At 41.6% G+C, this 72,089-nt stretch overlaps 1 protein-coding gene across 1 annotated transcript; it reads right to left on the bottom strand.

Moving 5' to 3' along the window:
• Positions 1-17,876: 17,876 nt before the first annotated feature.
• LOC138763523 (regulator of G-protein signaling 21-like) lies at positions 17,877-54,729 on the bottom strand. Its single transcript, XM_069937820.1, has 5 exons — positions 54,686-54,729; positions 32,403-32,468; positions 32,132-32,193; positions 23,486-23,652; positions 17,877-20,179 (listed from the first exon to the last, which is right to left on the bottom strand). Exons 2-5 carry the CDS (start codon positions 32,411-32,413, stop codon positions 19,994-19,996), a joined length of 426 nt encoding a protein of 141 aa, XP_069793921.1. The 5' UTR covers positions 32,414-32,468; positions 54,686-54,729; the 3' UTR covers positions 17,877-19,993.
• Positions 54,730-72,089: the final 17,360 nt, after the last annotated feature.

The following is a 72,089-nucleotide window of genomic DNA, read 5'->3' as shown; positions in this document are numbered from 1 at the left end:
AAAAAGACTGAGGGGAACGATAGGCTTTATTGTACAGAAGACTTGAGCTGGCCCCGATCCAAGCAGGGAAGTGCAGGGAAGGGAGAGGTGGCCCGACCTTTAAGGCCTGGGTCCCAGGGGCGGAACTGCCGGAGGGCAGGCGTGTCCGAGCTCTGCTGTTTGGGAGGGGAAGTGGTCCGGGGAGGGGGGGGGGTAGGGGCAGGTGAGAAACAGTCTGGGTCGGGGTGATGCTTGAGGCCTCCCGGGAGGAAGGGGGATTTGATGCCTCCCGGAGGACCGACACCTAGAGAGGGGAGCCGGGTGGCTCAGCCTCCAGTATTGTACTCCCGTGTGGGGTGGTCTGCTCCGTGGGATAGACTGTGGCAGGCAAGGCATTTTCGGGATCCTCGGCCCTTGCCAGGTCTTGGATAGGCACAGTGTCCTCATGGCCATCGGGGTACCTCACAAACACATATTGCAGGTTGACAAGTATGAGGTGTACCGTTTCCAACAGTGGATCTGTCTTATGGCCCCTTGTGTGTCTCTATAGCAGGACCGGCCCTGGGGTTGTCAACCAAGGAGAAATGGAGGCTCCATTCACCGATTTCCTAGGGAAAGCAAACAATCATGCGGGGTGATGTTAGTCACGGTACACAGGAGTGATCGGATAGCGTGAAGCACTTTGGGCAAACCGTCTCGCCAGTGGGACATTGCATGTTTTTGGACCTAAGGGCCAGGAGCACCGCCTTCCAGATGGTGGCATTCTCTCTTTCCACCTGGCCATTACCCTTGGGGTTATAGCTGGTGGTCCAGCTAGTGGCTATGCCTCTGACCAAGAAGTATTGTTGCAGTTCCTCACTCATGAACGAGGTGCTTCGATCACTGTGGATGTACTCAGGGTACCTGAATAGGGTGAAGATACTACGCAGCGCCTTGATTACCATCGCCGAGGTCATATCGGGCAGGGAATAGCAAAGGGGAACCTGGAGAACTCGTCCACCACCATCAGTAAGTAGGCATTCTTATTTGTAGTGGGTAGGGGGCCCTTGAAATTGAAACTGAGCCATTCAAAAGGGCGTGTAGCCTTGATGAAATGTGCCTTCTCGGGCCAGTAGAACTGCAGCTTACATTCAGCTCAGAACTGGCAGCATCTGATCGTGGACCGGACGTCCTCAACGGAGTATGGAAGGTCCGAGTCTTGATGAAGCGGTATAACCTTGTGACTCCAGGTTGGCAGAGACTGTCGTGGAGGGTCTGGAGACGGTCAAGATAAGCGCTGGTGCACGTCCCCCAGGATAGGGCGTCTGGGGGATCGCTGAGTTTACCTGGTTGGTACAAGATGTCGTAATTATAGGTGGAGAGCTCGATCCTCCACCTAACAATCTTGCCATTCTTGATTTTACCCCGCTGTTTAGTATTAAACATGAAGGCCACAGCCCTCTGGTCTGTCAGCAAGGTAAAACGTTTACCCGCCAGTGGCGCACCACCTCAATGATTGCTTGGGCCTCCTTCTCGACCAAGGTGTGCTGTACCTCGGGACCGTGCAAAGTGCGGGAGAAAAAAACTACTGGTCTGCCTGCCTGGTTAAGAGTGGTGGCCAGTGCGAAATCGGAGGCATCGTTTTCCACCTGAAACGGGATGGACTCGTCCACGGCATGCATCGTGGATCTGGTAGAATGCAGCTTGGGGTTTCGCCGATAACGGAAAGTTGTGGACTTAAACAGGAGGTGGGCTTTATCGGCGCAATTGGGCACCCATTGTGCATAATAGGAAAACAGCCCCAGACACCTTTTCAGCGCCTTTGGGACTGGGAGCTCTGAAGTGCCAGATGATGAAGTAGACAAAGACAATGTGGTCAAACAATAATCATGGCTTTTATTAGCAGAAACTCATGGTACAATAATGAAAGACAATAGGTGCATACTGTTAGGTAAAACATCATGAGATGGGAATGTACAGGGCTGTAACAAGATGTAAATGCATCCTTGTACTTACAAGATAAGAGAGACATTGATGGATTGAGAGGCAGGAAGCTAGCAGGGAAAGGATAGCAACAGTTTTAGTCATTGGACAAGTAATGATATGATGATGTTCTAAGCATGTATCCAAGGGTATAAAAAATCACCATTTTGCTGATAACGGGAGAATGCATTCTCCGACTAACCTGGTTGGTCGCAAGTGTTACAATCCGGTAATAAAGAACAAAGAACCCTGATTTCGACTCAGCCTGGTGTTTGTCTCACTCATTCATGAACAAAGCAGACCTAACAATACACAGTTATTCCCAAGGGGAGTGTCCTTAACAGTAGAGATAATGCACAGCCAATGTTAGTACAGCAAGGCTCGCCAGAGGGGAGACAGGCAGCTTGGCAGACATTCACCACAGTCTTCCCCCAGCAGAAGAAGGGTTAAAATCAAAAGGACAGCTGCTAGGAAAGACTGAAGCAAGCGATACATAGAAACCATGTTTGGCCTTGAGACATTCTAACAGCCAAAATATGCCAGTATCTAGCAAGCAATTGGAATATAATGAGATTTTTTATGAACATGTCAGCCTATCAGGTTGTTTACGAATTCTGGTGCTTCGTCTCAAAACAGGTGGCTCATTTGCAACCTTGGGAACTGGAACAGGTCCTGGGTCTGTAGTGTGGGAAGGACTGACTTCTGGACCCGCTCCAGAATCACCAGCGTGAGGCAGTGGAGCCTCAGCATGGCCATCTGAAAGCTTACTAGAGGGTCATAGGCTGGGGGGATGAGTCCAACCTCTCAGACTCAATTTGAGTAGGGGTGCGAGGAGTTCCCAGGCTATAGCCAGAGTGGTAGCTCCTTGTGTTACGGCAAAAGGGACCTCACGCAGCAGAGAGTTCATGTGGCCCCACTGTATCGCCTCATCGACCATGTTGTTTCGAGCCATGTAGTAATTGAAACAAGCAATCTAGTGGTTGAAAATTTCTCTGGCCTTGGGGCAGACTGGTTGATTATCAACCGCTCTGTCTTGAGAATTGCATCCATTTCTGCTAATAAAATTGAAGTGCCAGTTGATGAAGTAGACAAAGATAATGTGGTCAAACATTAATCATGGCTTTTATTAGCAGAAACTCATAGTAGAATAATGAAAAACAATAGATGCATATACAGTTATATCCAAGGGGAGTGTCCTTAACAATAGAGATAATGCACAGCCAATGTTAGTACAGCAAGACTTTTCAGAGGGGGGAGACAGGCAGCTTGGAAGACATTCACCACAAGCTCCTTAAGGGGTCACATGCGGTCGGGGTCCGAGGCAATGACACCATGTGCCACGACACATCCAAGAAAGGCCAGATGATCTGTGTTGAACACACACTTGTCCTTATTTTATGTCAAGTTGAGATACTTGGCCGTATGTAAGAACCTTGTGAGGTTCGCGTCATAGTCCTGCTAGTCATGGCTGCAGATGGTGACATTGTCAAGATATGGGAACATCGCTGTCAGCTTATGCTTCTCCGCCATCTGATCCATAACCCTCTGAAAAACAGAGACACCGTTAGTAACACTAAAAGGCACCCGCGGGAAGTGAAAAAGTCTGCCATCAGCCTCAAAGCCCGTGTAGAGCCGGTTGATCGGGCGAAGGGGGAGTTGGTGATAGGCCAACTTGAGGTCAATGGTCGAGAAGAATCTGTATTGTGCGACCTTATTGACCAAGTCGGTTATCCGGGGTAGAGGGTACGCATCCAACTGGGTGAAGTGGTTAATGGTTTGGCTATAATCAATCACCATCCGGGGGTTGCCCGTCCCTCTGACCACAAGAAACTGCGCCCTCCAGGGGTGGAGCTAGGGACAATTATTCCCTCCGCCAAGAGTCGCTGAACCTTGGCCCGGATGAACGCCATATCCCCAGTGCTATAGCACCTACTCTTGGTGACGATCAGTTTACAGTCCAGGGTGAGGTTCGCGAAAAGTGACAGAGGGGCCATCCGCAGGGTGGTGAGGCTGTAGGTCAGTGCCGGAGGCTGGGTGCTCGAATGGGGGGGGGGGGTCCGTAATCTGCGGATTGTAAACGGTGAGCGGAGGTTGGGGGCCCCCAAATTCCATCTTCATGCTCCTGAATTGACATTAGATTTTATGCCAATTTGAGTGTGAAAAACTAAATAAAGTTTTCTGAATAATCTTCTGCCTGCCTGAGTAGCAAAAACAAATCTCTGCAGTGACTAAGGCAGCCATTCTTAATGGGGGCCACAGCACACTTTAGTAAGAGCTTTATTTTTTTTCACCTCACAGATATGTATAAATTTTTTTTAAATGTTTTTGTACGTAGTCAATTGGAGAGAGGTGCAGAAGAAACCAAAACTTGAAGGCTTTGAAGGGAAGGGGGCCCATAAACTTTGAGACTCTCAAAGGACTCTCTAAGCCAGAGCCAAAACAAGGTTGAGAATAACTGATATGCTTCAGATTTTCTATGGTGATTTACCATGACCCTGCAGTTGCTACAGAGCCTCCTAGTCCTGTCTTGCTTTGGTATGACTACAATGGAAATTGCTCAGTCATACTTTTGACACATGAGCCCACGCAATGTCTCTCTAAATGAGCCAGTTCACCATCTATTTCAAAGCTCGGGGCACAGATCAAGGCCTATAAACAATGGGGTGGCTTCTGGTTTCACAAGGAGCTTCACTTCAAAATCTATTTTACTATATTCCTTCTTAAAGATAGAAACAATGCCATCTGCTGTGTACTTTGTCTAGCAAGCTGAAGAGAGTTGAAGTCCAAGTCATGGAGGAAATGTGAGAGAGGGCTCAGTCATCCACAGTAGAAGGGAGGCTATGTTGCTTGAAAAATAAAACATTTCAAATGTCCTGGAAAGAAAGGACTCATCTTGAGAGGAGATGTAGCCGAGATAAAGAAAAGAAGACAAAATGTTGCCATCCTTATAAGAGACAGATGGGAAGAGCTGTAATCTAGGAAGCTGTAGGAGTCAGTGAGTTTATAGTGACAGTGAATGCTTTGTCTCCTGAGATGGAGATGGGGAGATCCAGAAATGGTCCAAGTGAATTTGAGAATGAGGTGGAAGTAAGAGGCAAAGGTAATAAAATTGGTAAATTTTGTAATGGGCATAGGAAGCAGCACCAATGAAGTTGTCAGAGAGTGGTACCAGAAAAGGTATGGAATAAAGGCTGTTCCATGCAGCTAACAAAAATACAGGCATTGCTAGGAGCCTGTGGATGCACGTGGCTATGCCATTGATTTGTAGAATGTAAAAAGAATCAAATAAGAAATTGTTCAGGCTCATGTAAATGTTGGTAGAAGTAAGCTGGTTCCTCATGGTAGGTGGAGCTGTAACAAATGCATATGAACATGCTGCAACCCATTTAACATGAATTTTAACAGTAGTTCCATGTATGATGAGGTGGGGTTGGGATTTGAGGATAAATATACAAAGAAAATGAAGTAGGGTAAGCATGATGAGGATAATTGAAGCAAGTGCTTGATGGGGAGTTCTAGTGGTCGAAATGGGTTGTTTGAAATGGAAATGAAGCAGTGATAAATTTATGGAAATTTCAACCTGCTTAATGTGATGACCCTGCTTTGTTGATGGGACTCCCATGACATCTTCTCAGGGGAGGGGTGACCAACAGGTGGGGGTAACTGTGGTGGTACACCACTGGCCTACTGCAGGGGGCAACCTCTGTACCTGCAGGAGTGTACCACCAGCCTGCTGCAGGGGGAAACCTCTGTACCTGCAGGAGTGTAAGGGCACAGGACAACACCTGGCCGGCTGTCAATCAGTCAGCCTGAATGGATCAAGCCCCACCCGGTTGGGGGTCAATCACCCTCCGGGATATAAGTCTGCGCCAGCCTCTGAAGTCTCACTCAAGAGTTATTGCAGCAACAGCCAGCCTGGCTCTATGGAATTCTTTGTGGGTTAAAGCCTGTTGTACAGTCTTTACCTTGTGTGTGTCTGATTCTGGCTAACAGCACACCACAGTAACTATGTGGGGGCAAGGCTTTCTCTAAGACCTGAAACCACTTCTCTTTCCTTCTGTGCATTCCCATTGGGCATCCAATCCTTTCCATAAATCAGAATGTTTGGCAGGCTCATCACTTTGCTACATTCTTTTTCCTGGCTTCCTTTCTACCAGGCATTTGCAAATGTCAAGATTATTTTTACATTTTTGTTTCCAGCCCAAAATAGCAAATAGTTGAGTTAGTTCAAATTTGTGTTACTTGCTTCTTTAATAGCATGGATAATTATATATTCGTGTCTGAAAGATTCCTATTCTTTTCAGCAAGTCACAGGGTAATATTGTTTTCCTTGAGTCTGAGCCCATTAACTGAATTTTAATTGTCAGCCATAACTTCGAAAGGACTATAATGTATCCACACTCTATTGTCTGATTTTTCTTTGCATTATGTCCATAAGAAGTTAAGATTGGCTCCAGCCCTTTTATTACAGGATAGACTAATTCAATTGAACTTTGCAACACCCAATCTAATTGTACTCTTTTGATACATTTCATGGAGTTCAACATGAGGAGTGGAATACTGAATCATGCCCTGTTGCTTTAGCATGGGAGTCAGCGGTACACGCACCTGGATTAGGTGCAGAGTGCCTTGAAGCAAAACAAAGTTGTGCTTCAAGTATTCTAACTAGCTACAATGAATATTTAAATGGCTTCGGTAAAATGGTATGTTATTCCATATATGGAAATATCTCAAGTTGTACTCCTGTCAAACTGCAAACATTTTTTTAAATGCTACTTTGCTTTATGGTCTAATGTAGTAAAATTTTACAGAACTCGCTACTGACTGATGCATGAATAAAATAAAATGTCAATAAGTTATAACAAAAGCAAACAAATGAGGGAATGTTTGAAATGGAGTAACCAAAACTTTGTTCTGAGCAAATAATGTGTATGTTCTATTGCTGTTGAACCCATTTCTGAGGAAGTGCATTAACTCTTGTTTCTCATTCCACAGATGTGGCCTGATTCCAACATTTTCAGTGCTTTAAAATTCAACAAAGAATTGGAACAGGACATTTACTGGCTAGGAATTCTGCCCTGAAATTGTGTGCATAAATAGATCCCTTCTCTGTTGACTCTGAGGACTTTGGTTGCCCACTTCCACACATGACAGGAACGTGTGCATTCAAGAGTCTACCCAGATATTTGAGCATATTGTGTGAGAAGGAGGCTTTAAAATACAGTTGATTCTAGTGTCTCAGATGCCAGGAAAAGATCCAATGAACTACTGAAAGAAGGACAGGAATGTTCTCCCAGTGCCCACATTAATGATAGTTCCTCAACTGGATCACTAAAAGAGCAGATTTAATCATCCCTTTAATTACTGCTGTGTGAAAATTAAATGCTTTGTTGTTGCTATCAACAGAAACTATTCCCTTTTTAATTAAGCAAAAAACAACCTGCTGGAGGATCTCCACATCGAGTAGCTTCAGTGGGAGAAAAAGAACGGTTGACATTTTGGATCAGAGTACTTCTGAAGGGTTCTGACTTGAAATGTCAACCATTCTTTTTCTGCTTGACTTGCTGAGCTCCTCAGTGAGTTGATCTTTTTCTCCAGATTCCACCATCTGCCTCTTGATTTTTAAAGGAAGTGGTTTGAGACATTCTGATATTTGCACTATCTAAATGCAATTCGTGATTATTTGTGAATAAAAGGCTGTAGATTAGTGACTCATTCTCAGCCTCTCAAGTTATTTACTGTGCATCAAATAGTAAGCTGGAGAATATTGACAAAGTAAAAACTTGACTTTGCTCTGCACCAATGTGAGGTGAGCTAGGCAAAGGGACATCCACCTGTCTTTCATGTGCCCTTCTCAGGAGAAACTATTTTCATGTTGCAAGAGGGAAGAAGTGATCCGTACAATGATGGGCTCACCCATGGGCACATACCAACCACACTCTGCACTGAAAGAAGATGGTTAGTGAAAGAAATTAAAGCTGGGTGTAACAGGTGGAACAGAATGTGGGTCATTATCATGCCCTGTTATGACACACAAGCCCAGGTCTGCTATTTTAGCACTGGGTAGCAGAGGAGAATTGGTGAATGTGATTTTAATACCCTGTCTCAGAGAGGAAGGCATGATAAAGGGGAGAAGCTCATATTCCCCTGAAGCTCAATTCACTTGAGCAGTATTTCATGGAATCTGACTAATTAAAAAGCTCCTCAGTCATTGCAGCATTAGATCTTTGTCTATTAAAGATCCCAAAAGACTGCAGAAAAGGTTCACAGGAATAACACTGGGACTGGTAGACTTAAATTGAGAGGTAGAATAGGCTGGGACTTTTCTCCTTGCAGTGTTGAAGGCTGAGGCTTGATCTTATAGAGGTTTATAAAATCAGGAGGGGTAAATAGTCACAGGCTTTTTCCCAGAAGAGGGTAATCTAAAACTGAAGGGCATAGATTTAAGGTGAGCAGAAAAGATTTAAAAGCAACTTGAGGGGCAACTTCCTCACTCAGAAGGTGCTGGGTATATGAAACAAGCTACCAGAGTAAATGGTAGGGACAGGGACAATTGTAATGTCTCAAAGGCATAAACAGGTGCATCAATGGGAAAGAATCAGAGGGAGATGAGTCCAGTGAAGGCAAATGGGCCTAGTTTCTTCAGCAAGGATGTTGGGCTGAAGGGCTTTTTTTCTGTGCTGTTAAACTCGATGACTGTAAATGTAACTGAAGCTGCCCTACAACAATGCATTTCTCTTACTAAATACCACATCTGCAGTGTAATCCAATTATTTGCACCCCACCATGTCAGCTTGAAATGGCATGATCTCTCAGAATAGCAGCTGATACCCAGCCAGCTCTCTCTCAGGCCTTCTCGGCATTTGAGAGTGTTCAAGAGGTTCTTGTGCAGAAAATGGGGCAGCTAATTCTCTCGTGTAATGGTTATCCTCGTCCCTTTGTTTCATGTCAAGATTCAATTCATTTTGTAGGGTGAGCCAAGGTAGTAAAGCACCTCCAGTTATTAAGAAAAATGGTGAAAAGATGTACAATGTGAATGTGCCCAGTATTCAAACATTGCACTGCAAATATATCCACCCAACCCCAGTGTCCTCCACCTTAACTTCCCCTTGAATTCCCTTATAATTTCTCTAATTTCCCTCAGTGATGAGCTCATATTCTGCCCATTCTCTGGGTAAACACCATTAATTCCCCACCAGATTTATTACCATCTTATATTCAAGATTCCATTTAATGTCCTGTGCATAAAATACACAAAAATCATGGTATTTTGTTTGATTTGTAAAGGCACACAAACTCATTCCTGGTCTAGCCCCCAAACAAGACAAGAAAGAGAAGCAAAAGGGGGTCCCTTCAGTGACATTGAGTGTCCGTGGATCCTGCAATCTCCTCTAAGTTAGCAACATGATCTAGATCAGTTGGGAAGTTGGGCCGAGAAGTGGCAAATTGTCTTTAACTCTGACACATGTGAGGTGTTTGGTAAATCAAAGTAGGGTGGATCTGCACAGTAAATACTGGGGCCTTGGAGATTGTTCTAGAACAGAGAGACCTAGGGGTAGAAATGTATTGTTCGCTGAAAATGGCCAATCTGATGGAATAGGTTGTGAAAAAGATGGCTATCATGCTTGTCTTCATGGGCAGGGTATTGAGTACAAAAGTTGGGATTCCATGATTCAGTTGCACAAGGCATTGACTGGTGAGACCACACTTAGATTATTAACTGTAAGCAGTTCTGGTTGCCCAGATAAATGAAGGTCATTAATAAAATGGAAGGGGGAAGGGTTGCAGAGGAAATCTATCAGAAGGTTGCCAGGGCTGAGGTAATAGGGATGATTAGATAGACTGTGTCTTTATTCCCTAGAATGTAGGAGACTCAGGGGTGATCTTATGGAAGTTTATAAGAGAGTAAGGGGTGTAGTTAAAGAGAATGCTCACAGTCTTTTTCCTAGGAAAGATAATTCTAGAAGAGGGCATAGATTTAGAGAGAGGAGAGATTTAACAGGGTCCAGTAGAAGAAACACTTTCTACTCAAGGATGGTCCATATCTGGAATGAGCTGCCAGAGCAAATATTAGAAGTGGTCACAATTAAGAAGTTTGAAGATGGAAATATAGATAGAAATGGCTTTGAAGGATGAAATTCAGGCAAATGGAACTAGCCCAGATTGCCAACCCGGTCTGTCACCAATATTTCTCACACACCAGTAATCCTCTCTTGACGCTGCATGAATCAAGTTAGCCTTTAACTGTAATTCTTGATTCCAAGACAAGATAGGTTTCTAGTTTAAGGACAAGTCCACAAAAAAATAGTCTGATGTGACAATTAATTGTGTTAACTTTACCAGAAAGTCGGTGCCATCTGCATGATGCTTGGTTCTGCAAAGATAGTTCGCTTGATAAGAGGAAAATTGTGCAATTGAGTAACTGGAGCTCTTTCCGTGGTTTCCTGTATCACCCTCAAAGCAGGTAGCTGTTGTCTAGTAAAAAGCCTGATGTGCTGTGTAAACACGTAGTCAGCCAGACAGGCTAACGTATGTACAGTTGCATTTGTCTGCTGAGAGAGTAGAAGCAAGTGGGGAATTGCCCATGTCTCAACTGTTCTGCAGGGGATTTCATCACACGTGCTAGCCTGTGTCACTGAGCTTTGAATTTGCAGCTGTTGCTGCTGTCTTTCTCAGTAATTAAATGCTCTCATTCTCTCTTTTCCCTTGTGCTCAGCGGCTAGTTTCACAAACCAGTGCTTCTGGCTAGAAGAGGGGGCATGGAGGCCATGTAAAAGATACTTCACTCGCATCATGCGATCAGTATGTTGCTGCCTCTCCTTCAATTGGAATGTACCTTCTGCACCATCCAATTATAGATCCAAGGTTATTCTATGAAAGTTTCAGATATAGGTCATTAAAGTATGATCTCCACATTGAAAATAATAGATGATGCTGTTTCAGGCCAAGAAGGCACATAAATACACCATTCTAAAACTTTAATAGGATGAAATAAAATTGATAAATATCAAGATGAAAATGTGTGTGCCAGTTGTATATATTCTCGTTTCTGTAAATACTTGATATTGTTTGAATTGGAAGAAAGGAAAATGTGCAAATGCATGTACATTATTAATGGGAATATACTCATCTGGAGGGAAATGAGCTCAGTTTGGCTTATTGTTTAATGGCATGGATCCCAATGACACTTGAAGGGGAAAAGGTGTTGGAGGAATGCCCAGGAATTTGATGCAAACCATCCGTCCATCAACCCCTCACCTGTTCGGTTTCCTTTGGATAAGGTAAATATAAATAACAAAATTTGGTTTTATTTCATCCAAAGCAAAAATCTAAAGCCATCTCCAACTCCTCCTTCTGAACTATGCACTAATTAATCCATTTATTCCTTCCAAATGCCAATTGTAGCATGTTTTTTGAACATTTTAAGAATTTTAAAAACCACATTGATGTATACATAATCAATAAAACTAAAAAACAAAAGTACAAATGTGGTATATATAAAAAAAACTTCATCCCTCCCTCCCTCCCACCCCCATCCACTGACCCTCCCCTAAAGTATCAAAGAAAGGAAAGAAAAAAGTTAGGAGAATGTCAAAAAGAAATACAAGTCTCAATTCAAATAATAATGGAACAGAGGGTTTCCAACAGGACAGACTTTCAGAGTCCTTCAAATTTTCAAAGCAACATATTGTAAATATGGGATCCATATTTTCAGGAAAAAATGATATTTATAACGTAAATTATAAATTATTTTCTCAAGTGGAATACAAGACTGCAATTCAGCATGCCATCTCTCCATCCCTAAGTCTGTATTTGATTTCCAAATAATGGCTATGCACCTCTTAGAAACAGCTAAACTAATTGTAAAAATGCCAATTGTAGCATATTGTAAGAATCAATCTAAGGTTAAATTAAAATTTAATGTGACCGAACTATGCCAATCAAATCCATCCATTCTTACACATACTCACAAACATTTACTCTCAGGTGAATTATTCCCACTGCTTGATTAAGATTTATGCTTGCTTCATCTAAATCCTAGAGGACTTGCAATGGTTGTGGTGAACCTTTACTTAAGAAAGGGTCATATTTTAAATCTAAAAATAGAGGCCATGCTTTGGATTGTATAAGTTAATTAATGACAATTTGAGAGCTGCTGTTTAACAGCCGATAAAGATTTACTTCCCAGGGTGGGAACTTGATCTGGAGGCATCTGCATTGTTCACACATCCCCTCCAATGAACAATTAAGGGCATGGCATAATGACTGAAGTGAGGACTCATCAACCTTTAAAATGGAAGATAAAAGGCATGGGTTCTTTTTGACACACATGGCAGAGGAATCACTACCCAAATACCCCAGGAGTCAGTATATTCTTTTGCTTGTGGCCTTTTGCTTTTGTCGTATTCTTCAGTTCACCAGTAAGATGGTTATGTTCCTCCATATTGTCAGTCAATGCAGTATTCCACAAGGGAATTGTGGATCATAATTGGTGTAATGTCGTAACTACATTGACGTGACCGTAAATTATTGATTAACTCTGCAGGGTGCAAACTTCTCACAATTCATGTTCAACCATCAAGGCTATGAGCCTCTCCCATTTACTTCCTGATAAACTATTCTTTCTTGCATGACCTTCAACTGACTTTGATTGTCTAAAGACCCAGCATCATGGGGACGATTTACAATGCGCAATCAATCGTTCAACCAGTGTCTTTGTGGGATGTTGGAGGAAACCAGAGCACATCAGGTGAAAACTTATATAGTCGCAGGGAGAATGTGCAAACTCCACACACACACACACACACACACACACACACACACACACACACACACACACACACACACACACACACACACACACACACACACACACACACACACAGCACTAGGAATCAGGATTGAAGCTAAGTTGTTGAATTTGTAAGACAGCAACTCCACAAGTTGCGTCACAGCACTGCCCATTTCTTGCAATGGATTTTACAGAATGAAGTCAATTGAAAATGGTCAAACTACAACTGAGTTTCAAATGTAGATTAAGGAAGATTTCTGACTCAGAGCAGTAATTTGAGTCAGAGCCTTTCCTCCTTCCTCATTAGATCTTGTGAGCAGATGATTTTGTACTCTACTGTCTGGTATGGCATTCCCTTATGACTGGCCCTTGTTTCAAAATCAAGTATACTGTAAATAATACAGAGGCTCATGGTCATAAATTCTACATTAAAAAAGGCAGCCTGGAGCAAATGAAACTCATTCAATTCATTGAATCTCATTCTTTTTATAGACATAGTTGTACACAAAGAATCATATTATATGGGATCTGGCCCTTTAGTCCACTGCATCTGTGCTGATCATCAACTTCTCTTTATCCCTTTTTATTCTCTTCACATTTCAGTGCAGCATCTGTTCGGGTGATGATCTCCAAGCTTCAATGATCCAGGTTCAATCCTAGCCTCCCCTGCTGTTGCCTGCATCCCCAGTGCCTGCAATTATTTCCTGAAGACGCTTGGATTTCATCCTACATCCCAAAGATGTGCAGCTTGGTAGATTAACTGGTCACTGTAATTTGATTATAGTGTGCAGGTGAGTGGTGGAATCTGAAAAGAGTTGATGGGAATGTAGTGAGAATCAAATGGGATTAATGTAGAAGCAACATAGTGTTATCTAATGGTGCAATACTGGCTCATCCATCCTTCCCAGTTACACGCTCAGAACCATCCTCCAAAAAAAGGACAGTGTCTGTACATTATGTCCTTCATCTATTTGACCACTCATAGTTATACAGCTTGAAACCAGGTCCTTCAACCATCTCATCCATGACGTCCATGCCTTTTGTGTAAAGTAATAAAGGGAGCTTGAGTGGGATTGAATAGATCCATTGACCATTTTTTAGTTTTTCAAAGGGAGAATGAACACTTGACTCCTTCAAAGTTAACCTGCTACTCTACTTGTCTTCACATTGAACTTCTCTGAGTTCCAAATGAGGACAATGGCTTCATTTTGTATTTGCTTTGGAAAGCTGAGCCTTCACTGCACATTGAGAGCTCACTGTGTGGACAAGGATTCAGAGTGCCTACTGGACAATGGAAATTTTGCTTTCTGATGGATTTGATGGATTTTGAGCTGCTGATCACAAAAATCATCTTAAAACCTTCCTATCATGTACTGTTTCTTTCTGATATAACCTATTTTTGTGATTTCCTGTCATATTTTAAGTCTACTTCAAACATACAAATCCTTGAAGTGCGACATGTCATTGAAAATTCATTTTCTGCATTCGCACTTGGACGTCTTCCCTTCTGATCTTGGTGTAGTCAGTGACGAACATGGTGAAAGGCTTCACCAGGATATTATGACTATGGAACTAGAAATTGTTGGAATTTCTTTCATAATGTTTTAACCCCTAGATGATTTCTTTCATAATGTTTTAACCCCTAGATTCCAACAAAATCCATTAATGCCGGTCGGCATTGACACATGAAAGGCATCAGGTGCGAAGTACAAATGAAAATCAGTGGCAAAACATTTTAGTTCAGTTGAACTAATGCAATGTGTCAGCTTCATTATGCAATTAAACATGCCAAATTCTATCAAAGTTAATTTAATGTTTCTCCAACTTCCCACTTGATCCAGGAAATCTGAAATTATCTTTGTGTTTGGCTCAAAGTTCTCAATCATAATCTCCAGTTACTTTTTTAAGGAAGCAAGCCTTTTGAAAACATTTCTAATCCAGTGTAATACATTCAATCTTCTAGGATTGGTCAAACCCTTATTCCAGATCTGCCGTTTGGGCATCAATGTGAATTCTGTAAAAAACAACTCCTCAACCAAAGCTGCACCATTCCCTGAATGGAAAATAATCTGGTTTGGCAGTCTCCATTATTTGTGAGCCATGGACAAGCAATTGAATATTGGTGCATGTGGGCAACATGTGAATTGCAGTGACTGACATGTTGTTGAAAAGTCTACAAAAAATATGCAGAATCAGTCAACACTAATATGAGAAAACAACATGATTATAGAACGTGATTTATATCAGGCTTCCTGAATCCATTAATATCATGGATACAAATACTGGTGACATCAGGATTAACACATGTCATCAGTATTATGATTGCTGAAAATTTAGAATCAAGGTTATTGTGCTCCATTAGAAATGGGATTACCTGGCATCATTAATATCAAGATTACAGAAAACCATATACCAGAATTACTGCGATCCATTGTGACTTAGTGGGTGCATGGATTTATGTCACAAAACCCAATTAAAGTTGCTGTTGATAGTCAGGATGAGAAATCAAGATGCTATGCTAATGAAGTAGGAAGAGGCTTGTTAACTCCACACAGTATAAAGAACATCTGAGCCACTCAAGAGAAGCAAATATGCAGAATCCATTCTTTTGCTGTCACAGTATGTTCTCCCATCATTCTAAGCACAGCAATTAAAAACAGAACAGGGAACAATGTGGTAGCTATGCAGATTTGCAAATGCAAAAGAACAATGGTTTTGTATCAGCAGATATTATTTGGGAAGTATGATTGAAAGAGTATCTGCAAAGAGTGATCAATAGATAACTTGCAACCAAAATAAGTGGAAGTTTTTCACCCAACTTCTGTTTCTCTAACTTTTGTACATTTTTTAAACAATGATGTTCCTTACATAACAAATGCATGTAATTTCATTATGGAAAGTCTACAATGAGCAGACACTGTGAACAAGAGCTCATGCATTTGTTGAATATCAGCTGGCAATTTTTCCTCTCTGTAAAGCACTGACCGCATGAAAGTAACACCTGCATTTAAATTGTACAGGGAGAGTTTGTTCTGACTGTATCAGCATTTGTTTTGAATGTCATATTCTACTTTTTAAAAGTGTAATAAACCATACAATTTTGAAAACAAAACCATCGAAAGGTCGGCAACTATAGTTAAGAACATGAGAACCTGGACGAGGTGTAGGCCTGTTGTTAGTAGCCTGGTGGTCTGTATGTTTGTTATTGTTGGACTGCACAATGTGGTGAAGACAAATATTGTTGATATAATGAACAAGTCATATGTAAAACAAGGTTGTAAATTTGATGACAAAAAAAATGAAAATTCTCAAAAATAATTCCACCAAAATAAATCAAAAATTCCTGGGAAGGGGTTTAAACTCACCAGAACTCCCCAATCTGGTGGTCTGTGGCTTTGTTATAGGTGGTCCACATTAAATAAAGAATACTTAAAGTTGTCTGTGGGGAGAAAAAAAAGTTGAAATCCACAGATTTGGGTTGTATGGTCCCAGCAAACTTGCTCCATTATTCAAAAATAACGAGGCACAATTGCTCTTGACATAATCGTGCGTGGTTTCGTGCCACTGTCTCACAGCTCCATGGACCCGGGCTTGATTGTGATTTTGAGGGCTGTCTTTGTGGAGTTCTTCCTGTGACTTAGTAGATTTTGCTTGGGTGCTCTAGTTTCCTTCTGCATCCCAAAGACCTGTGGGTTGGTAAGTTAAATGACCACTGTGAGTTGCTCCTAATGCATTTTGGAGTGGCAAGGATATCAACAGCGGGAAATTTATGGGGATGCGAGAAGTAAATTGGGATTGTTTAAGATAGTTGTCATGAGCGTGGATGGCTGAATGAACCGTTTCTCTGCTATATTCCTCCATACTTACATTTTGTTGCCTATTTTCCATCAGTTATGATTTTTTTCTAGTGACCAAACTGCCTGTCACAGTCTTCAGTGATTTTGCTGTGTTCGGTATAGCCTCTTTATTGAAGAAATTCTTTCTCATCTTCATTTTAAGTGGGAGATCCCTTATTCTGAAACTTTGTCTCCAGGTTCTCTCAATCTTCATTCCACAGAATAAAAAAAAACTCAGAATTTCCAATGAAAAATCAACAGCTCTGTGTGGACTCTGGGGCTCCTAAATAGACATAGATTTAAGTTGGGAGGTCTGCCTGACTTCATTCAATGGCAGAGAATGATGCAGACAGAGAAGGACAGTTACACAAAATTCATATTCTTTCAAACTTAATGGAATAGATGTTACACCTTCAATTATTTTCATTTTTAGATTTTAAATGATGGAAGATTGTTAAAATTCTATTTAATTAATTATTTAAAAACTTCTTGTGAGAATTGGGATCATTCACGAATATTTATGCTCTTTGATTGCTTTACCAGCTGGATCTGGATGGGTTGTGGTTTAACTCTGTGAAGGTATGTCTGTGGTATCTTGATTAGAGATGGCCTGCATTGTCTGCCTTATCAGGCAGATTACAGTTTCCAGTTCTGAGGAAGTTCTCAGTCTCTCCAGGTCTCTTGGGTGGGTGATTAGTCAACATGATCTATGAGATGCTTTGTGGAAATGTTAAGCCATTAAATGTGATTCCCCCACTGGCAGACTGTGAGAAAAAGAAATCAATCGTTGTTTAAATCAATGCTAATATGTCTCATGACAATGTGAGTTTGAAATGTAATTTTATTCTGCTGTTAAAACCAAACAACATTTAAAGTATCTTTCACAAGTTTTGATGATAGATGTTAATAATAGTAAATCAATAGCTGATGACCCTGGTTTGTGATTTACAAATCCAATGGAAGTAAATGTGGTGCCTGCCACATTGACCACCGCCAGTGGGCTGATATCGCCTCAAACCGTGCATCTTGGCACCTCACAGTTTGGCGGGCAGCAACCTCCTTTGAAGAAGACCGCAGAGCCTACCTCACTGACAAAAGGCAAAGGAGGAAAAACCCAACACCCATCCCCAACCAACCAATTTTCCCCTGCAACCGCTGCAATCGTGTCTGCCTGTCCCGCATCGGACTTGTCAGCCACAAACGAGTCTGCAGCTGACGTGGACTTCTTACCCCCTCCATAAATCTTCGTCCGCGAAGCCAAGCCAAAGAAAAAAAGGAAGTAAACTCATATGAATACAATGGTCTTTTATTCGTCTTTCCTTTTAAACTCTCCCACATCTCTTAGGTTACATTATCATCAAGTCTGGAGTGAACACCTTTATCCTGGTGTACAAATTTTCCCTGTTACTTTGTTGAACAACTTCCATTTGAATAAACAAATGCAGAAAGCAAACACCTAAGAATAGAGAAGGTGTTGTCTGTTAAGATGGATGGCTCAGTTTACAATCCTAAGAATTAATATTGTTCTTTTGAATTGTGCCAAACTCTGTTTGACAATGCATTGTGAGAATATTGCTCTGCAAGCCTGAATTCATATTTTGAAATTAGAGTGATTATCTTATGAATATAAATGAACATAATGAATGAGTGAGCCAAGAACTGTGCCTGGATATAGTCAAACCTTATTGTTCTAACAAACACAATTATACTCTTCTGTGCAGAATATTTTCTTTATTGCTTCTGGCTAAAGTTTAAGATTATTTTTAAATGCAGAGCTCAAATATTTGATTCCAAATGAGGAGATCTACTTCAGGATTCCCCCCATAACATGAGTAAACTCAAACGTTTCCCATTTATCATTCAGCATTCAGATCCATCTTGGACATTACATTCTCACAATAAAAACTTCTGAAAATAATTGCAAACGCATCTGCTGCACTTTTTTTCTGACATCTTGTCTTGTTTTCAATAATTAACAAATGTATTTGAATATTAGTCATAATTCAATGGATGACAACATTGAAATTCTGTGTCTCCACTATATCAGTTTCTACTCCCAAAATATACTCTTCAGGAATTGAACATCTTAAATTTATTGCAACTTGCCTTTTCCACTTTTGCTATTGATTATTTTATAAGAATGTAGGAAAACAGGAGCTGAAGTAAGTCATGGGCCTTTCAACTAGTCATGGCTGAATAATGCTGCCTCAGCTCTTCTAATGAGCCAGCTTTAACCAACCCTTGGGACAGAGATTTCTGGAGATACATCTCCTAGGCACAGAAGAAATTTCTACTTATCTGTTTTAAAAGACTAGCTTCTTATATTGTACTTGTGACTCCTCATTCATGACTTTCCCATGAGTGAAAACATCCTGATATCTTCAGTGTCAAAACCCTTAGGATTCTATATGTTTGAATAAGGCCACCCCTCATTCTTCTAAACTCTAAGGGAAACCTTTAAGTCTCACCAGGAACTAGCCTGTGAATCTCTTTCATATTGGCCCCAATTTACTGTATTTTTTTGGTGAGGGTATTCTAGGTTTCATCTACATACTGCATAATTGCAACAAAACCTCCCTATGTTTAAATGTCAACTCTATTGCAACAAACCCAAAATGTATTTGCCTTTACAATTAGTTGTTAAGCCTGCCTGCTAACTTTTTGTGATTATGCCCTAGACTGAGATCCCTCTAAATTTCATCTGCTTCCAGTCTCTCCATTTAGATAATAATTTGCCTTACAAGTTCCTTGAATGAATTGCACAGCCTCATACTTCCATCACATTACACTCCATTTGCCAGATTTTTGCCTAATCACTCAATATTTTCTCACTCATTCATCCAGTTTGAAGAACATAAATGTCCCTCGAATTTCTTGCTCACCCTGGACCATTTCAAATGCCCGGTTGAGTTTTCAGATCCATGCAAAATAGCCCAGAAATAGAGGGCATGGGCTTAAGGTAAGAGTGGAAAATTTAAAAGAGGCCTGAGGGGCAACTAATTCACATAGAGGTTGATGGGTTTTTGGAATGAGGTGCCAGAGAAAGTGGTAGAGTGGGTACAATTACAACTTTTTTTAAAAATACTTGGATAGGAACAAGTACAGACAAGTCTTAGTGAGATGCAGAAAAATGGGACTAACTCCGACAGACATTTTGCTTGGCTTGGAATAGTTGGGTCAAAGAGCCTGTTTCCGTAGAATGGATGTGTGGGTAGCAGTCTTACAATGCCGATAGTATTTTCAGTGTGGTAAATCAAGAAATAAATCAAAATGATCAGCTGGTCATCATCTGTGACAGTGGAGGCAGAATTAGCAATTCAGGTTGGGACTCTTTCATCAGGCAATGGGAAAGATTAGAGATAATCTATAGAGGTGAACTGTTTCCCCATAAATCATCAAGTATGACATCGAGAAGTGTGTGGTTTCAGTTCTGTTGATTGTTGTCCTTCTTGTTTATCAGTTCCAGGTAGCTTTCTGATTTCAGGAACCTAGGGTAGCAATCTTTTGCCATCAGGCTGTAGATTAATTTTTGCGCCACATCAAAGCTGGACTGTGTGGGCTCATGGATGCTTTTGGTAATATTCTCTCGTGTTGTAAAGTCAATGTTAATCTATGAGAAAGAAAATTAAAATCTTTAGAGCCTGAGCTATTTTTCCTTGCTATATCTTTTTTTTTCCTGAAGGTATCATGTGAGTTGTGCATATGAACTAGTGGGAGAGGCACGAACAAAGCGACATCGCTGTGAAATAAAGCGCTGTATATTTAAAACTGAGGTGTGTAGAGGTTTCTCTCAGAGGGCAGTGGATCTTTGGAAGTCTCTGCTCCCAAGATTGATGGAGGTCAGATCATTAGATATTTGTAAGGTGAAGATAGAAAAAAATATTTAAAAGATTGAGGAATTAAGCATATAGGAGCCAGCACAGATGAGGAGTTGAGGCCAGCTTAGATCACTCATGATAACACCGAATTGAGGGGAATGATGGCGTCTCTTGTTCCTTTTTTGTTGCGTTCTTCAGGAAGACATGGTGTTATAATAAAGCAAAAGTGCCATGTAAGACAAAAGTGCAGGACACAAGTGTTAAAAAGAAAATAAATTAAACAGTGCAGGTGCATCGTTTTATTCCAGTGAGAGTTCCATTCAAGAGTTTGATAACAGAAAGCAAGGAAACATACTTGAATCTGGAGGTGCATGTTTTCAAACTTGTGTCTCTTCTGCCCGAAGAGAGAGGAGAAGAAGAAGACAGTGTGACTGAGGAGGGATGTTTTCTTCAGTAGACTTTCCCAAGGCAGTGGGAGCTGATGATGGCATGGAGTATGGGTTAACTTATGGATCTACCAACCTCTTCCATGCCTGAATGAAGACCTTCAAGTTATGAAGAAAGCTCCCTGAAAGACTACTGTGCAAAAATAAAGGTACAAAAATGAAACATGGCAGGAATAGCACCATCTTGTGTAAATGGGCTCTAATAGACCCTGTATTACTACTGGAGCAGGTAAGGATGAAATTGTTACCTTAACTCAAGCTGGTTCCATTGGAAGCTTTGGTGCAAACAATAGATGCATGATATTTTCTGATTATATTTAGAACATATAGAAATTACTTTTTACAGCAAATGACATCATGAAAATCAATGGTAATGGTGAAAATTATGCCATAGAGGAGCAAAATAAGAGACATTCATCAAACTCAAATTGTGGCATGGAAGGAAAAAGATGTTTAGTAAAGCTATACGGTTGCTTCAATCTTAATCTGTCAAATATTATGAGAGTTACAAATCTATATTTACAGGGCAAATAAAGGAAAACATTTTTTGTGTATTTTGTGCAGATGACAATAAATGGAATTTTGAATCAGGAATCTGGCAAGACGATCAGTGTACGTTTAGTCATTTCGATGTTCCAGTCTTAGAACTGAACAATTGGCACCTAGTGCTGAATGAGTATCTTTTTCTTGGTGTGTTAAAAAATGTGCAAATTCAATCCAAGTTAATAAACATGCAAAATCTCACATTTGATCTTGCATGCAAGGAAGCCCAGACAGGGAGATGACGTCAAGGAATGATCAAACATGTTTTTTAATCAAATGCAAAGTACACCATCAACAGTAATAAAAACAAACTGTGCTGAAAACATGTCTGGCAATGCCTGTGAAAGAAGAAATAGATCTAACATTTTGGATTGAAGACCTTTCACTTCCTCCATCTATTTCAGGCTTCCAAAATCTGTTTTTATGCACACGAACCATTGGGGCTTGTTGTCCTGGAGTGGCACAGCTCAATGTGAGGCATGTGAGTGAGACCTTATCAAAAGCCTCATACACCATATGCATTAGTTCCTATTTATCTATATGGTCACATATAGAATCCCAACAGACACATCAAACATGATTTCCATTTTATAAGTCTATGTTGACTCTGTTCAAACCTATTATTTTCTTGCAAAGTGTTCTGTTATCTCATCCTTCACAACAGACTGCAGCATTTTGTCTACAGCTGATGTCAGGCTAAAAGGTTCTTGAATAACCACGTTACAGCTGCTCACCTCCAATCCTCAGGAGCCATTTCAGAACTTATAGAAACTTTGATGGATGATAACCAATGCAGCACCAACTCTTTAAAATCTATGAGATAGTCATGAGGATGTAATGAAATTTGGACTCAGCAACATCTCCAGGACATGATTTTATCTAATACTAATTTCCCTCATTCCAGCTAAATCTTCCAGATTTTATATTTTTGGTAGATTTACTTTTGTCTCCTGTGAAGACAGGCAGGAAATATTTGGTTAATTCTCCCATGAGTTCCAAATATGCCATTATAAATTAGTGAAGTTTGAATGCCAAAGGCAAGCTGCTAATGGCTGGGTTGTTGGTGTTGGCTTGTTAACCATGCACATGTGAGCCAGGCTATCATTTCCAAACATGAAAGAGCAGACTACAGGTAAGCTGCAACAACTATTTTGTGGTCTCACCTGCTCCATAGACTGACATGCACTCAACTAAAGCACAAAACAACAAATAAGTTTGTTCTTACGAGTGACTGTCACACTGAGCCACCAATGTACCTCAACTGAATATGATTACTTCACAGCCTAAGTTGGTGATTTGGCATCATTTTTGCATGAATACCTCTCCGTCCTCTGAGATGATAAAAAATCTTTTTCCCCTGTCTCCCAATTCATGTCTGAAAATGGAATGCTGTTTTGGGTGTGAATAAGAGAGTATTCTATGTGTGTTGGAGAACACTGCTAGCTACACACACTTCAATGGCTAGTGCAATAACCTGCCAAGTATTTTCATGGGTTTCTGATTATGTCAGCCTAAAATTGTGGGGTGGGTTAGGGTAGGAGGTGGGGGTTGTAAAGGGTTAAAATGCTATGTCATTGTTTGTATTTTTATTGTATGAATTATTATGATTTTAAATAAAATTTAAAAAAAACTAATTGCTAAAAAAAAGATTTGAAGCAGGTTAATATAACAATATAACTTTCATTTAGATAGAGCTTTTAAGGTTATAAAATATCCCAATTTTCTTTGGGAATGCTTTGAGACATAGGCATAGAGTGAGTCAAGGAAAAATACATTAGGATAGCTGACCAAAAGATTAAGAAACATCTTAAAGAGGAGAGAACATTTGACAGATATAATTGGAGAGAGAATTCCAAAATGTGGGTTGAAGGCAAGACTACAAAAATGAGATGGATGAAGCAGAGGAAGACAAAGGCTAAAATTCTAGGAACATGGAAGGTTCATCAAAGGCTTGTTTTGTGAGAGGCAGTTGTAGAGACATCGAATCATGTTGGAAGGAATTGGACACAGGTTTAAATATTAAAATTCAGAATTTAAAACAAGGCGGTAAAAAAACTTCCAAAATTTTACTTTAATTGAAGTCATTATTGAAATAACCAAATCCAATACCTCTTTAGGAGCCTCACTTTTTATGAATTGTGAGTACATCCTCTTGGCCTGAGAAGCCAGCTTCGTAGGAGACTTGATCTTCTTGTAGGCCTCGCAGGAAAGCCAGAAGTCAATGTTCTCCTCACTGAATTCTTTCCGGAGGAAACTCCTGAAGGCAGCCTGACCAGCTGAGAAAAAGGAACAGAGACTAAGCAGACCATTCAAGCCATGGCTGGCCCTGATGAGAACAAAAATAGGGAGTGGACATTTTCAGCAAATTATTTTAATCTGCCCCATGCAGTGAAAATACCAATGGTGGTTCATTTGCCAGCACTGTATCCTCTAATTCAGGGGTGTCAAACTCAAATTCACAGAGGGCCAAAATTAAAAACTTGGACTAAGTCGAGGGCCGAACTAAATATTTATTGAAAATTTTCAACAACATCTGCATGTTTTCTCTTCTTTCAACATATGTAATGTTAAACTTTAGGATATAACTTTAGGAGGATAATGTTACAGGTCAGGAATAGGTAGCTCAAGTTCACCCTTTGCTTGACCTGAGGGAAACCTATTTGGTCCCTATGGAGATGTAGTCAGCATTCACAGGCTGTGTCCATTTTGGCCTGCATCAGGACTCAGCATTTCCTGCTCACTCCTCAGGCTCTAGGCCTCTATTCACCCTCGACCCATCATCCCTCTACCTGACCAGTCCTTTACCCAACCTCTACTCACCCCTCACTCCACTCGCTCTGCCTCTACCCACCCCATCCTATATACGCCCCTCTACTGCTTCTCCCCTCAACCTGTTCCTCCCTCTACCCGTCTCTCACCCTCTAATCACCCCTCCCCTACTCGCCCTGCCCCTCCCCTTTTACCTCTTCCCTATCCACCCCTCCTTCTACTCATCCCTCCCTCTGACTGCCCCTCGCACCACCATAACTTCCCCTGCCCATTACTCCTCACCTACACCCTCTGCCCACCCCTGCTTACCCACCCACTCAGGCCCAGCGCGCTGCCGATCAGCCTTTGCGGACAGCCACCATCTCTCTCTTCACGTGCAGGGCTGAACCAGCTGTCCATGGGGTCTGCGTGGGTGCAAGCGCTGAAGGCCGTGGCGACCGGGAGAAGTGTGCTCGCGCTGTGGAAGGGCCGTCCGGTGCCAGTCGCGCGGGGCTCGTGCTGCCCGGGGGCCATGCGCAGCCTGCCATGCCCGTCACGCCGACAGGAAATCACAGGCGCTCGCCCATCCGCCGCACCGCTCGACAGGTGGGGGAAGTGACTGGTTGTGCGGGGAGCCTTCCAACTGGCTTGCCGGCTGATGACATCGACAGACTTCTCGTGTTACAATTTTTCGTGTTACAATGGGGAAGGATGTGCAATGAAGGGGGAGGATGGTGGAGGTGACATTACCAAAAAACAGCATCGGCTCTCGCTGCAGAGCGGGCCACCTCTAATACATTTTTGAAATGATCTTGCGGGCCAAATATAATTATATCGCGGGCCAAATTTGGCCCGCGGGCCAGAGTTTGACATGTGTGCTCTAATTGATGAGCTTGTGGATTTCCATCTCTCTCTAGAGAGCAGAGTTCAAAATTTGAGGTCGATGTTACTGCAACACTGACAGACTGCCATACTACTGGAGAAGCAGTTTTTTTAATGAGAATGAGAGTTTATGCTATACATGAATTCAATGTGCAGATGAACGAATGTCTTACTTGTTTCAGCTTTCCAGATTCATAACAGAAACTAACAATATAATTATGATTAATAATATAAAAGTAAGAGAAAATAAAATAAGTAATTCATATTCACAGTTGATTGGTAATGGCAAAAGCCTATAGGCAAACAGGAGATTGCAGATGTTGGAATCTGGAGCCATACTTTGTTGGAAGAACTCAGCAGATCAAGCAGTATCAAAGGGAGATAAAGAATTGTCAATGTTGTGGGCTGGAACCCTTCATCAAGTCCCTTCATCATTCTTGATGAGGGATTCTGGACCACAATGCTAACCAATTTTTTTCTCTCCCATTGATGTTGCTCACCTTGTTGAGCTAATTTTTGTTTTGAGCTCAAAAAATGGCACAATTGCAAAGGAGTACCTCAGTGTGTTAAATTCAAATGAAATATTTATTTATTTAAATTGTAGACATACAGCACAACAACAAACCATTTCAGCCCTTGAGCCTGTGCCCCCCCAATTACACCTGAATGACCTACAGCCCCCACCCTATGTTTTTGAACAGTGAGAGGAAACCGGAGCCCCCCAGGGAAAACCCATGCAGAGAACGTACAAACACCTTACTGGCAGCACGGGATTTGAACCCTGGTCCCAATCGTGGCACTAACTGCTATGCCAACCATGCCACCCCAATCTGACTGACACTTATATTTCACCAAAGTAGTTAATGTGCCCATTTGTTATTCAGGTATTAATTGGGAGCTGCTGCTTTAAAAGTGCTTTGTTGGCTATAAAGTGCTTTGGGATGATCATTGGACATAAAAAGCACTATATAATTTCATGCCTTGCTTTTGACCCTTCATCTGAGGTAAGGGTACTACTGATAACTGCACCAGTGGAAGTCAAAAGGGGAGAAGCAAAACACGACTGCCGACACAGGAAAGAAACAGATGAACTATAATGTACTTCAGTGTTAAATAGAAGGGGAGAAGCAAAACATGACTGCCGACACAGGAAAGAAACAGCTGAACTATAACGTACTTCAGTGTTAAATAGAAGGGGAGAAGCAAAACACGACTGCCGACACAGGAAAGAAACAGCTGAACTATAATGTACTTCAGTGTTAAATAGAAGGGGAGAAGCAAAACACGACTGCCGAGACAGGAAAGAAACAGCTGAACTATAATGTACTTCAGTGTTAAATAGAAGGGGAGAAGCAAAACACGACTGCCAACACAGGAAAGAAACAGCTGAACTATAATGTACTTCAGTGTTAAATAGAAGGGGAGAAGCAAAACACGACTGCCAACAAAGGAAAGAAACAGCTGAACTATAATGTACTTCAGTATTAAATAGAAGGGGAGAAGCAAAACACGACTGCTGACACAGGAAAGAAACAGCTGAACTCTAACTCCATGATCTAATGACAGCTGAAAGATGAATACCAAACAGTTGAGATATCCAGAGGAAACAAAGAGCTGCTGGAAGAATTCAGTGTCCAGGGGTAAAAATGGTCCGTCAATGTTTCAGGTCGGGGCCCTTAATTAAGACCAAGTTCAAAAATGAGTTGATATTACATATATAAAGGTTCTGGTGAGGGGTCAAAAGTTGATATGAGTATTGGGCAAAAGGTGAGAGGATTGAAGTGATAGGGGGAGAGTATGGGTGTGGTTGGGGGGGGGGTGGTTGGGTGAATGATGAAAGAATTGGAGATAAAGTAAGAACAGCAGTAATGTAGCAAACCACTGTTGTGCCATGACTGGCTACTGCCAGCTGGACTCAAGTGATCCAACCCATAGCCCCTTGGATGTTTCCTTTCTCTTTGCTTCGATCATTTGATGAGGTTGTGGGTAGTTCCTATCTTTAGTTAATATCAGCCTTTCGTGATTATTGATGGTACATCGAGTTGGTAAAGAAGAAATGGAAACTGTGGCACCATATAAAGGTGGGGTTACCTAAAATCAATGTTCATGCTTTTAGGCTTAAACCTGTCCATGAGGAATATGATGTGTTGTTTCACAGGTTTACATTTAGCCTCTCCCTTGAGGCTGAAGCTGTGGACAGACATATCTGTGCAGGGAAGGCTGGGAGAGTTGAAACGGTTGGCTACAAAAAGCTCAAGCTTAAACCCACAGGTAAGAACACACGATGCTGGAGAAACTCAGCAGGTCACACAGCGTCCTGTATAGAGCAAAGGGAAAGATACAGAACTGACGTTTCGGGGTTGAACCCTTCATCAAAGTATACATTGAAGGGCACAAGTCCAAAACATTGGTTATTTATTTTTACCTTTGCTCTATAAAGGACACTGTTTGACCTACTGAGTTTCTTCAGCATTGTGTGTTCTTACTTCAACCGCTTTAACCACGGGTGTCTACAGTCTTTTTTGTTTTACCACAGATAAGATGCAGGTGTTTGGTGAAGTGGTCACCTAAACTGTGTTTGGTTTCACCAATGTGGAGGAGGCCACACAGAGCAGCGAAATAACTAAATTTGGCTGATATCAGAAAGAATTTCCTGATGACAGTTGTTTTCTGTTGGAATTTGCTTCTTTGACCTTGGAGCACTTTTGAAATAATTTTTCCTGCCTCAAAATTGGCCTGGGTTCTTTTTTTATCTTTAAATTGTTCTGCCTCTCAGTGGGTTACATGGCTGGTTGGTCGGAGATAGGTGCGTGGGTGTTATAAGTAGTTTCTGTGGGTCCCACAGGTTAAGAACCAGACTGAGATCCAGGTACAAAGCACAAGCTTATTCCTCAAGAGATGCAGAGGAAACAATGGAATCTAAATGCTAAATTAACTTAACCAGTTTGCAAGGGGATGAATATGCACTGCAGGTTATGAGGGAAACTGACAAAACTTAGGAATGGTGCAAACACACATACAGTAAACAATCAGATCAAGGTAACACTATGTGCCCCCACCCCTTGACCTGTACAGACACGGCTCTAACTAACTGGCCTCAGGTCTCACCCCACTGTAATACAGAAGATGATACTCATGAGCCATGAAGATTCGAGAGAGAGCAAAGGAAAGTATGGTCCTGCAGCAGGTATTGGGAGGCCAATCACTTGGAGGCAGGCTGGGCCCCATCGGCTGTTGTGACCAATGGCTTGAAGCCAAGTGCAGGGGCTCAGCCAGGGGTCAGCCCAGGTGGTTCACATGGCCAATTAGGTGAAGGTCAGGGCTAAATCTAGCCAGGCTGCCTGGAACCCAGTACCTGGTAATTTGAAAGGGCCAATCACGAGGATCACTTTGATGGCTTGGGGTGAGACCAACCTTGATTGGCATGTCCTCTGAATAGGAACTCTGCAGTGCCACCCTGTGGCGGCCACCATCTCTCCATTACAATGGGTTGGAATGTTGGGAGATGGCAGGTCAGTCCTGCTACTACTATGCAACATATCTGGATGAGTCATGCCAGATGGAGCTTCTGATCTCACTCTGACTCTCTACTCTCACTGTCCCTCTCATCTTAATGAAATGCAGCTGGTTAAGTTCTAACGATTGACTCCTCTTTCCTCCCTCCACTGTCACTGCTTGACCTGTTGGAGATTTCCATCACTGAAAGCTCCGTTTTGTATTTTCGTCAACCACAGGGTTACATCTTTTTTTTTGCTCTATTTGTAATTTGAGCCTTGCTGCAGTGAACAATATTGTCAGGGTGGAGAAGTGCGTGCAACTTGTGGAGGGCAATGGGATGTGGTTGCGAGGGAGGAAGGAGTAAAATAAGTCCTTTGCAATTTACAGAAGGCGAGCGCTCTTCAAGATCAAGTATTTCTAAAGGGAAATAGTAAACATAGAAAAAAAATTAGCAATGAAGGAAGATACAACTAAAAGAAGAGAATTGGCGGATAAAAAAATAAAATATGAAACATTACAAACATATAAGGTAGAGAAGAATATAATGAAGACAAAACAGAAATATTATGAACTAGGTGAAAAAACGCACAAAATCCTAGCATGGCAGCTTAAGACAGAGCAAGCTAAGAAAATGGTATTGGCATCAAGGAAAAAAGACAAACAAATTACATATAATCCAAAAGAAATTAAGGAAAACTTTAGAGAATTCTATGAACAATTATACCGAACTGAAAACGAAGGGAAAGAAGGGAAAATAGATGAATTTTTGACTAAAATTGAACTACCAAAACTACAAATAGAGGAACAAAATAAATTAACAGAACCATTTGGAACAGTAGAAATACAAGAGATTATAAAAAAATTACCAAATAATAAGACACCAGGAGAGGATGGATTTCCAATAGAATTCTACAAAACATTTAAAGACTTATTAATACCGCCCCTCCTGGATGTAATCAACCAGATTGATGAGACACAAAACTTACCAGATTCATGTAAAACAGCAATAATTACAGTAATACTAAAACAAGGGAAAGATCCACTCTCACCAGCGTCATATAGACCAATATCTTTGCTAAACACAGATTATAAGATAATAGCTAAACTATTAGCAAACAGATTAGCAGAACAGGTACCGAAAATGGTAAATTTAGACCAAACTGGATTTATCAAAAAAAGACGCACAACAGACAATATTTGTAAATTTATTAACTTAATTCATGCAGTAGAAGGAAATAAAGCACCTACAGTAGCAGTTGCTTTAGACGCAGAGAAGGCCTTCGACAGAGTAGAATGGAATTATTTGTTCAAAGTATTGCAAAAATTCAGTTTACCGGAGAAGTATATTAATTGGATTAAAGCATTATATAAGGGACCGTTAGCGAAAGTGACAGTAAATGGACATGTATCAAAGCAATTTAACTTAAGCAGGTCAACGCGGCAGGGATGCCCACTATCACCTTTATTGTTTGCGCTAGCTATAGAACCACTAGCAGAATTGATAAGAATAGATAATAATATAAAAGGAATAAAAATAAAAGACAGGGAATATAAAATCAGTCTATTTGCGGATGATGTTATAGTGTACTTAACAGAACCAGAACTATCAATAAAAGAATTATATAAGAAATTGAAGGAATATGGAGAAGTGTCGGGTTACAAGATAAACGTAAATAAAAGTGAAGCAATGCCTATGAATAATGTGGATTTCTCAAAATTTAAGAAGGAATCTCCATTCAGATGGCAAATGCAGGCAATAAGATACCTAGGTGTACAAATAAACAAAAATCTAGGCCAATTATATAAACTCAATTACAATCCACTAATGAAAAAATTACAGGACGATTTAGAGCATTGGAAAGATCTACCACTAACACTGATAGGAAGGATAAACTGTATTAAAATGAACATTTTTCCAAGGATATTATACTTATTTCAGGCATTGCCAATACAACTGACAGAAAAATTCTTCAAAGAGTTAAAGAAAATAATAAGGAAATTTTTATGGAGAGGGGGGAAACCGAGGGTAGCACTAGATAAATTAACAGAATGGTATAAACAAGGAGGCTTACAATTGCCAAACTTCAAAAATTATTATAGAGCCGCACAATTAAGATACCTATCAGATTTTTATCAAACAAGGGAAAAACCAGACTGGACGAGATTAGAATTAGATAAAATAGGGGAAAAGATACCTGAACACATATTATATAAATGGGACGAAAAATTGGTACAACATAGAACTTCTCCAGTATTACATCATCTCCTCAATATTTGGAAGAAGATTCATGTAGAAAGAAATAAAACAAATTATCAATTACCAAAACTAATATTGACGCAAAATAAGCTACTCCCTTTTACAATAGATAACCTTTCCTTTAGAGAATGGGAAAAAAAAGGGATTAAAAGAATAGAAAATTGTTTTTCAGGAAGTAGATTCTTATCCTTTGAACAAATGAGAGATAAGTACAATATAACTGGAGATACAGCGCTGGCATATTACCAACTGAGATCCTACTTGAAAGATAAATTAGGAAGCAATTTGAGTTTACCAGAGGGAAGTATCCTTGAATATGTGATTACAGATACAATGTTATTCAAAAGATTTATAACAAATATGTATATTAAACTGCAAGAAAAGGAGAATGAGGAAACAAATGGTAAAGCTAAACAAAAATGGGAACAAGATTTAAATATAAAGATAAAAAAGGAAACATGGGAGAAATTATGTTCTGGAACGATGAGAAATACAATAAATACGAGGCTACGTATGATACAATATAATTGGTTACACAGACTATACATTACACCGCAAAAGTTAAATAAATGGGACCCAACAGTATCTGATAGATGTTTTCGATGTAAAAAAGAAATGGGAACAACAATTCATGCAATCTGGACATGTGAGAGAGTAGAAAAATTTTGGGATGATCTCAATCAGATATTAAATAAAATAACAGAAAACAATATACCAAAGAATCCAGAGATCTTTCTCCTAAGTAACATAAAAAACAAAGAATTTGGAATTGATTTGGAGGATGCACAAAAAAGATTTGTTAAGATAGCCCTAGCCGTAGCAAAAAAATGTATTATGTCAACCTGGAAATTGGAAGATAATTTGAAAATACAACAATGGTATATAGAAATGAATAAATGTATTTCATTAGAAAAAATAACATATAGTTTAAGAAATAATATTGAAATATTCGAACAAGTATGGGAGCCCTACATTAAATACAATAGCGAAAACCTACCAGGGACAAACATTACCTAAGTTGATGGAAGGAGAAGGAAAGAAAAGAATGGACTCAGTAGAATTTCTGGTGTATTTTTGTTGAATGACAACATGGTCTGACTGGTTTAATGCAACCTAGATTGTATACCTAAAATGGATGAGAGGGGGGGTGGTGGGGGGGTGGCTTGGGAGGAGGGACGGGGGCGGGGAGAAAAAGTCACTGTATATGTGTGAAAAAGAAAAAGTGTATATCATGGCTAATGTATTTATGGTGTGAAAAATAAAAAATTTAAAAAAAAAAGATCAAGTATTTCTAAATTTTAAAAAAATAATGCTTCTAAGAAGAAATATATATTGGCTGCAACTGTTCTGAGTGATTGACCTCTGCTCACCTTTGTGGTACAGCAACTTATCCACAGACTCAGACCATAGTTTTGCCTCTTCAGGGGTTGTCCTGTGAGAAGAGAATGGAATAAAACTGGCAGCTTTGAAGCATTTTCCTCTTAGAAACTATCATATAAAATGTGTTTTCATCCAATGCACCTTGGAATGGTATCAGAACGTTGACAGAACCACTGCTGATAAATTCATGCAAAAATATATAACTATCTTTCAAACAGCATCTAATGAAGAGAAAGTACATGAAGATAAATGTTAACTCACTTTATTGGCATCTTTCTTGTATTCTCCTGGTCCTCAGGCTGAACAGGCAATGCACTTGGTGCAGTTCTATGGATGCAAATGTTCAATGCACTTAGCCTTCAAACTCTTACGTTTTGTGAGTAGTTAAATTAAATATTAAATTCATTCGCGGAAATAAAATGTGTTTAAAAAATGTGATTGAAGGAGTAAACCTTGTAAGTGGGAAGATTTGAAGCATATTTAAGAAGCCACCATATCGCAGAATAAGACAAAAATACCTGAGAAGTATAAAATCCCCTTTTTTAAATTAGGGAATCTTAATTATATATTTGTGGCAGCACACATCACTCGCGGCGAACCAGCCCTGCTTGTATCGCTGTGGTGGCGGGGCAGCCGTGGGAAGATGGCGCCATCAGGGGATCTCAGTGCCTTGTGGCTTAAACCAAAGTGCGCGCCTTGGACGAATGTGATAATGTCACCACCACCGCGGGGCAGATCTCACACTGCCCTTGAAGGGCGTGTGTGTGGTTTGAATAAATCAGTTCAACTGAAACCCCTCAGTGACCTGTGGTGTGTTTCAGAATGAGTAGCTGCCACTACATTGGTGACCCCCAGCGAGTCTACACGTTTTTCTGGCCTAATATGGATTCAGCAGCAGTCAATGCGGTCACGGTGAATCTCCCCACCACCACCCCCCACTTCTGGATGCATTGTCCACACACTTAGTTTGGGCAGGCGGAGGCACAGTTTCACCTCAGATCACTCCAGATGCCACGATGTTTTACCACATCGTGAGTGTGCTCAATCAAGAAACCGCGGCCATGGTGGATAACCTGATCCACAACCCACCAGAGGAAGGTAAATACCTCACCCTCAAAAGCCTTCTCCTCGGCACCTTCGACCTCACTCATTGCCAGCGCAATATCATGCTCCTACACCTGGATGGTCTGGAACAGAAATCCATCTACCCTTATGGATGAGATGCTCAAACTGGCAGAGGGCCACAGACCCTGGCTGATGTTTGAGCAGGCCTTCCTCAAGCAGATTCCTGAAGACATCCAGCTCCTGCTGGCAGATGAGGATTTCTCAGATCCACAGAGAGTCGCAGCCAGCGTGGACGTGCTCTGGTGAACAAAGTGAGAAAACGAAACCGCCCTGGATACAGCCGACCTCAAGCACCCCTCCCCATGCACAAACCAGAAGAGCCCCACTCCACCTGGTGCTTCTACCATCAACGCTGGGGGGCCCAAGCCCACAAGTGTAGGCAGCCCTGTTCATTTCAGGGAAACGACCCTGCCAACCGCCGTTGATGGCTGCAACGGCTGGCCACACTAACAGTCTCCTGCACGTAACAGTTAAGACCAATGGCCGACGTTTCCTGGTGGACACCAGAGCAGAGCTGAGTGTGCTTCCCCTGACTGCCTTCGAAACCTGCACCTGGGTAGCCAATGGATACACGATCAAGACTTTTGGCACACGCAACACCCAGATCCAGAGCAGCAAGGACAGGTTTAGCTGGAAGTTCGTACTAGCCACGGTGGGCATAGCGCTGTTGGGAGCCAACTTCCCCCAGGTGCACAGCCTGGTGGTAGACTTTAAAGGCAAACGGTTGGTGCACACCCACACGTTTCAAACAGTCTGCCTCAATTATACAAACACATGCGACATGGGACTAGCTTCCATTAGCGCCCCCAAGGATGAGTATACTCATATACTCAATGAATTCCCCACCATCCTGCTGCCTCAATTGACTTCTGCCATGCCCCAGCACGGTTTCCGCCACCACATCTCGACCCAGGGTCCCCCCTCCATGCCAAAGCCAGACGGTTGCCCTCCGAGAAGCTACAACTTGCAAAAGAAGAATTCTCCCGACTACAGTAGCTGGAGATCGTCCGTAGGTCAGATAGCCCTTGGGCTTCCGGGGGGTGGCACCCATGTGGAGACTACCACCGTTTGAATGACACGACCACGCCAGACCAATACCACATCCCACATATACAAGACTTTACTGCCAACTTGCATGGCGCCCAAATTTTCTCTAAGGTTGACCTGGTACGGGAGTACCATAAAGTTCCAGTCCACCCCGACGATATCGGCAAAACCGCCATCATCACCCTCTTCGGTCTATTCAAGTTTCTGTGGATGCTCTTTGGCCTTAAAAACATGGCCCAGACATTTCAACGGCTAATAGATGCAGTGGACAGAGACCTGGATTTCGTGTTTATCTATCTCGATGACATTCTAATCACTAGTTGGGACAACGACGAACACAAAGTCCACCTCTGTGCACTATTTGCTCGCCTGACAGAGTTCAGCCTCACCGTCAACGTGGCCAAATGCCAGTTCGGCAAGAAGTCCCTGCAGTTCCTGGGCCATACCATCTCTGTGGACAGGGCCACCCCATCCCGAGAAAGTGGCAGCCGTACACCAGTTCCCGAAACCTGATACCCTCAAGGGTCTACAATAATTCATCAGGGTGGTCAATTTCTACCACCATTTCATCCCGGGGGAAGCTCGCATCACGCATCCATTGTTCACACTGATCGCTACCAAAAGTAAGGCCCTGGAGTGGACGGAAGAGGCCGAAACAGCCTTCACTGTGACAAAAAATGCCCTGGTGAGCACCATCCTACTGGCCCACCCGCACCCCAATGTCCACACCGCACTCTCAGAGGACGCTTCAGCCATGGCCATCGGGGGAGACCTAGAGCAATCGGTGAACAGCCAGTGGTGCCCACTTGTATTCTTCAGCAAGCACCTCCGGCCCCTGAACCTAAGTACAGCGCCTTCGACAGGATGCTCCTGGCCCTGTACCTTTCCATCAGACACTTCTGGTATTTCCTGGAGGGCAGGCTGTTCACGGTGTTCACGGACCACAAACCACTCACCCAAGCCCTCGCCATGTCCAAAGACCCCTGGTCGGCATGCCAACAGTGACCTTTGTCCTACGTATCGGAATTCACCACCGACATCCGACACCGAGCAGGTAAGGACAATATCATTGCAGATGCACTCCCATGGCCCACCATCCACAACCTGTCCTCCGGCCTGGACTATGCTCAGCTAGTGCAGGTACAGAAAGGGGATGAGGAATCTCAGGCTTTCCACACCGCCATCATGGGCTTCCACCTCAAGGACCTTAAGCTGCCGGACTCACCGACTTCATCGCTAGAGGAATTGAATTCAGGAGTAGGGAGGTAATGTTGCAACTGTATAAGGTACTGGTGAGACCGCACCTGGAGTACTGTGTCCAGTTCTGGTCTCCATATTTGAGGAAGGATATACTGGCTTTGGAGACGGTCCAGAGGAGGTTTACTAGGTTGATCCCTGGGATGAAGGGGTTGACTTATGATGAAAGATTAAATCGTCTAGGATTGTATTCGCTCGAGTTCAGAAGAATGAGAGGAGATCTCATAGAAACATATAGGATTATGAAGGGTATGGATAGGATAGATGTAGAAATGTTTTTTGAGTTGGCCGGGGAAACTAAAACGAGAGGACACAGTCTCAAGATTCGGGGGAGTAGATTTAGGACAGAGATGAGGAAAAATAGTTTTTCCCAGAGAGTAGTGAATGTTTGGAATTCTCTAACCAGGGAAGTGGTTGAGGCTGCCTCATTAAACATATTTAAGATATGGTTAGATAAATTTTTACATGATAGAGGAATTAGGGGATATGGGGAGAAGGCAGGTAGGTGGAGTTAGGTCATAAATTAGATCAGGCATGATCGTATTGAATGGCGGAGCAGGCTCGATGGGCCATTTTTGGCCTACTCCTGTTCCTACTTCCTATGTTCCTATGTTCCAGCCCCGACACGTTACTCTGTGATGTTTCCACCAGCTCACCATGCCCAGTAGTCCCACTGCAATGGAGGCCGCAGGCTTTCAGCATGGTCCACAACTTGGCTCACCCCTCGGTCAAGGCCTTGGTGTGCATGGTAGCAGAACGTTACGTGTGGCATGGCCTCAAGAAACAAATGGCCTAGATGGTGAGAAACTGGATATAGTGTCAGGCCTCTAAAGTCCACCACCATGTTAAAGCAACAATTCGACCCCCAGCCAAGAGATTTGAGCACATCCACATCGACATCGTGGGCCAAGGACATCCACTATTTGTTGACTACGGTCAACCGGATGATGAGGTGGCCTGAAGCCATCCAGCTAAAGGATACTTCTGCCAAGTCCTGCGCCAGAACTCTGCTTGCCCAATGGATCGCCAGGTTTGGCGTTCCGGCACTCATGATGAGCGACAGGGGCGTCCAGTTCACATCCGCCCTCTGGTTGCAGCTGGTGAACCTCCTGGGGATCAAGCTCTACCATACCACCACATACCATCCTCAGGCCAACGGTCTCATAGAGTGCTTCCACCGGCACCTCAAGTCAGCTCTCATGGCACACTTCACCGGCCCCAACTGGATAGATGGATTTCCCTGGGTGCTGCTCAGTATCAGAACGGCCCCAAAGGAAGACCTACAGGTTTCGTCTGCAGAGCTGATCTACGGCGCACCATTGTTGCTACCCGGGGAGTACTTCAGCTCAAGCACTGGTTCCGCAACCGAGAATCAGACCTTACTGGCAGACTTGCAGGACAAACTTGCCTCACTTGCACCCCCACCACCGACACACCACGGCAGTTGACCGTCTTGCACCCCCAAGGAGCTGGCTACAACAGTCTTCATTTTCATCCAGTGTGGCTCACACCCCGCACACCTGCAGCACCGATACGAGGGCCCCTACAAAATTCTGAAACGCTCAGGCAAGACATTCGCTTTGGACATTGGGGGCAGGGAGGAGATATTCACAGACAATAGGCTCATGGCAGCACACTTGGACCTTAGCCAGCCAATACTGACAGCCTGACATAGACGACGGAGTCAGCTGCCCAAGCAGCGAGACGCATAAGCCGGTTCTGGGGAGGTTGTGTGGCAAACTCGTGGCAAACTGGCCCAGCTTGTATCGCCACGCCGGCGGGGCAGCTGCGGGAAGATGGCACCGTCAGGAGACCTCAATGCCTCATGGCTTAGACCAAAGTGCATCCCTTGGGCAAACATGATGACGTCACCACCAGAGTGCCGCCCTTAAAGGTGCACGCAAAGTTTGAGTAAATCTCTTCAACTGAAACCCTTCAGCATCCTTTGGTGTACTTCAGAGTTAGTAGCTGCCATTACATCTTATCTATTTTTGATTCAACATTAATTTTGGCAACATAATGAGGAATGGATTAACTGTTAACTCAATATAATCATAAAATTCGATGTTTTGAATTGGATAAGTTAGTGGATGATTACGGTTATATTCCTGATTTACAATTTTTGTGTGATATGTGTATGATATGATTTAATTTCTGTTATTAATTAGAAGACCAAGTATAAAGGGGGTTTTCTATTAAACTCAATAAAAAATATTTTAAAAAGAAAATAAACCATCAATGCTTGTTTCCACAGGAAATTGCAAGTTTTATTTATAATGCATTGTGGATAATTAAAACCAATTAATACAATTGTTGCATATTGTGTTCGCCAATGTTGAATTGACAGTCCAGAAACATGACAGGCAACCAAATTGAGCCATAACCTAAACATACTACTTTTATGGCTCCTCCTCTCCTCACATCATCTAACCTCAACATTTCCCTTGAATTCTTGGTCATTTTGTATTTGATACATTTAACCTCAGCAATTTCTTGCATACTTTGCCCATTCAATATTTTAATCACTCTCCATTTTCTTTCACTTAGGTTGATGTTTTAAACTTCTAATTTCATTTAGGCATGGTCAAAAACTAGCGTTAGTTAAGTTTGGAAACAATACTATGAAAATATTAATGTTGTCCATGTCTGGAAGAATGCTACACTCAACTCTGCCAGTTGATATGTTCTGTATGTTCAAGATGGCTCATTGCAACACGCATCTGACTCTGGCTTGGCTGATCCATCCTTCCTGGATGGATCTTTCCTGTACAACTGGAATATCACCCAAAGACTCACGTTGCCATCAAGACAACTGTGAGGGGGATGAGATAGATGCCTGCCTCCTAGAAGACTGTGGATTTGCAAAGAGTATATGGAGAAGGATGCAAGGGTTCTTTTCACAGTTAATCCCCAGCAGTAGTGTAACAGAGGATACTCTGATTTACAGGCTATTCCTAGGGATCCTCACAGAAATGGACAACCAGAGCTGCTGGACGATCATCAACTCGGAGAAAGATGCTCTTTGGTTTGTCCGAAACATGTTGGACTTCCAGCACAGTGAGGTATTGGTGAGGAATGCTACCAACTGGCACATTCCAGGCTGCAAGAGTTTGAGTTGAGGGATGCAATGAGGTTTGGCGCAGCCAACCTGAGCAAGGGTGTTATGGGTCAAGAGTTCTTCTGTTACCAGACATTGAGAAATAATGCAAACAATTCATACAAATAGAAATTAGATAGATTTCTTTGTATGAGCAACATTTGGTGATAGACTATAGAGAAATGTGAAACATGAGTAACATGCTATAAGAAGTTGATATCATTTGACCCATGACAACTGGGATTTTTTTTGGTTCATGTCTGGTTTTGCTATGGAAGGAGAAACTGATTGTTCCACTTTCTGAACAACTTCATTATCATTGCATAATACTGGTTTGATAAAAGAAGAACTTGGACTTTGTTTTGTCCAGCTCTTTCAATGTTCCGTCACGATGTCCTTGCTGACAAGACAAGTAAACATCTGTTTCTCTGCCTTTGCTTTTGGCATGATATAAAAGCCCAAAGCGATGTGCAACACAGCAGGGTACCCGCACTACTCCCTACTGCTCTTTGAAAAATGCTTTTGCTTTGCATCGTGTCCATACTTGACCTGTTTCTAGAAGTTGGAACTTGCAAATGCTGAAACATTGAGTACTCATAGGAAAAAACAACATTTTATGAACTAAGTTCAAATAATTCTGTGAGGAATCTGATTCAGAGAATACTGCAGCTTGAATCTCACTGGAAAGAGTGAGAAGTAAATTTCACTGAGGAAAAGATAAACTGGAGAAGGCAGTGATAAAATAAAGAAACTGCAAAGCACAAATAAATTGCAAATCATGGAATTCCAGGATCATCAAGGAGAAAACTGGAGTGGACATCTTGAGTCAAGAATCTTTCAAGATTAGTATAGGGTGCCATGGTTAATGCAGTTAGCATAACACTGTTACAGCACCAGCAATATGGGTTCGAATCCGGCATTGTCTTGTAAGGTGTTTGTGCATTATCCTTGCATCTGCATCAGTTTAATTTGGGTGCTCCAATTTCTTCCCACCGTTCAAAACATACCTGGGGATGTAGGTTAATTGGGTGTAATTGGGCAGCATGGACTTGTGGGCCGGAAAGGCCTGTAACAATGCTGTATGTCTACATTTAAAATTTAATTTTAAATCAAAACTGTAAAAATGAGAAAGCAAGTTCAGATTGATTCTTTAGGTTCTTGAAATATTTAGGTTTTTTTTTGCATTCGTTTTGAGGTAAAATAAAGAGCCAATGTAATTTCACCCACTTATTATACTCTGCTTGTAAAGTTCAGTTTGAGTAACTTGAAAATGTGTTTTATATTTCAGTAACTTTTAATTTTTTAAAGTCTAGTTTACCAGAACCCAATGGTATCGAAGAGTATTTAATAAGGCTGATAAGGCCCCATAATGCATGAGAGGGTCTGCTTCAAATGAAATATAATTGCGTAGCAAAGATAATATATAATGAACAGCTTTCTTTGTTATGGAATTTATTGCAGAGAAATGGGTCTTTTGGCCCACCATGTGTTTGCTGACCTATTGCTTTGGCATTCTTCATAACAGAATGTGATTAAATGAGAAATTGTCACATAAATACTGTCACTGTTCAGTTAAATGGTACAAATTTTGGGATCAATCCAACAAATCTGACTTCAAATATTGTCACATATTGTGTCCTCCAATGTTCTCAGAGAACAAATCTACTCAAAAAGTGCAATTGGGTGGCAGAAAATAAAATGCTTTGATAAGGGGTGAGCCAACTAATAACATCAATCAAATCCTACAAACATTATTAGATTATAGGCAACAAATTTTGGTATCAAGCCAGAATCAGAATCAGAATTCACTGTCATGAACAAGTCAAGGAATTTGGTGTTTTGTGGCAGAATCATAGTGTAAACTTTCATATCATAACCATCTTATGACCTTACTATAAAAATAAATTAAAATAAATAAATACATTGAAAATTAAAAAAAAAACAAGATTCAATTCTTGTTTCCTTGCCATATAACAAATTGAACCCTTTTGCAGGAGCTGATTTTGGAAATCACAACCTGTAAGTTTTTTTAAAATATTTTAATTACAATTTCAAACATGTATTAGTATCCAGATACAGAAAAATGACATCATATATTTAAATTAATTATACACGCTACAAACCCCAATAACCCCACCAACCCCTCCCCCCAATATTAATCCTCAAAATAAAAGCAATAAGATTGAAACAAAGGTAAAGAAAAGTTTCCGAAAAGGAAAAAACAAACAAATCTGGTTACCAAAATATCATCATAATTTATACAACTTTGCCTTCAAGATCATCATTTATTTATCCCAAGGAGTTAGCAAGATTTTGTGAGGTTCAGGGAAAATTCTTTATAAATTCATACTTACCTTATGTAAGTATGGGCACCAATCTTTCAGAAAAAATCATATTTATTCCTTAAATTATATGTAATTTTCTCAAGAGGTGTATAATTATATATTTCGGCATGCCATTCCATTCCGAAATGGGAATGTGATATCCATGCCACTGCTCTACACTTTCTTGCAACTTAAAACACAATTTTCATAAATACTTTCTGGGAAAAAAATTCAATTTTAATTTTGGACTTAACACCAAAAAATTGCCCAATTAAAAAAAGCATTTGATCTTGCGTAAGTTTAACTCCCGTAACTTGTTCTGGAACTTTTCCTAATTCTATCCAAAATGGTCTCAATTTTGAACATGACCATGTAGAATGCAGAAAAGTGCCCATCTCTTGACTACACCTAAGACATTTATCTGGTAGTTCTGCTTTCGATCTATTTAATTTTTGTGTAGTAAGGTATGATTGATGCAAAAAATTAAATTGATCCAAACTACATCTAACATTTATTGTATTTGTCATACTATTATAACATAATTCCTGCCAATTTTTCTCCGTAATATTTATATTCAAATCCATTTCCCATCTCTGTCTAGAGCTATGTATTCCCTACTTCAAACTTCCTTTTTGCAATAGAATGTACATAGCAAATGTAAGTTTGTAAATCTATTACAAATCAAAGTTTCTATTTCACTTCTTTCAGGCAATAATGTTGTTGCACCCAATTTATCTCATAAATTTCCTTTAATTGATAATAACAAAATATTGTATGATTCTGTATCCTGTATTTACTTTTTAATTGATCAAATGACATTGAATTTTATCCTTCATACCAGTCTTCTATATTTCTAATTCCTTTATGGAATCAAATATTAAAAAGTCTATTATTCATAGTAAATGATATGTCTATTTTGAATCAAAGGCATTTTAATTAACCTTAATTGCTTATTCCCATTTCATTATTTACTCTATTCCATATATTAATCAGGTGCTTCAACAGTGTTATATCCCTATCCTCAGATATTAACCTCATTTCTCATTTTATATACAAAATCTTCTGATGTCTTCTCTCCTATCTTATCCATCTCTATTTTAATCCATGCTGGTTTCTCTCCTTCATAAAAAGAAAACAGAAATCTTATTTGTGTGGCTCTATAATAATTTTTAAAATTTGGAAGTTGCAGGCCTTCCAATTCATACTTCCATGTTAATTTTTCTAACAATTTGCTTGACATCTTGCCCTTCTGAATAAATTTCCTTACATATTTATTTAGTGAACCATATAACCATATATGGAGCGGAAACAGGAAACAAGTTCCTGATTTTTTTTGTGAAGAGATATTGCACTCTTGGAAATATATTCATTTTTATTCAATTAACTCTTCCCAATAATGTTATTGGTAATTTGATCCACTTTTGTAAATCTTCATCAACTTTCTTAAGTAAAGGGGTATAATTTAACAATATATATTATTTAAATTATCTACTCATATCCCTAAATATTTTATTCCATTCAATGGCCATTTAAATTGAGAATCTGAGTATAATCACCTCCAGTAAGAGACATGATCTCACTTTTATCCCAATTTACCTTATATCCTGATACTATTCCATATTCTTTGAACCTTAAATAAAATGTATGCAATGAATTTTATGGTTCTGACAAATAAATTATTACATCAAATGCAAACAAATTAATCTTATATTCTTCTCTGCCAACTCTAAAACCTTTAAATTCAGGGTCAGACCAAATCAATTATTCAAATGGTTACATTGCTAAAATAAGTAAAGCTGGAGATAATGGACATCCTTATCTACTAGGCCTAGTTAATTAAAAAGATGAGGATATTTGTCCATTTGTTAGAACCTTTGCTTCTGGTCCCTTATATAAAGCTTTAATCCAGTTAGGAAATATTGGTCCCAATCCAAATTTATCAAGTACTTTAAATAAAAAATCACATTCTAACCTATCAAATACTTTTTCAGCATCTAAGGCTACTGCTACACTTAAGTCTTCACTCTTTTGTGCCAAATATATCATACTCAATAATCTAGTCACATTATCTGCTAATTTTGTCTTTTTTACAAAACCAATCTTGTCCATATTTATCAATTTTGGCAAATATTTTCCCAACCTATTTGGTAATAATTTTGCTACTATTTTATAGTCTGCATTCATCAATGAAATTAGTCGATAAAATGCTGGTTTTAAACGATCTGGATCTTTTTTTGAGTATTACTGTTATCATTGCCATATTAAAAGATTCCAATTAAGTATGTGTTTTGGTCACTTGTTCTCTTCTTTGGCTTGGCTTCGCGGACGAAGATTTATGGAGGGGGTAAAAAGTCCACGTCAGCTTGTTCTAATACTTCCATAAATGGAAGAATTAATAAGTCCTTGAAATCTTCATTTATTCTCATTTACTTGTCGCTGTAAATCATTTTCCAAACTCATTATCTCCATTTCTAATTGTTCTACCTCTTTCAGTTAATCTTTCTTAATTTTATTTTTGACATCTTAAGTATGCTTTCATTGTGTCCCACAAAATAAATTTATTAGTAACCAAATTAGGGTTGGTCTCAAAAAAGTTCCTTATTTGCCTTCTAATAAATTCACAAAAATCTTACCTATTTAATAACATACAATTAAACCTCCATCTATAAACTGATTCTTCTCTATCCAACATTGGTATTGTCAACAACAGAGGACAATGATCTAATAAAATTCTTGCCTTATACTCCACTTGTTATATTCTACCTTGAAGTTGCACAAATATTAAGAAAAGATCAATCCTAGAATAAGAATCATGCTTGTTTGAATAAAAGGAGTAATCTCTTTCTCTTAGATGAGTTCTTCTCCATGCATCTATTAAATTTAAATCATTCATTGAAAAAAGTGTAGCTTTAGCTGTTTCTGTTCTTAATATTGCTCTTGTAGATCTATCTAGAGCTGGATCTAAACATAAATTAAAATCTCCCCCATTAATATATTTTCATGTTTCTTGTATAAATTTTTCATCAACTACATTCGCTGCATGAATGTCCAATATTCTGAAAAAAATGACATAACATCTCTCTACAGGATCAGTAACTACATTTTGTATTTTAACTGGAAGATTCTTATGTATTCAAATCACTACTCCTCTTGCTTTTGAATTAAATGAAGAAGCCACAACATACCTATCTCAGTCTCTCTTTGACTTCTGATATTCTTTTTCAATTAAATGTTTTTTGCAAAAAGGCTGTATTTCTTCATTTCTTAATATATGCCAAAATCCTCTTCCGTTTCAATGGGATATTAAGCCAGTTAATATTGAATCTTAAAGTATTCAATACTTTATCCATTGGTATCTGTTAAAAGCAATTGGATACTATACCTCCCCTTCACCTCTCTCCTCCCAACTCCTTGGTGTTCAAATCTTTTTTAACTCTTACATTAAGGCATATCCATCTTATCAATCCAGGTAGAAAAGAAAGAAAGAGAGAGAGAGAGAGAGAGAGATAAATAACTAGATAGATAGATGGATAAATAAATAAATAAATAAATAAATAAATAGATGGATAGATAAATAGATAGGTGAATAGATGGATGAATAAATAGATAAATAAATAAATTGGACTAGATCTTGTGAAAGGGAAAGGGAAGATGGAGATAAATCATAGGAGACCCTGGGTCCATTAAACAAGTGGTCAGTGAATGAGTTTCCAGCCAATCCAACTGGTTTCTGACACACTTGTACTAAACACACCATTTAGCATTGCCATATCTTTCCTTTGTATCTGAAACCATGGATTAAACCATAACTAAAATATGTTTTTATCCTGTTTCTCAGAGTCATGTGCAATAAGAGGAAGGTGCTATTAAACTAATTAGAATTGTAAAATGAAGCCTCAAGCGTTTTAGTGGCAAATAAGAAATGTTCAGTAATAAAGGGATATGCTGGGAGCAAAAAACCTGAGGCAGACGTGATTCTTCATTATCATATGAACAATTAAAAATATGAAACACTTTACTATTTTAATGAATTGTAAACCTATTTGGCATTGATCACCTTGATCTATTAAAATAACAAAGGGAACTGATATGAACAAGTTAATTGCTAGTATAATAAGAAGCCAGATTGAGCTGCAGACTCTGCTGTTGGCTGGACATAAACCTGCATCTTTACGATCAAAGGAGAGTTACTGGAAGTATTCACTCAGAAAGTACACTGAGAGAAAAAGAGCGCCTTGGATCTCAGTGAACAAGACATCCAACTGCAAAGACTCTACCAGGGAGATTCATGTGTTGGGAAAAAGTAACAGGGATGGAGAAGCAGTGGGAGGAGTAATGCAGGAAAAGAGACAAAAGGAAGGAATGTAGGAGAGAATAAAGAGGCAGAAATTAATCTATGAAGCATTTCTCAATCTGACAGAATTTTTCATGAACATTATGAAATATGATTTTTTTCTTAAGTTGCAGTTGTTAATGGGCTCCTGATCACTATGAAAGGTCATTGCTAGCCCAATAAATCTGTAGAGGATTTACTTTGTATCCACTGCACCATTGTAGCAACTTTAAGCTAATTAATGAATTTCAAGCAAAGCAGATGACGAAAGCTGTTTCTGTGACATGAACAACAAAGCAGCAAAAAATGGACATCAACTTTTGCTTATTCACTTCAACTTTGCATCTGCCATTACTGGTAACTGCAGTCGTAGCTCCCAATAAATAATAGGGAGCAACATTTGTTTCACTACAGTTGACAGCGTGGCTCAGTCTAACATGTCTCAGTATAATCTCTAGTCTCTAGTGTTGTATGGCGAGCTCTCCACTGACCACCGTGACAGAGGTGCACCAAAGAAGAGGTACAAGGACTGCCTAAAGAAAACTCTTGGTGCCTGCCACATTGACCACCGCCAGTGGGCTGATTGCGGTGCATCTTGGCGCCTCACAGTTCGGCGGGCAGCAACCTCCTTTGAAGAAGACCGCAGAGCCCACCTCACCGACAAAAGACAGAGGAGGAAAAACCCAACACCCAACCCCCAACCAACCAATTTTCCTTTGCAACCACTGCAATCGTGTCTGCCTGTCCCACATCGGACTTGTCAGCCACAAACGAGCCTGCAGCTGACGTGGACATTACCCCTCCATAAATCTTCATCCGCGAAGCCAAGCCAAAGAAAAGAAAGAACCTAACAAGCAGAATGGTAAATAATTGATTCAAGGAAAAATACAATCAAAGGTATTTCGGAACCTCAGGTCATCTCCAGTATTGTGATTATATTGTGATATTTATCTGTCCATTGAATAAAAGTCAGATTGATTGTGGCGAGCAGAATAGAATAAAGTTATAAAACCAAATTTCAATTTAGCTTGATAGAGGGAATTTCTATTAAGATTAGGACATGAAAAGCTTATTATGCATCTACATGGCTTTCTATCAATTCATTAGAACACATTTTCAAAATCATTTATGATATATGAATATATCCCTCTCTTTCCAGATGCTGTTTATTTGGTTCAGGTGCCTTGCCATTCGACATAGGTGATCATGTCTCTCCATCCAACATGGTCTCTGACCCTCTGAATTGTAGTTGCTGCCTCCCCTGTTTCTAACCATGATGTTAATCCATCTATCAGTTTCATTCTCTGTCTGCCTCTTCTTTTTTCTTCCAGCTTTCCATTTATAACTAAATGTTCTAATGTATCTCTTTGCATGATGTTGCCAAAGAATTTTGATTGCTGTTTTCTGATTCTTTTAAGTAATGTTCATTTTGTTTTCGTTCTTTGTAGAACTTCTTCATTTGTTATATATGATATGCATAGCACTCTTCTAAAAAACCACATTTCTGCTGCACTGATTCTTTATTCCCCATTGCATTTGTGATGGTCCATGACTCGCAACCATACATCAATATAGGAAGAATGTAGCAGCTGAGAGTTCTAAGGCAGATGTCAATTGCCTACAACTACCTGCTGCCTTGGGGACCATGTGAAGAGGGGAGGCCCAAGGACGATCGGAGTGCCGCACAATGCCAAGTTCCTCCATCTTTTTGAACTCATCCCTGGCTAGGTTGAGTTTCTCAGGGAGGAGACGTTGCACCCTGGAAGGCCCTCTGTAATGATTTGGTGCCTCACCCCATGTTTGGGTTCTGCCGAATGGAAGTGGGGTGTGAAGTACCTGAGCGAATTCGTTGTCGGAAGTACTCACTGAGTGCAGGTGGGGGCAGGTCAGTTCAGTGCCCTTGAGTGAGAGTGACTGAAATGTCTTGGTGTGCACCAGCTGACACCCCTTGATATCCACCAGGAGTGAGTTGTCTCGCAGGAAATCTGTACCCAGTAATAGTTGTTGCACGGCCACTACCGTAAACTGCCAAGTGAATTGTCTCTCCCCGAAGTGTTGGGGAATGGTACGGGTGCTGAATGTTCAGACGTTGGAGCCATTTTCCACTCGGAGCTTCTGGCCCACTTTGCTGCAGCGGGCCTCCAGGCTGGTCGGGGGAACCAAGAATCGTTGGCCCAACAGGGAGACTTGAATGTGTAGCAGGCTATGCAGTTGGCCCAGTCATTGCAGCCATTAACAATGGCCGGCCTGGGCGTTTCCCTGGAATGCACAGTGGGAGTGGCATCGATGGGGTTTGGAACCCCACCGTTGGTGATAGAAACAGTACTGCTCACCAGTGGGGCATGGCGTTTGGGTAGTTGGTCGGTTGGACAGTTGGTCGGTCGGTCAGTGGTTTTCCTGGCCGAAGCGCAGGCATCCCTCTTCGCCACCCATAGCAGGTCTGCTCGGGCAGCTACCTTCCTGGGATCATCGAAGTCCGCAATGAGCAGCTGATGTCCTTGGGTAGCCTCTCCAGGAAGATCTGCTGGAACAGCGAGCAGGAGTTGTGGCCCACATGATGTTTTGCCGGTCACCGTGTTTGACAGCCATTTCCTGTGTCATCCCGAGATGCAGGCCATGGGCCGCAACAACCTGGGCTTTATATCATATGTATCTATGTATTTGATATCATTATTTTCTCAAAAACCAATAAAAAGTTTGAAAAAGAGGATGTTTCTCTTTTCTATAAATGCTATTCTTGCTTTTATGTCTATTTCAGATTTGCCATCAGATCATGAAGTTGTGAACTTGTTTCAGGATTTCATTTTCCAATACAATCCTACAATTTGGAATATCAGGTTTCTTTGATATTACCATTACTTCAGTTTTCTTTTTGTTTAAAGTTAGGGCAAGTCTTTCACTCTTGGTGTTGATGTAGATACTAATTTCTGTACATTTACTTCACTGCTTGCTATCATCTGCATAGCGGAGGTTGGTGATATTGTGTCCTATACTTATTTTAGGTACTGTAGGTCTTGTTTGGTTCTCATGATGTTTTCACTGTACAGGGAGAACAGATCTGGTGATAGAACACAAACCCTGTCTGACTCCTCACTTTACTGGCTGATGTTGATTAATCTGGACATTTCCAACTTCTCGTTCATGTCTCACCTAATTATTTCTTTTCATATGGGTCATATACTGTGTGATAGTACAGATTCTATCACCAATGTGTATCTGTACAGATGGAAGTGTAGGATGACTGTGATTGGCTGAGAGCGTAGCCACACCTACTGGCAGGTCTTAAAGGATTGCTCCTAGCCAGACCAGGTCATTCTGGACTGGTCGACCTACTTGTGATAAGCTCCAGTCTTTTAGTTAATAAAAGCCTTGGTTTGGATCAACAAGTCTTTGGTTCTTTCAACGCGCTCTACATACTGTATTAGTTTGGGTCTTCATTATCATAATAAATAATACAATACATGATCCATAAGTGGCTATGGTTTTGGTAAATTTTTAGCTTATTTACAAAATATCTTCACCCTTCTTTGTCAAAATTATTATGTGCCTGTTTTAAGTATTAGTGACTTCCAGAATGTGAACTCAGTATTCCATATTTCAGAAATGAATTCCAGAAAACACTGGCAGGCATTAACTTGGCAATGCATGATTGAATAACTTCTACCTAGGAATAGAGTAGATGACTCCCAAAATCAGGCAAGAATGGTTCTGCACTTAAAGCACCCAATTTTGTGAATTATTTTAGGTCCACTCCAGCTAATTTTGTTATCACTTGATTTTCCTTTTGAAATTGTTCAGTTTTCTACCTTTAATATTGATTTTCACACAGGTGAAGTTTCATTCAGTCTCTCCAAGTTTAAATCTCACTCCAGAAGATGGACCACAAATATTTAAGATGACACTTCTCTGCAGGATAGAGAGATTGGTGCACGACAGGTAATACCGCATTTTAGATTGGATATTGAACCCAAGCATCACTTGCTTTGTCAGGTGGACATTAACGATCTCCAGGGTGTATATCAATGAGCAAGGGAGCTATTCTAAATATCCCTGACTCCACATTACCTAAGAGCAGATTATTTGGTCATTATCACTGTTGCTATATTTACACATGGCAACACTTCAGAAGTAATTAGTTGGCTGTAATACTTTTTGAGCTGTCTTGAGAGGTTAAATTTTATTTTATAACACAAACAAAAACTGGGTTGAATCAAATTTTGGTTTGACTGAGATGTTTTGAGATAAAAGGACATTTGGATTGAAATATTTGGTTCAAGCACCTTTGAGTTAGAGAGGACAAACTGTAAATTTCTTGCCACTGAATGATTCTAAGAACATTCCACAACTAATGAAAATCTCAGCAGATTGAGCAGCATATATGGAGAGAGAGAGTGTCAATGTTTTAGTTTAAATGGAATTTAATTTATTTACAACATGGTAGGAGGTATTTTTGAACCATGAAACCCGTGCTGGCAAATTACATCCAATTAATCTACCAACCCCATATATTTTTGGGATGAAACCAGAGAACATCGGGGAAAAAAAAACTCCATGTAGGTCATGGGTAGGATGTACAAACTACTTATGGACAGTGCCAGATTCGAACCCGGCTCACTGGCCCTGACATAGCATTATGCTAACCATGATGCCCATGGTCTGAGTCCTTTCATCAGGTTTCATTTCAAATTTTGGCATCTGCACTTTTTGATAAAAATTGCTAGTAAAATATCACAGATTGACCAAACAATTTGACACAGTGTTGGCGGGATGAGTAGATAAAATGCACCATCTCTGATAATATCCAAAAGAATGCCAAGATGAGTAATGTCCTAGCAAATGGACCTCCATCTAAAGAATGAAGCAGCAGGATCAGGAGATTTTATTATTTAAAGTAAGACAGGAATGCTTAATAAATTGTACTCCTTTGAAAGATTGAGCACATTATTGAGTACATAAAAAGGTAACAAAGAAAAAAGCAAAACTGGTCACTTGCATGGAGAAAAGATGACAAACTGTCTCTCAAGAAATAATCATCTCAACTTTTGCATCAAAAAAAATTCCTGTAAATTAACCCATTAATGTAAGGATCCCACAAATCTAGATTAGATTCAAACCTTCTGCAAAGAGCATGAGGAACATTATTGCACACTTCTAAATTCTGCACAAGGTATTTAGGGAGATTTCACATGTGACAGTATTGAGGCTGGTCTTTAAAGAGCACTGAAATCTTTTATAATCTTACACAATCTCAGAACCAGAATTGACAATTTTTAACTGAAAAAAAATTGATTAGTTTGTAAAAGCTGAACAAATTAAAACAGTGAAAAATGAATTCCACCAAAACTTACGTATTCTTTTCTTGTCTTGCTCTCGATTTGCCTGGAAAAGGCAATCCCTTACCTGGATGAGTCTGATGAAGCTGGCAGATTTATCTGTCTCTTAGCTAATCGTGTCTACGTTCTAATTTAACCCTATCACATGCTATACAAAACCAGTCTACCCTTGACGTCAATAATTTATGGTAAATGCAATCTAAGCTTGTACATTGGGATGGAAGGAGTGGGGTGAAGTTATGGAACTGGAACTGTGATCTCAAACCTACAGTACTGTGGTTCCAATGAACTTCTGTAAAGAAGTCCTCCAACTCAGGTTCAAAGTTAATGTCTGCCCCGAAATAATGAAGTTTACTGCTTCATTTGGAAACACGAATATTTGCTCTATGAAAATAAGCAGTCACTCAATGAACTGAATGCAAATATTTAGTGATAGAGTATTTGTAATCCCTTCAGTTTGCAGGAGATATGATTAAACACTCCCAAGAAAGGTTTTTGATTCCCATATTTGCTTCTGCCATAATTGGAGGCTCTTCATCCATTGAGTTTATGCTGGTTTTTAGTACAATCCTATTTCCCTAGTTAGGTCCTCACCTTTTTTTTCTCACATGCAATCATGGAATTGCACAAAAATAATCATTCTGCTTGGTCTAATGGCCAGGGCTACCTTGGTCGATTCCATTTGCAATACAATTATAGATTCAAAGATGAAGTAAACAACAGAATAAGATCAGGCACTGAGACATCATTATTGAAATACCATTGCTGATATTCATAACAATGTTACCCTGACTGACACGGCTGAATTATAAGGAGACACTAGATAGTTTGGGACAGTTCACAGTACTGACCCACAACTGCAGCACCAAATCCAGCTTCAACAGAGCCATCAAGTTTGCAGATGAAACGACAGTTGTTGGTCTCATCAGCAACAACAATAAGTTGCACTATAGAGAAGAGGTGGAAAATCTCATGTTATGGTGTGAGAATTACAACCTAAGTCTCAATTTGGATAAGACAAAGGAGATTGTTGTGATTTCAGGAGGACGAGGGATGACCACCATCCACTACACATTAATAGCCCTGTGGTGAAGAGAGAGGGGAAAAAAATTAAAAGGAACCTGAGGGTACTTCGTTCACATGGAGGATGGGTGGGTATATGGAACAAGCTGCCAAAGGAAGTGGTAGAAGCAGGGACAATCGTAACCTAAAAGAAAACACTGGTCAGGCATATGGATATGAAAATTTTAGAGGAATATGAGGCTGAACGCAGACAAACGGAACTTATTTGGTTGGAATGGACAAGTTGGGCTGAAGGGCCTGTTGAACTTTTACAATTCTAAACTAAACATCACACCACAGGTATATGGGCATCAGCTTTAATATCTGATATGAAGTGGTGATAGATAAGAGATATTTTAATATTGCCAGAATACTGGAGATTCAGAAGGGCCCTAGTTCATCGCACAGTACAGACTGTTACCAAATCTCAGTGGAGTAAGACACTTATCAAATGCTGAGAACCAAGTATTTCCCAGCAGATGTACCCCTAAATGTAAGCAGTAAGAAAGTCTTCCACTCAGAAGAGCGTTGACCTCTGGACAACTGCATTAAGCCAGTGAACTTCTTGAGGAGTCTCTCTGTACAGCACAAGCAAATACAGCGCTCAGGCCGCGAAGCTGGTTTGTAAAGCTTGTGGCAGATTAATGGAAATCAGAAGAAAAGAACAGATGTGCTGGAAATCTGAAATAAAAACAGAAGATGCTGGAAGCACTCACAGGTCAGGCAGAAGCTATGGAAAATGAATCAGAGTTAATGGTTCAAGTTAAATATGCTTTGTCAGAACTGATAGCAAAGCCAATGAAATTAAAGAGAAGCATTAGCTGCCAGAAGAATGGTTACTAAAACTTTAAACTAAGTTAAAATATGTTTACTCATATGATAGGTGTGTCTTTGTGTGAGTTTTGCATGTATGTTTATGTGCATATTTGTGTGTGTGTGTGTGTGTGTGTGTGTGTGTGTGTGTGTGTGTGTGTGTGTGTGTGTGTTTCTGCATGTGTGATATGTCTGTCTTGGTGTGTTCGGTTATGTTCATGTATCTCCAAGTGTCTGTTCAGTTGTCTATTCATTTTTACACAATTGTGTAACTTCTTTTTAGATTATAGTTCATTTCACACCATTCCTGAGTGACTACTGATTGGGTGAATGTTATCTTGGACAGCTGCTGAGACCTGAGGCTGGGCCTGAAGCGATGCTGGAGGTTCTGTTTTGCCTCAGCTGACATCCTGGGAGCAGAAGGAACAGTTTTGTCCAGACTGACCACCTCAGGACAGTGAGTGATCAGCCCAGTTTCTGCTAATCAACATTCATTCGGTATCATAAATGTGGTTCCTTTATTTAAAAAAAGGGCTCCAGGTGTAGGCCCAGCAATTATAGGCCAGTAAGTTTGACGTCAGTGTTCGGTAAACTGATGGAAAGTATTCTTAGAGATAATATGTATAAGTATCTAGAGGGGCAAGGACTGATCATGGACACCCAACATGGGTTTGTGCGGGGAAGGTCATATTTGACAAACATTGTTGAATTTTTTGAGGAGGTGACTAGGTTGAGGGTAGAGCAGTAGATATTGTCTATATGGATTTCAGTAAGGCCTTCGATAAGGTTCCACATGGAAGGTTGGTAAGGGAGGTTCAGGCACTAGGTATTAATGTTAAGATAGTCAGATGGGTTCAACAGTGGCTAGAAGGTAGATGCCAGAGAGTCATGATGGATAACTGTCTGTCAGGATAGAGGCCAGTGATGAGCGGTGTGCCTCAGGGATTGGTGTTGGGTCCCTTGTTGTTTGTCATTTACATTAATGATTTGGATGATGGGTTGGTAAATCGGGTTAGTAAATATGCAGACAATACAAAAATAGGGGGAGTTGTGGATAGTGAGGATGGTTTATGAGGACTGCAGAAGGATTTAGACTGCTTAGAGGAGTAGGCTGATAGATGGCAGATGGAGTTTAATGTAGATAAGTGTGAAGTGCTTCATTTTTGGAAAAATAATCAAAACAGGAAATATGGAGTGAAGGGGAGGGCATTGAGAAATGCAGAGGAACAGAGTGATCTTGGAATAATGGTTCATCATTCTTTGAAAGTGGAATCTTATATGGATAGAGTGGTAAAGAATGCTTTTGGTATGCGGGCCTTTATAAATCAAAGCATAGAATATAGGTGCTGGGAGGTGATGTTGAGACTATTCAAGGAATTGGTGAGGCCAAATTTGGAATACAATGTGCAGTTCTGGTCCCCAAATTATAGGAAGGATATCAATAAGGTAGGGAGGGTGCAGAGAAGATTTACTAAAATGTTGCCTGGATTGGAGAATCTAGAATACAAAGAAAGATTGATTAGACTGGGTCTTTATTCATTGGCGCATAGAAGATTGAGGGGGGATTTGAAAGAGGTATTTAAAATTATGAGGGGGGTATATAGAGTAGATGTAAATAGGCTCTTCCCTTTGAGGTAGGTGAGATTGGAGCGAGGGGGTCATAAGTTAAGGGTTAGGGGAAAAAGTTCAGAAGTAACATGAGAAGGAGTTTCTTCACTCAGAGAATGGTGGCTGAGTGGAATGATCTTCTGGAAGAGGTGGTTGCAGCAAGTTCGATTTTGTCATTTAAGAAAACATTGGATAAGTGCATGGATGTGAGGTGATTGGAGGGTTATGGGCAGGGAGCAGATAAATGGGACTAGAGGAGATCGCTTAAATTGGTATGGAATAGAGAGGCCGAGATGGCTTGTTTCCATACCGTAATTGTTATATGGTTTTATATATATGGATCTAATAATCTTCAAGCACATTGAGTAGAGGACATAGAGGAGTAAGGTAACTCATAGAAATACGTTTGGGACTTTATCCTTTCACACTGGGGAAGTGACTGAGATAGTACATTCACAGACCAGGTGAAGAATCACATTACACCATATAACCATATAACCATTTTCGGAGCGGAAACAGGCCATATTGGCCTTTTGAATCCATACCTGTTCACTTCTTTTTTTCTTTCTTCTCGCAAATAAGAATTGCTAACTTGTGCTTTTAACAAATGGAAGAACATAATGAGAAAATACATTTGGAAAACTGAAACAAAATAGCTAGTAAAGTTTTTCTAAAAATCTTAAAAACAAAGGAGGCTTGGCACTACCTAATTTTAGATTTTCCTATTGGGCAGCAAATATTAGATGAATCATATTTTGGATTCATTACAAGGACAGAATGGACACTTCAAATAGGATTAATTTGCAAATTAATTGTGCTAAAAAATATTCTCTTATTTCAATACTTGGAGCACCATTACCTTTTTCAGCTTCTAAGTTAACCAATGTTTTGTTGTTAAACACATTGGAGGTTTCAAAATAATCCTTGAATCCTATCATAATTTGTAGTTATAAACCTGTTGCGGTTGAGAGCCTTGAAGGCACGGCTGATTCACAACTGCCTCATTCCTCAGTACGGAAACTAAAAATGCAAAGAGCAGTTTTGAAACAATGGGACATGCATTGTGTTATCTTCACGACATGAGTGGGCTTCTTGGAGGACATGGTGCTGTATCAGGATCTTTGCACTTTAATGCTACATATCTCAATATACAAGCAAAATCATAATAAATTTCCGAAAGTGGCAGCACCTATTCAAATGAATCAGTCCCCTTTCATGCTACTGCAGATCTCATGATTTATGAGCTCAGTCATTATTTAAATACGTGTGAAACTCCAAGATGTTGTGTTTGGACATTAATCTTAAATATACAAGATCAAATTTGACTGTGACAATTTAAGAATATGAAATCAGTTTAAAATCCAGAAGTAAATTTCTGCTATTGGCATCAATGAAGCTGATGGATTGTTGAAGGAACTCGATGCTAGATTCTCACTGGTTTCTCATCCCATTCCCCCACACCATCACCTCTGGAGGTTCCCCAAGCATCCAACCATGCTATTAAATCTCATCAGCAATGTGATCTCAGAGCACATCAGGATCAACGACCAGGAGCGATAAGTAAGAAGCTTGCAAATTGGTTGTGTGCTGATTGTGAGAAAAAGGAATGATGCATTGACACAGATAATGCATTGGAGACAATGTATGAATAAATCACTGGATACTGAGAAATGGAGAAGAAATGAGAAGCATAGGAATAGGTATTAATAGATTCAAGGATTTTTAAGGCAAGGCTCAGTGGTGTCTACTTGAAGATATACCAATCTCAGAATAATGTCATTGAAAAAGGAAATTTGAGTTTCAGAGCAGTATATTCCAACAGAGCAAAGGGACTGAGCTAACAAATCTGGAGCCTGTTAGTTACAAGTTCCATTGAGCATGTGACAAGGCACAGAAAGGGAAGCTTGTGTCACACACCCTGAATTTTAAAGTGCCTGTTAGAATATACAAAGTATGAAGGTGAGATTAAAATGAAAATTAAGAAAGGGGGAAAGTAGGTATGGGAACTACTGACAGGTAAAAATCAAAGAAAATATTTGTTTTTCTACGTGCTTAAGGAGCAACGGATAAATGAGAAAATAAAATGTGTGGCGGCACGCAGGCGCGGGGATCAAGCTGGCGCGAGCAACTAAAGGCCAGCAGCCTGCACAGCAACATTGGCACCGACAAGCGAACCGGTGGGGTCAGCAACCCCAAAATGGCGCTGGCCTTGCTGCGCAGCAACGGTCAGGGACAGTGCGTGGGGAAGAAGGTATTATTATGCAAGAAGGTACCTGCGGATCATGATGTAAGAAAAAGGGGGAATGTGGTGAGTATAAAAGTCGGGCCTGAGCCCCTAATAAAATGCAGAACTTAACCTGACTACACCACGTGATTGTTTTCTTTTGAGTAGCGCGTAGCTACAATTGGTGACCCCGACAGTTTAGACGGCATCTAAACCCAATGATAATCGAGCTGGCAGCAGTCAACGCAATCTCTCACAAGCTGCCGACCTTCTGGACAAATCAACCATGCATGTGGTTTGACCAGGTGGAGGCACAGTTCCAGATCCGGAAGATCACAGCAAAGTCCACCTGGTGCTACCACATGGTGAGCATCCTGGACCAGGACAAGGCGAGCAAGGTGGCCAACTTAATCCTGGGCACCCCCCCACCCCCCCGCATCAGAAGGCGCATACACTGCCGTCAAAGACTTGCTTATTGAGACATTCGGGCTCTTGAGGCATGGGAGAGGGGGACGTCTGCTCCACATAGATGGGCAAGGGAACAGGCCCCCACCAGCTTTCATGAATGAGATGGTGGCCCTCCTGGGCAAACACGAACCCTGCATCATGTTCAAGCTGTCATCCCTCGAACAACTGCCCGAGGACATCTAAATTGCTCCTGACAGATGCTGAACCCCGGAAGATCGCAGCATGAGTGGACGTTCTGTGGAAACAGAAGAGAGAGCACTTGGCATCCATGGGGCTCGTTGCTAAACCCCACTGAGAGAACAGCAATGCCCCAGAGGAGGTGATCCAGATGACCAGTGGTGCTTCTTACATCAGAGATGGGGCTCCGGAGCCTGCCGGTGCAGACTGCCATGCATGTTCCAGGGAAATGCTGGCCACCAATACAGTCTCCTGTACATCTGGGACCACCAGTCTGGATGACGTTTCCTCATGGACACAGGAGCAGAGGTCAGCATCATGCCTGGCTGGGACAGGATTCCAGGAACAGACAGTTGGGCCCCACGTTGAAGGTTGCCAACAACAGCATGATCCAGACTTATGGTACCTGCAAGGTCCAGCTGCAGTTTGGAGGCACTCTCTTTCTGTGGGTGTTCTTGCCGGCTGTAGTGGAACAGCCACTCCTTGGGGCAAATTTCCTGCATGCCCATAGCCTGCTCATGGACCTTAAGGGTTGGAGGTTGGTCCACGCCAAGACTTTCCAAACCATCCCCCTCAAAGACGCCAGACTCCCAGCACTCCACCTGGACTTCATACAGCGATCAAACAATGAATATGCCAGGGTCCTGACCGTGTTCCTTGCAATGCTCACCCTCCCCCCATTCACCACAGTGATACCCCAACAGCTCCATATCCTGACCCAGGGTCTCTGCTCCACGCAAGAGCAAGACACCTTCCTCCGGAGAAGCTCCAGCTGGTGAAGGATGAATTCTAGAAACTAGAGGAGCTTGGCATCGTTCGGCAGTCGGACAGCCCATGGGTTTCTCCCTTGCATATGATGCCCAAAGCAACTGGGGGCTGGAGACCATGTGGTGACTACTGCTGGCTCAACGAAGGCACCACACCAGATTTGTAACCCGTCTTGCACATCCAGGACTTTGCATCTAACCTGCATGGGACAAAGATCTTTTCCAAAGTGGACCTTGTGTGGTGATATCATCAGATCCTGGTATACCCCAATGATATCCTCAAGACCAACATCATCACACCGTTTGGCCTATTCAAATTTCTTTGAATGCCATTCAGGCTGAAGAATGCCGGACAAACCTTCCAGCAACTAATGGATGCAGTGGGCCGAGACCTGGATGGCACCTTCGTGTACCTGGATGACATCCTTGTGGCAAGCAGGAACCGACAAGGACACATAACGCACCTCTGCAACTTCTACACCCAACTGAGCGAGTTTGACTTGTCAATCAACCCAGCCAAAAAAGAGGTGGAAAATCTTGTGATATTATGCAAGAGTAACAACCTGTGTCTTAATATAGATAAGATGGAGGAGATGATCGTGGACTACAGGAAGACGACACTTTCCACTACATATCAATAACTCTGTAGTTGAGAGAGTGGAGAGCACCAAGTTTCTTGGAGTTCACATAACTAGTTACCTCTCATGGACACTCAACATCTCCTCACTTATCAGGAAAGCCTAACAGGGACTGCATTTCCTGAGAAGACTGAAGTGGGCAAGGCTATTGGTCACCTTTATGTCAACCTTCGATCAGAACCTTTAATAAGAAAGGGAATTACAAAGAAATTTATTTCAGCAATTTATCATTTACTTCAACTGGGGACCCCTAAACTGGGAATTCATAAATCTAGACATAGATGGGAAACAGTTTTAAATGTAACAATAGATGAGAAGAATTGGGCTGATTTATGTTGAGACTGCATGACTAATCCGATAAATATAAGATATAGACTGGTACAATACAATTTTCTTCACCAGCTATACCTCACACCACAGAAATTAAATAAATTGAAACCAGATTTATCAGATCAATGTTTTAGATGCGGCAAAGAGGTGAGAACTTTTTTACATTCAACCTGTCTTTTTGGCTGGAATTAGGAATTTTTTTTAGAACAAATTGCAAGAGTCCCATTTCCATTAAATCCAGAATTGTTTTTATTAGGTAATATTGTGGGGATAAGACCTAAATTGAAATTAATTAAATACCAGATAGAATTTTTAAAATTGCATTAGCAGTGACCAGAAAGTGTATTGCAGTTGCTTGGCAATCTGATCTATACTTAAGTTTGGAACGATAGAATGCAGAAATGTATAGTTGTATTCCCTTTGAGAAAATTATGTACTATTTAAGGAAAAATATGATATATTTTTTACAAATTTGGCACCCATATTTACAAAAAAAGAGGATTGAATTTTTAACTTTTAATTTTTTTCAATTTCTAATTTTTCTTCTTAACTTCTAAGACCTGCGTGGAACCCTATTAATGATGAAATTAATATGAATTTTAGATGAGATGGATTCTAATATTTTCAACAGTCCATTTCTTTTTTCTTTCTCTTTTTATTCTTACTTTTCTCTTTTTTTTCTCTTTTCCTTTTTTCTTTCTATTCTAATATTTTGTACTTCCTTTACTTTCTTCATCTTTGCTCGGAATTGTAGGGGGCTAGGGGAAGGGGTGTTGGGGTATAATCATCATGTATCTGATCATTAACATATTATTTTTGTATTCTAAAATATATTTGAATGCGTGTATCTTTAAAAACTTTAAATAAAATATTTTTTAAATACTTTTTCGGAGCACTATTGAGAGCATCCTGGCTGGCTGCATCACAGTGTGGTAAGGTTTCTGCAGAGAAATGGATCAGCAGTCAATCCACAGGACCAGATGAGTGGCAGAGAGAATCACAGGAGTCTCCCTCACCAACCCCACCCCCCCCCACCCCGCGTTGATGTGATCTACTGGGATCGTTACCTGAAGAGGCCATGCAAAATCATTGAACACCCTCTCTACCCTGCACACACCATCTTTTAGCTGCTCCTGTCAGGGAAGAGATTCATGAGTATCACAGCCAGCACCACCAGGCTGAGGAGCAGCTTCTTCCTACAGGCAGTGAGAACAACGAAAGGAACTGCCTACACCAACCATCCAAGACTCTCATATGTACAAAACATGTCTATTTATTTATTTGTATTGATGAAATATTTATCCTGCATATGAAGTGTTTGTCTGTATGTGTGTATTGTCTTGTTGTGTGTCTGCATGTTTTGCACTGAGGACCAGAGAATGCAGTCTTGTCAGGTTGTACTTGTATAATCAGATAGCAATAAACTTGACTTGATTTGACTTGGCATATTGGATGAGACAGGCTAAGTGAACAAGGAATGATGAAGGAAATCAAGATCTATGAAATATATCCAGTTACAATTTCTCCCAGGCTATTGAAAGAAACAAGGGAGAAACTTGCAGAGGCTCTGGCCATCATTTATTGATGCTTCCTAGCTACAGAGTTGATGATAGAGGATTGGAGGATTCCCAATATTACACTCTTGTTTAAAACTGGAGGAAGGAATGAACAAGGAGATTGTGGAAGATTTAATTATTGGGATCAATTCTGAGGTATTGTATGAAGCTTCATAGAATCATGGAGTCATAGAGCCATGGAGTGTAGAGCAGCTTATTTGGCCCAACTTATCCCTGCTGACCAAGCTGACCTTCTGGGCTGGTCCCATATGCACAAATTTGATCCATTTCCTTCTAAACAGTTCCTATCTGTACATCTATCCAGGTGCCTTTTACATGTTGAAATCAGACCTGCTTCTCTAATTTCCTCTGAAAGTTCAGTCCACATAGGGATAACCACCTGAGTGAAAAAATTGCCCCTTAAGTCCCTCTTAAATTTCTTTCCTTCCACTTTAAACATATGTCCTCTAGGTCAGGAATTATCTACCCTTAGAAAAAGACTGTAACCATTCACTTTATCCTTACCCCCTCAATGATTTTATAAACCTCTTTAGCTTCTATGATCCAAGGAACGATGACTTTGCCCGTCTAACCTCTCCCTATAGCTCATATTCTCAAATCCCAGTAACATCCTGGTGAATCTCTTCTGCACACTTCCCAACTTAGTGACATAGTTCCTATAACTGAGTGATCAGATCTGTAGTCAGTACACCAAGTGTGGTATCACCAGTGGTGTCCCAATTTTAGTACTCAATCCCCTGCCCAATGAAGGAAAGCGTACTTCACCATCTTGTCCACCTGAATCACCATTTATAGGGTACTGAACACCTGAACTCTTCGGTCTCTCTCTTCTACACCACTCACCAGGTCTCCACCATTTACAGTGGAGAGACTGGAGAGAGCTGTACCTGGAATGCAAAACAAGAAGTATTGGATACATCTCCACAGATTTTTAATAAGAATGAAGAATGGAAATACATAAGTTAATCAAAGATAATATCTTTGAATTTATGTGAGAGATTTGGAGAGGTAACAAGGAGATAGTGCATTTTAAACAATCCATGTGGATACCATCAAGGCCTCAGCTAAAGGATATAGTTCTTTCCCATGGAGTCAAATACAAGAGAGCATAGATTTGAAGCAATTAGCAGAAGGATTGAAAGGGAGGAGAGCATTCTATGCGATAAACCTCTTTGCTTATTTCTATTGCGGGGAAAAATGGACACAGATAAAATCACTCCATGGAGGAGGGGGGCCTTGGTTGTTATTTGGGCAGCTGAAGTTTCAGTCTGGCTCTCAGTTGAAAGCCAACCACAATATCTCACCAGTTGCTGGTGAGATTAATTAGACCAGAGTGTTGTTAGTGAGAGGGCGAGTAGGAGGTATTGCTATCTGTGAATGAAATGCATGAAACCACAAATCCAGAAGGGAATGCTGTCATTTGTTTTTGCAAAGCTGACTGGACGGCAAAAAAATCTGTTGCCTTTGAGCTAATTGCATATTTTATTGCTGTTTACCCTGCCAAAATTAACTGGGCCATTTCATTTGAAAATACATTCTCATGTACTCTGAGAAAAGAACAGAGTGTTTGAGTTGAGTTATTTTACGTGTGAAAAGTACAAATGATATAATTCTAGCTCTCTTGTTATCGATGTGGTTCAGTTTCTGGTCACCGCTGTTTAGAAATTGCTGGAGCAGGCAGTCTGCACTTGTGAAACAATAACAGTTTGAAGCGGCAATGTCGTCAATGGCTGTTGACGTTTGGGAATGGTCTCAGCCCATCTGAACACTCAACGTCTGAATACAGAGGAGGATCACGTTCAGCATCTTGCTTTCAATGCAGTGGTTACCTTATCAGAAATTAAACGAACTTTGGTTCAAAGACTACCTGCAAGGAATTCCACAACCAATTTTCTTTTCCTTCAACAACCAAAATCTATAAGACCATAAGATACAGGAACAGTAGGCCATTCAGCCCATTGAGTACAATTCAGAACAACCTGACTAAAGATGGCGCATTACACAGAGTGCTGGATGAATTCAGCAGGTCACACAGCAACTAGATGAAGCAAAAGGCAGTTGACATTTTGGGCCTAAGGTCTTTGTTAGAAATGTCAAAAGTCAGACAGACAATTGAGGCAAATTCTTGTCAAAGAGCTCAGGATTGAAACATCGACATCTTATGAAAGCTACATGTCCTGCTGAGTTTCTCCACAACTTTTACACACTACACTTGTCCCCAGCATTTGCCTACAGCTAGCTTTCCTTCCTGCCTTCTGAGTCAGGCAGCATTCAACTCAATTTTTCCACACTCTCAGAACTATAATGAAACATAACCTGACATGGGAAGTAGCACTCAGTGGGTGGTAGTGGAAAGATAGATCAGTCAGGATCAAGGTATTCTGATACCTTCCTGTTGTCTGCTTGCTTGGTGCCACCACCCACACAGTATGACGATTCAGGCACCAATCCCGTGCATAATTGCCAAAAATAGAATCTGTCCAATGTTATGGTATATGGAAGACAAGCTCAAGTTCAAGCTCAGGTTTATTGTCACATGTATTGAATGTGCCCTTTGCTCACTGCCACCATCGGGAAGGAGGTAGAGGAGTCTGAAGACAAGGCACCCAACAGGACAAAAACAGCTTCCTCCCCTCTGCTATCAGATTTCTGAAACGACTGGTGGGGAGGGGGGGGGGGGTTGCCCTGATGTGCTGTTGGACTTGTGACGTCTGGGACAGTGTGCAGTTTCTGGCCCACTGATCAAGGTTGTCTTGCGAGCAGACAGAAAACATCTCATACATAGCACAAGTAAGATACAGAATGAAAGTTCAAAGTGAAGATTTGCAGGGAAAGATTGGTACAGAGTAAAGGCTTTCAAAGCAAAATAAGTTTACTATTTTGGTCTTCATTCAGCAATTGCATAACACCAGGAAAGAAACTGTCCTTGAATCTGGCCGTGCGTGAGTTCATACCTGTGATTCTTCTTACTGGCAGGAGAAAGAGGAAGAAAGTGTGGCCGGGGTGAAATGATTCTTTTAATATGCTTACTGCTTTTCCAAGGTGGTGTGTGTGTGTGTGTGTGTGTGTGTGTGTGTGTGTGTGTGTGTGTGTGTGTGTGTGTGTGTGTGTGTGTGTGTGTGTGTGTGTGTGTGTGTGTGTGTGTGTGTGTGTTTGTGTGTGTGTGTGTGTGTGTGTGTGTGTGTGTGTGTGTGTGTGTGTATGTGTGTGCGTGCGCGCACACATGCATGAGAGAGAGCTATGGACTGAGCCATGTCTTGAGCAGAGCAGTTTCTGTATCATGGAGTGATGCACCCTGACAGGATACTTTCAATGGTACACCTGCAGAAGTTGCTGAGGGATGCTGGTGAAGTGCCAATTTTTCTTGGGCTTCTGACAAAATAAAAATGTTGGTGTGTTTGTTTACCTGTTGTGTTGATGAGAGTGGACCAGGACAAGTCTTTTGGAAGTCGCTCAGAACTTAGAGCTATCTACTACAGCTCCTTGATATTGTAAAGGGAGTGAGCTCTGTCCATCCTTCAGAAGTTTATGGCATCTTTCATCCTGCTGACATTGAAAGAGAAATTGTTGTTCTGCCACTAAGCCACTCATCCCTTCATCACTCTTCCATACTTAGATTGATTGTATTTGTGGATGAATTTGGAGCTGTGATTGGTCATAGAGTCGTGGGTGTACTGGGAGTAGAAAGATCAGTACAGAACACAGTGGTGCCCCAAAACTGAGGATGACCACATAGGACGTTTTGTCACTAATCCTGACTGATTGGGGCCTGTAGGATAGAAAGTCATGGATCCAAATGCAGAGTGGGTTGTTGAGTTCAAAGTTCAATGTTCAGATATATTGTTAAAACAAATACATGACATCACATACAACCCTGAGATTATTTTTTTCCTGTGGATCAAGCAGAATCGGTACTTAATGATAGTGCAACAAAAAAAACTGTACTCAAGAAAAGATACTTAAATTTAAATGTAAATTTAGACATCCAACATGATAACAGGCCCTTTTGTCCTTCGAGCCCATACCACCCAAATACACCAAATTAACCTACACCCCTTGTACATTTTGAAGGGTGGAAGGAAAACAGAGCACTTGGGGTAAATCCACACAGACACAGGGAGAACGTAAAAACTCCTTACAGACAGCACCAGATTCTAATTTGAATTCAGATTTGGATTTATACAAAAGAGGGAAATGTAAACAAGAAGAAAATGCCAACAAACTGTGCAATACAGAAAATAAATATTCAATAATAAATAATGTGCAAAGTAAGAGACCTTAAATGAGTCTCTGTTTGAGTTTGTTGTTTCCCACAGCTACCATGATGATAGAGGGGGAGCAATTGAGATTTCAGATTTATTGTCAGTATACATGGATGGCATCACATACAATCCTGAGATTCCTTTTTCCTGCTGGCTTGGCAGATTTATCACTAATTTGTAGTACAAAAAAAATAAACTGTACACAGTGTAAATATGTAAACAAATACAAGAACTGTAAATAGATAACAAATGTAAACAAACTGATTGTGCATTACTGAGAGAACAAAAAGAAAATCAAAAGAAAATCAATAAAGTGCACAAGCAACTGTTCCTGAAATTGGTGGTGCAAGTCTTGTGGCACCTATACCTATTTCCTGATGGCAGCAGTGAGAATTGAGGGTGTCATGGGTGGTGTGGATCCTTGATGATGATTGTTGCTGCTCTCTGACAGTAGCGTTCCATGAAGATTTTCTCAATAATGGAGAGAGTTTTGCCTATGATATACTGGGCAGTGTTCACTACCTTTTACAGGGCTTTCCACTCAGAGGTATTTGTTCCCCCATACTAGGCCTCGATTCCACTAGTCCACAATACATCTGTAGGTTTGACAAGGTTTTGCATGTCATTGTGGTGGTACACCACCAGCCTACTGCAGGGAGCAACCTCTATACCTGCAGGAGTGTTCCGCAGGCCTGCTGCAGGGGGAATCCTCTGTACATGCAGGACTATAAGGGGACAGGACAACACCTGGCTGGCTGTCAATCAGTCGACTTGAATGGATCAAGCCCCACCCGGTCAGGTGTCAATCACCCTCCGAGATATAAGCCTGCGCCGGCCTCCTGAAGTCTCGCTCTGAGTTACTGCAGCTACAGCCAGCCTGGCTCTGTGAAAGTCTTTGTGGATTAAAGCCTGATGTACAGTCTTTACCTTGTGTGTGTCTGATTCTGGCTAACAGCGCACCACAATTTAATCCACAAATTTTTCCCACAGCTACCTTGGAAAAACTCCTGAGCGCAGGGAGCCTTGAAGTCGACCCAGGCCACCCGGAAGCCCAGACATACTTTGAGATCTAGCGGCAAGCGGTCGAAGCAATCATTGAGGCGCACACAGGCGGCATCCTGGACTCTGAACAGAAGAGGCTGGTCCTACTCCGGTCAAAGCTGGGTCCCCACGCCTTTCAGACAACCAAAGGCTGCTCCACATACAAGGGCGCAATGGACACTCTCGAGAACTTGTACAAGCCCCCCCATGAATGCGGTCTGTGGAAGGTACCTCCAGCAACGGGAGACGGCTGAGTCTTACCTGGGACACCTGTGAGAGTTGGCCCGACCGTGTCTAGCTGAACCTGGGGTAGGCGCAGAGGAAGTTGAGAGGCTGATCCGGGACACCTTCGTCCAAAGGCTACGCTCGAGGACCATCTGGCAGAAGCTGCTGGAAGATAGTATCTACGCCCTGAACAAGACAGTGGAAGTGGTCCGAACCCTTGAAGCTGCAGCCCTCCACAATGAAGCCTTCTATTTCAGATACCCCCAGGCTCCCTCATAGCCCCCTCTCACTACAGCTGCAGCCCCAGACCGAGCTGGAGAGGAGAACATCGCTGTGGCAGGCGCCCGGTGCCCCTGTAAGTACTATGGATCCTGATGTGGGTCAGAACGACGATCGTGCCTAAACTGCCCGGCTAGGAATCAGTACTGTTCCCGATGTGGCAAGAAAGGCCACTTTGCTAAAGTGTGCCTCTCCAAACCAGCTGGCAGCTCAGCGGTCCTCTATGACCTCCCCCACGAACCCCACCATGTCCGCGTGTCGGGTAGCGCCATTGTCCCCGCTATGACTTCCGCCTTACCCGACCCCGAAGGTGCAGCATCTGGCCCTGCCAGTGATGATTACAGTGTGTGCCCCGAGCACCTGGACCAGCCCACGCCCTCGCCAGCACCGCTCGCCGAGAACCAAAGTGACGTCACTTCTGGCTGACGTAATGACGTCACTTCCGCTGATTGAGATGATGTCACTTCGCCCCATACTACGAACATGGCTGGGGAAGGAGGCCAGCCATGCAGCGGGTCCCCACGTACCACCGCCATCTTGGGCCAGGCAGTGGCCGACACGGAGGGCCTCCAACAACGACGGGGACGACGTGGTCAACATGGACGATGACCAGGCCACCCTACCGATGCATCCCACACCTCCGGATGTCATCAGTTGCCGCACACTGCACCCCACGACTGACGACAATGTGGTCACATGGGCGATGACCAGTCCACCCTACCGATGCTCCCCATGCCTCCGGACACCGTAAATCGCCGCACACAGCCAGAGAGCAATGACTCCGACTCCGAGATGGTTCTGGCTGCCACCACTCTGACCAGGGACATCTCTCACGATCTTGAGCGCTCCATGATGGACGTGCAAGTCAACAGGCAGGTAACAAAGTGTTGGTTCGACAGTGGTAGCACAGAGAGCTTATTTCACCCGAGCGTGGCCCATTCCGTGAGATTAGAAGTCCACCCTACCACCTTCTCGATCGCCCTCGTCGCCAAGGATAAGACTGTTGGTACCCTCAGGCGCTGCTCAGCCGATATAACTGTGGGAGGGGAGATATACAGGGGGTTCAGGCTCCTGGTCATGCCCATACTCTGTGCCCCAGTCCTCCTGGGCCTGGATTTCCAGTGCCACCTGCAGAGTACCCCAACCTCCACTCACATTACACAGTGCACCAACCTACCAGCCCCGGCCAACCTGCGGCCTCTCCAAACTACACATCACCCCACCGGCGCTCTTCCCACATCTTACACTAGGCTGCAAGCCGACCGATGCCAGAAGGTGGCAACTATTGCACCGCAGGCAGAGAGTTCATCAAGACAGAGGTGTGGCGACACCTGGCGGAAGGTGTCATGGAGCCCAGTAACAGCCCTTGGAGAGCCCAAGTCCTGGTGGTCAAAGGGAGAAGTAAGCCGAGGATGGTCGTGAATTACAGCCAGACCATAAATCGGTACACCCAACTGGACGCCTACTCCCTGCCGATGATAGCCAACATGGTCAACGAGATAGCCCGCTACCGGGTTTTCTCCACAATTGACCTGAAGTTGGCATATCACCAAATTCCCATGCACCTGAAGGACAAGCCCTACACCACCTTTGAGGTGGATGGGCACCTGTACCAGTTCCGCTGAGTTCCCTTTGGGGTCATGAATGGGGTCTCTGTCTTCCAGTGGGAGATGGATTGCATGGTAGAACGGCACAAGCTAAAGGCGATGTTCCCGTATCTGGATAATATCACTATCTGTGGCTGTGACCAGCAGGACCACGATGCCAAGCTGGAAAAATTCCTCCAGGCAGCCGGGGAACTGAACCTCAGTTATAACAAGGAGAAGTGTACATTTAGCACCACCCGCCTCGCCATCCTGGGGTAAATCGTGGTCCATGGGGTCATCAGCCCAGATCCAGTAAGGATGCGGCCATTAATGAAGCTACCTCTTCCCCCCCCCCCCCCCCCACACTAAAGGCCCTCCGCAGGTGCCTTGGCCTATTCTTCTATTACTCGCAGTGGGTCCCTCACTTCTTGGACAAGGTCCACCCACTGGCCCAATCTACAGCCTTCATCCGCATCAGGCTGGACATCACGGACACAACAATGCAGGCCGTGGATGAGGACTCCCACTTCCAGGTGGAGAGCAATGCCTCTGAGGTAGCCCTCACTGCTACCCTCAACCAAGGGGGGGGGGGCGCCCCGTCGCCTTCTTCTCTAGGACCCTCCACAGCTCTGAGCTAGGACATTCTGCCATTGAAAAGTTGGCCCAGGTGATTTTGGAAGTGGTCCGCCACTGGTACCACGACCTGGCTGGCAGGAGATTCACCCTCCTCACTGACCAGCAAGTCATGGCATTCAAGTTTAACTCTACCCACAAGAGCAAGATCAAGAACGACAAGATCCTGCACTGGAGAGTCAAGCTGGCAACCTACAGCTACTATATCCAGTACTGCCCCGGAAAGTTTAACGACTCCCCTGATGCCCTCTCTCACACCTGTGCGTCTATGCATGATGACAGGCTGCAGGCACTGCATGAGTCCCTCTGCCATCCGGGTGTCACCAGGTTGTACCTCTTCATTCAGTCCTGGAACCTGCCGTATACCATCAGGGATGTCAGGGACATGACCGAGGCCTGCCGGGTCTACGTGGAATGTAAACCCCATTTCTTCCACCCGTCCCAGGCCCATGTCATAAAGGCCACTTGGCCCTTCGAGCGTCTCGGCATGGATTTCAAAGGACCCCTGGCTTCCACAAACCGAAACGTCTACTTCCTCACGGTAGTGAACGAGTACTCACACTTCCCTTTCGCTATCCCTTGCCCGGACACCTCCACGGACACCATCATCAGGGCCCTGGAGCAGATCTTCACCATGTTTGGCTACCCCGCTTTCATCCACAGCGACTGTGGGTCTAGTTTCATGAGCAATGAGCTGTGCCAGTACCTGACGGCGAGGGGCATTGCGACTAGCCGCATGACGAGTTATAATCTGAGAAGCAATGGACAAGTGGAATGTGAAAATGGGGTGGTCTGGAAGGTAGTTCTCCTGTCTCTTAAGTTGAAAGGGTGGGCTGTTGAGTACTGGCAGGACACCCTGCCCGAGGCGCTCCATGCCATTCGGTCACTGCTGTGTACGGCTACCCCACATGAATGTCTGTTCTCATTCTCCAGGAAGTCTGCGACTGGAATGTCCCTCCCAGCATGGCTCACATCCCTAGGACCAATGCTCCTGCTTAAGCACGTATGGATACCGACCTGAAGCATCAACTCTCTTTCTCTTCCCACAGATGCAGCCTGATCTGCTGAGCATTTCCATCCTTTTCTGTTTTTATTTTAGATTTCCAGTATCTGGAGGGTTTTTTTTTTCACATCCCAATGACCTTGTATTCTCTGACAATCAAACTTGGTGTAGAATCCATGACCCCATTAACTTCACCAAGGTTCACTAGTCTGTGGCTAAGGAACAAAAGGTATCATTTTAATTATATTACTTTGGATTTTGTAACTATTTTTCAAACTTCATCAATGTATTTTTCAATTATTTTCTTTTATTTTAATTGTTTTTAACTAGTTTTGAATGCCAGAGTTGTTTATGAATTGTTAAAATCATTGATAGATTTGACAAGAAACAGAGCTCCACTGGTCTGTCTAACATCACCTATTCCTCCCCACTTGATTTGAGGGGCAGTGGAATTGTCTCTCTACCTTTGGCCCAGGTAAATGTGGGTCTGAAGTTGGTTAGCTTGAGTGCTGGGCTGTCCAGCCATGATTTGCCCTGACATCCTTGCCATTCATCTGTGGCATTCATAATCTTGCAGTCTCACTCAATCCCGCCCCAAAATAAAGGCTGCACTTCCACAAACAGCTTTCTAATCCATGACCTTCATGGTTACCTCCTAATGTTTCTCTGCCTTTCCTTAAATAGTCTCTAATCTACCATCTCCATCTCCATGTAAGTCTGAGGCAAATTTGTTTGTGTACACGAGGTCAGCCAGAACATCTTAGCTACTCAAGGGTAGGTTAATTGGGTTTGTGTATCTTATGTAGGAGGTAGAACTGGGCAGTGCAGGAATGGGAAGCAATGAGATTGGAGGACATAAGAGGAGGTGACCAGAGATGATGAGTTTAGAAAAAGTACTGGAGACGGTGGCTTGATGTTCTCTAGTGAGGTCTTGTAGAGGGGCTTAATTGAGTTGGTGCATCTTGGGTAGGAGGTAGAACTGAGCAGTGCAGGGATGGGAAACTGATACTGATGTGAATTTCTGTCTCTCCATGATCTCTCATTGATGATATGGCTGCTATGAATTTCTTTAAACGATTTGTGTAGAATCTTACAGCACAGGAGGCAGTCATCCTGGTGCTGAGGAAGGTGGTCCAATTAGGCTCACACATCTAAATGTTCATCAAAGATCTGTCTGTTTCATTTCTTTTCACATATTTGTCCATTTCCCTTTTGAAGATTAACATTTAAAACTGCCTCCACCATCTTGTGTCTTCTAGATTATAATAATGTGTAAATGAAGTTCTCTGTCTGTCCTCTCAACCTGACACCCATCTTCACTCTGTCTGTACTAAAGGAACATCACATATTTTTGCACTTACTGCAAATGTGAACATCTATATTTTTATATTTTATCATCCTTTTTCTCTTGTGCACTAATTTAATTTATACTTATTTTGTAATTCCATTTTATATACCTGTATAATTGTAGCAAGCATGAATTTTAATTCCTCTATACATTGTACTTATGTGTATGATAATAAACTCTCATCAGCATCATCTCACAGAGGCTGCAGTTGGAAGCAAAACTCATCAGATGTAAACTCAAACCCATTTGGATGGAAAATTTAATTAAGCATTCATCCATGTACTTCCTCAGTGGTTAGTATGCGCAGGTGATCTCTCAAAACACAGTGTGAATATATTTGCAAATATCATTTGGATCATGTGGCAATACTGGCAGGTGCAGATGTGCAATCACATTCTGGTGAGTTCACAGTTGCAATGTGACTTCATGTCACATCCTTGCAAGGTGTCAGTCAGGAGTGGCATTCTCACTCTGTCAGGAAGTGGTTGAAACAGATTCCACACTCCAATGAGTGATTGAATTGATCCATTGCAGGGAGGAGAGGGTGGGTTGTGGAGGAAGATGGGCCTTATCCCGTTAGCAGACACTGGCTGGCCAGACCAATTGCTGGACTCCAGCCCCAGAACAAACTAACTGATTCAGTTGAGGATGGCCTCAGTAGTTCCAGACTCTGCGACTCTGAATAGGATTTTCAGGGACTGGCAGGAGAAATTCTGCTTTCAGTCTTGATAGAAATCAATCTTCTGAGGGTATTTAAAAAAAGAAATAAAACTGAAAGGGTTTTAAAGAAGGAACATATTCAACAATGCATAAAATAGGAGCTATATGCGCTAATTCATTTGATCAGTGTAGTTTGCTTGTCCTCTGAGTAAAATGGCACCAATATAGAATTTTAACTACTAGCAAACCAGACACAGCTCACAAGTCCAGAGTGAGATCAAATGATAGAAATAAAATACATAATTATTTTATTAGTATGAGGTTCATGCAGGAGTCAGATAACAGCAGGCAAGAACTATATTTTATCATACATTCCATATGAAAAGTACAATAGTGAACTTTGGTGCCGACTGTGTGGTGTTTGTTCTGACTGTGAGTATGTAAATTTCTTTCCAGTGCTTTAGTGTCCTACCACAGGGCAAAGATTTGAACATTGATCGATTAAATGGCCAAACTACCTGATGTAGGAAGGTGATCAATTTAGTGGAGATGTTGAAAGAATAGGTTACGCTTGAAAATCATTAGCCCCTTTCAAAATGCAGCACCTGGGTTGCCCTCCTGGGACCTTGGTGCAATTACTGGGCCAAAGGTGCTGGAAGCACTTTTCAAATCACAGGGGGATCCTGGCCCCATGATGATGTGGTGAAGGACATGTCACACACTCAGTGGAT

The sequence above is a fragment of the Narcine bancroftii genome, chromosome 5, assembly GCF_036971445.1.
Source record: "Narcine bancroftii isolate sNarBan1 chromosome 5, sNarBan1.hap1, whole genome shotgun sequence".
In the NCBI taxonomy this organism is placed as follows: Eukaryota; Metazoa; Chordata; class Chondrichthyes; order Torpediniformes; family Narcinidae; genus Narcine; species Narcine bancroftii.
This window is presented reverse-complemented; position numbering and strand designations above follow the sequence as displayed.

Coding starts and splice junctions, on each gene's coding strand:
- LOC138763523 (XM_069937820.1), bottom strand. Junction 23,653..32,131: donor TAAGTTGCTGTACCACAAAG/GTGAGCAGAGGT, acceptor CCTTTTTCTCAG/CTGGTCAGGCTGCCTTCAGG. Junction 20,180..23,485: donor AAAGTGAGGCTCCTAAAGAG/GTATTGGATTTG, acceptor TCTTTCTCATAG/ATTAACATTGACTTTACAAC.